This window comes from Dermacentor silvarum, chromosome 2 (assembly GCF_013339745.2).
Source record: "Dermacentor silvarum isolate Dsil-2018 chromosome 2, BIME_Dsil_1.4, whole genome shotgun sequence".
NCBI lineage: Eukaryota > Metazoa > Arthropoda > Arachnida > Ixodida > Ixodidae > Dermacentor > Dermacentor silvarum.
In genome coordinates, this window is record NC_051155.1 from 204,668,355 (window position 1) to 204,740,443 (window position 72,089).

General features: G+C 45.8%; 2 protein-coding genes and 1 pseudogene across 2 annotated transcripts; 1 reads left to right on the forward strand and 2 right to left on the reverse strand.

Moving 5' to 3' along the window:
• Positions 1 to 35,249: 35,249 nt before the first annotated feature.
• LOC119440671 (endothelin-converting enzyme 1) lies at positions 35,250 to 43,570 on the reverse strand. The gene is made up of 3 exons (XM_037705561.1): positions 43,295 to 43,570; positions 35,887 to 37,833; positions 35,250 to 35,258 (listed from the first exon to the last, which is right to left on the reverse strand). Exons 1-3 carry the CDS (start codon positions 43,568 to 43,570, stop codon positions 35,250 to 35,252), a joined length of 2,232 nt encoding a protein of 743 aa, XP_037561489.1.
• A 99-nt stretch (positions 43,571 to 43,669) lies between these two features.
• On the forward strand, positions 43,670 to 48,951 carry LOC119440672 (adenylate cyclase, terminal-differentiation specific-like). The gene is made up of 4 exons (XM_037705562.2): positions 43,670 to 43,736; positions 47,377 to 47,446; positions 47,478 to 48,137; positions 48,717 to 48,951. The coding sequence occupies exons 1-4, from the start codon at positions 43,670 to 43,672 to the stop codon at positions 48,949 to 48,951; spliced, it is 1,032 nt and encodes a 343-aa protein (XP_037561490.2).
• A 537-nt stretch (positions 48,952 to 49,488) lies between these two features.
• On the reverse strand, positions 49,489 to 49,695 carry LOC119443230 (U2 spliceosomal RNA; annotated as a pseudogene).
• Positions 49,696 to 72,089: the final 22,394 nt, after the last annotated feature.

Sequence of the window (72,089 nt, forward strand, 5' to 3'; positions counted from 1 at the left end):
TTGACTTTCGCGAGTTACCACGATAGCGACCACTAATAAATGATAATGACAGCAATGACACCAATGACAGTATATCCGAAAGTGATCAGTTTGTTTCTTCTATACGTTTCGCTATACTGTACCTCCCACAGGCCCACGTGGAACGGCACGTGGTGCACTGAATTGTGAACGCGCCTATCTCCAAGGTGCTTGATTGTTGACACTGTACAACCATTGTTATTATAGCGATCAGCATTTTTTAGCAACTTGACGCCCTTTCAGGGGACTATCGTACAGTGTCTCAACCGTTTTCGCACCAACTTGGGTCTCTGCGTACTCCATGGTCTGATAGCTAGATCATCGGGCTGCTGTCTTAAAATGTATAAACATATAGTACATGCCTGTCGCGTGTATAACATTTAGCAGCATTGAATATATAAAAATGTATACGAAAAGCAGGTCAAAAAACGAACCCGGGCAGGTATTAATCGCTAGAGAATCGCTGTTGCCGTCACTGGAATGTGTACTTCCCGTATAAGTATCGCCGACCACCACGTTCCAGTTCTTTTTACAGTGCTAACCAATTGTCCCCATGAACTAATCCTCGGAGTCGACTTTTTTACGGCGATTCAGCTTTGATCAACTGTTCTGCCTGTACCTTTACCTCGAATTTCCTCTATTCGCGCATATTCGTGCCGAACTGCCGAACAATTTTAGTACGACCTCCTTCGTCCGTCTGCCGCCGCGGATAATGATACACGCAATATGCATGTTTTCCCACCTGACCAACATTCTCACAACGCCACCTATACTGGCCCACTTTGACCCGTCCTCTCCTACAGACCAAACAGCTAGTCTTCCATGCTATACGCGCGTGCGTTACGTTGAAATAGGCGGACGCCATAATACATATGATTCCGGTGCAGTTGCATAAATTGGCTCACCATTTAAACAATAATAGCTATTCAAAATATATCCTTACGGTTTCTTTTTATTTCTATTACAAAATTCTATAAAAGTGTCTATACTTTCACATGGAACATGTTCATTCATTTACAACAGACGTTAAATTACGCTTTTAGCTATAATGAATTTCCAAAGTTAGCTTGAAACTCTCCTTCCTCCTAGTGTTCTTTTTATTTTTATTAAAATCTTGCCTATACAACGCATGCCTCCTACTTGCATCTTAAGTGTTCCAAAACTATTTAGTGTTGTAGTGGTAAAAGACTGTTTTCTCAATCTTCGATCAGCGAATCCGCCACACTCATTTTGCAAAAACTCGGAAGCCACACCATTTTCTTGCGAACTCAAATATTTTAGGGAAACAAGATCCACAGTTTTGTCACCACCGTGATCACGAGGGCCCCACCTATACCGCATGTATAAAAAAAGATGGTGTATATTAAAGAAAGCATGTATATTAAAGAAAGCGCTACGTACGCCTGAGGCACCTTATTGCGAAGAAAGTTCAAACAACATGCTCGCCACAAATCTCTTAGAACGTCTTCAGTCGCTCTCGGTGTCGTAAGTGTCTGTCTTTGCTGCTACCAATGAAATCCAATGATGCGGAGTGTCCTTTCTTTCTGCACTCTGTGCCATGTCGCATAGCTAGGAAGCATGAGGCAAAGGAGCTTTCCAGTTGCTCAACTTACGCCATCAAAAGAGTTCGTGTTCTTGTTGCATAAATGAAGCCACTGTTACTTATTTGCCTCTGGCTTCATTGTTGCCTTTGGTATGTTGTCTCTGCCGTGAAGAAGGTTTACGCTGAAGGTGTACAAAGTTCGCAGACGTATTTCGCCATGTGCTGCACAAATCTGCGACAGATCGGCCAGCTGACCAGCCTGTCTTCCGTGCTCCAAGGTCGGGATTCTTCCTTTTTCCTTCAGTGTCATCCAGTTCTGAGACAATTGGACGATTGGTGAAGCTGATCTCAGACGGCGAACATTATCTCGCACCACTGCTTGCTTCTTCCAATGATGTTGTAGGCTGCATCCCCGATGTTGAAAGAAGCCCTTCGAAAGAAAGATCTTTGTGCAAGCCTAGTGTGAGCGCTCATTTGGGCTCTGTGTGACTGCTGTCCTTAGTGCGACCACCGCCATTCAGACCCTCAAGAGCCATGGTCGCTTCTCGATCCATTGAGCAATTTGACCGTTGTCCAATTTTCATAAGTAACGTTATCGTACCTCCTGTCTCGGTTTATGGCATTGAGGCGTGCCCAGGAATACAAGGCGATGTGCCCTTTTACCGCGGCTGGCTCCTCTTGCTATTGTCTGCAGCTTTCTTGTGCCTACGAGCCATTCTAGAGAACGGTGCATTCTTCATAGAGCAGCTGGTCTTAAGCAGGGAAAGAACCAACTTATGTGTTTGAGCTTGAGAATCAAGCAGCACATAACTTTTGTGGCTCGTGGCTTAGCTGATGAAGAGAAGTTTTTTCAGGCAATGAAATTTAAATTTTCCCAACTTTTAGACACCGGCTATGGAGAAGATTGCGAAATTTGCCCCGTTATTTGTGATTTATGTGCCGTACTATAATGCCATTTTCGAAATGTCTATACCACCGGAAGTGTGAGTCCGAGCCTTGGTTCCTCGCCAACCTTGAAACGCGACGCACCGGTGGCGAGAATGAATCACCTCACTCCGTCCAGTGATGACTTGCGAGCCGTCTCAATTGTTCCGTGGCTAGAGCGACATACAGAATGCGAAGGCGGCGCCTACATTGGAGGATGAATTGCAAGAGAAAGAGGAATGAGCAAAAGAAGCAATGGGGATCAGCACCACTATAAAAACGGGGACCGAAAACCATGAACCGACAACAGATGTGCTGAGATGTGCTAGACACGGGTGCATGCTTTCAGTTTTTTGTCCCCACTGGTGCTCCTCGCAATGAATCACTACCATAATATCCTTTCTTTCTATCTTAAAAACAGATTTAGTGTGCTAAAGCAGTGAGAGGTGGCCATTCGTTCCACAGTTTCCCGAGCACCACAGGCAATATGCGGCTCTATCAAACGCTAATTAGCTTGAGCCGATGGAAGAGGGCAATAACAAAGAAGGTGGCTTCATGGTTCAGCCGTTGCGTGTTTCCGAGGAACGTTCGAGACAACTATACAGTTTGGTTACGCCAATGTGATGGAGTTCGTAAACAAGTCCAGTCACTCGTGTTAGTTATAGAGTTTGTGATCGTGTGCCTCGTGAGTGAGATCACTGTGTCATCAGCCCAGCAGAAGCACTGATCTTCCGCGTATTCGACCCACCGCGGCGACTCTGAAATACATCGCGAGTGATTTGGGAGCACTTATTTTGTCAAAGAGACGATCCTCGGCCAGCTGATGATATTTCAAGGGATCAGTGGTTAAAGAGTTCAAAAGCATCTGCTTCCGGGTGACCGAAGGTTCTCAGATGCGATGTTAAAGCTTTGTGTGAGAAACCTTCAGTATTGCTTTTGTTGGATCTAGTGTTGCCTCCACACGGTGCTTGTAGGTTCGCATTTAGGTGCGCTCGTATATTTCCGTAGGTTCATGTCTCTTCTACGCGGCGAGAGCTGAAAATTAAAGAAAATAACTCCTGTCGTTCCCTGAAAGTTTACCAGACCGTCGGATGCACCGCGAATTTTGAAGAACATTCAGACTCTGGCTGCGTAGAGAATGAACACTGCGTTGTCAAGTAATCTCTGCAGCATGGTGTTTACCTGCCTTTACCGCGACTAATATTCGATGCCGTGACTAAGCGACGGTGACGACTAACTGTGGTGAAAGGCAGGAGGCCCACAAGGCATGAACTTTAGGTAAACAGCTAAAAGTCTCTACATATTTCTGCAAGAATCAATATATTCAGTGCTGGTTTAGCACTGCACGCGCTAGTTCTTACAAGTCCGCTTTTCCGTACACCGTTGAGGCGCAAAATTAAAGCATGACAAACGAAGAAGATGCATACCGGCGGGTCCCCTATGATTATTTGCTGTGCTTGCCTGTTGTGTACAATTAAGTAAAAATATCGTAAATCGCTGGTCCACATCCGCACTTGGTCTACATATTCTGAGCGGTCCTGAGGTGATATTTCTTGCAGAGACAGCGCACAATGCCGTACCACAGTGCGTCCAATCCACCAACAAAAGGAATTGAATTGAATCGAATTCTAAGGTTTTACGTATTAAAACCACGATTTGATTATGAGGCACGCCGTAGTGGGGGACTCTAGGTTATTTTTGACCCCCAGAGGATCTTAAACCTGCCCCCAATGCACGGCACATGGGCGTTTTTGCATTTCGCCCCCCATCTAAATGTGGCCGCCGCGACCGGGTGCTTCGCAGCGCAACCATAGCCCCTATGCCACTGCGGCGGCTCAGCTACAAAGGTATAAAAAGTAAATCACAAGTCCAAACCCTGCCTCTGGGCTAACGTAATGCGATCTCTCGGTTTGGAACACCAGAGGCGGATGCCGACGTGGCTCTGCGGATTGGATTTGACTTTGATTAGAAACAGAACACCGCGCATAGCTCGTTGGGACCAGGCAGCGGTATATAGGCGTGCGCGATTGCAGCAGCTCAAAATAGCGCACGAAGTCTGCCCTACTGCTGCGAAATTCCCGGCGGCCACTAATGAAAGAGCATCTCGTGTTTCTCTGCGGGAATAGAGCAGCAAATAATCGCGAGATAATACAAGGCGCAAAAAAAAAAAAGAAAAACCACAAATACATAAAATGTCTGTTTAGTCCCAGGGACGAAATACACCATTTCACAATGAAATTCTTACGCAGACTTTGCGTTGGCAGAGATCACATGACTGAACAAAGTGAAGTGAAACCACCAGGCAGTTAAAGTGATTGCTATCATTGTTTTTCGCATGGCGCACGTATGCAGGGTAGGCAGCCTTGTGTTCGTGAGGGCAGTTTCCTTATTTTTTTTGTGCGTGTGTACCACAGCTACCGTGGCGCCTGCATATTTCCATGGCCTGAATATTTAGGTTAGCAGCACTAGATCCCACTCTCGACCTCCATCGCCTTGTGTCTTTAGCGTTGTATAGGTCATCGACACAAGCGTGTAAGCTGGCAGAACGAAAACGAATATAAAGAAAAGAGTACGTGGTTGTTGGGAGCTGCCGAATTATACTTATGTTTTAATTGAAAATTGTTATAATATAGATGTTACAAGCGGGACACTGCTTATGGCTGCACTGCTTCTTAGTATACTTTTTATTACTAAATTTTTATTTTTCATATTGTAAATCTAATGTATATAGCCAGAAGTATACTAAGTTTTAAATTGTACTAATTCTGAAATTTGGCGAAAAAAATATCGCCAGAGTTCTATGGGGAAGAATTGCTATCGGCTGTTTCTTTTCTGTTTCTTTCTTTCTTTTTTTTTGCTGCACCAACGTTTTTAAACTAAGGCTATATAAACAACGGTGGAGTTATTGGTACTATTCGAGTGTACAGGTTGGCAGCCTCTAGATAAGGAGTAGTTTACGCAGTCGTGTACGTAATTAAAGAAGTTCCGTTAAATAACTCTTGAAATATTGATCTTAGACGGTTATAATAAAAGATTAGTTTGGAGCCCGTGGTAGAAACTATCTAGATGAGGGAAGGAATTTAGAATAAACAAGCTCTGGTAAAAGCTACGCAAACTAATTTTTCTGGAGTTGTGCGAATATTCGAAACTTTAGAATTACGATTCGAGTAGTCTCATATTAGATTCGGTCTTCGAATAGAATAGTCACTAATCGTAAATGCGAATATTTTTCGAATACTTTTCGAATATTGCGGAACGTCAACTGCGTCCAAATAAACAAGTAAAAGTATAGTAAATTACCACCACGCCGGCATAGCTTTTATATAGAACATGAGAACTTTCCTAGTGGAGCCGGCTATATCACATAGCTAGCCATACTTGACAGGCTGTACAGCGATCATTCGCACTCTCTGAAGAACCTTGCGCATCCGAAGAATCTACTTGTTTTGCTTGTAATGCTTCATCTGAGCTTTTAGTTAACAACGCCTCATAACGTACTACATAATGATAGAAACTTGCTAACTTTAAGAATACTGGGATGTAAACATCATTTTATACTTATTCTGATACCGGCTGTTCATTATTCGAACATTATTCGATATTCGATTCGATTCAATTCGCTTATTGCACTATTCGATTCGTAGTCGATTCGGTCTCAAAAATCACTATTCGCACACCCCTAAAATTTTCACATCCGAAGGCTCCTGGAAAGCGAAACTGATGCGGAGAAAGAGCGGCTATGACGTCAATACCACCGCCACGTATTTCGTCACGCTGCCACCGTCACCACTCGCTCCTCATTGCTCCTTATCTGCAGGCTGCCCGTCCGGCCATTCACATGGTGACAATAATGGTATCGGAATTTATATTGCTCTAAAATAAAAAAAATCGTCCCGCTAAGAAAATGCCGCCTTTAGGCATTTACGTTTTTTGCGCGCATGTAAATTAGACATAAATGCAACCAAACGGGATCAATCCGTCATACTAGCCAGCGCTGACGATGTCAATACCTTCGCGTTCAGTAAAGTTTCAACTTCCGTGGATAGGTCCTTCTTCGTCTCTGTTTTAGTATTTGTAAGTTTCTGTTTCTACTCTTTGCTCGCTTCCTTGATGCGCTGCCTTTGCAGCCTTGGTTGTTTACATATTTTTCTGTCTTCATTGAGAGAGCATTCTGGCGACTACTTCTAAACACGAATAGGCGCTGACTTGTAACACTGAATGGAGCTCCCCAGTCACTTTCACACCATTCTTTTCGAGGACCGCGTGCCGGGAATGACACAGGTGACTGTAGCAATGATCTCCAGCGCTTCTAAAGATAATAAACCTAATAAAGGCCGGAGAAGCTCAGTTTTCAGTGGAAAGAAATAATTACAGCTGAAGAATTTCTTTGAGAGAGATAGCTCATGCAGAGAACCAAATAGACGAAAGGAGCTGTCAGTAAAGAAATAAACTAGACAGATTTGCTATTTTACCTTGTTTATCTAGCTTGAAAACTTAAACTCCAACTTTTATAGTTCGGTTTGTTTTCATCTCTAGCATTTTAGTCGTCCAGCAATGGCCGGGAGCATTTCTTCTTCTTAAAAAAAAAGAACACACAGGTCAAAATCAAATCACTGTTCCATAGTGATTTCTGTAACTAAACAGACGCTGCTCAGACATGGGTAGCCAATCAAGCTTGCGTTCATGTTTTTGCAGAGTTACTACATTGCCGTCGAGTGTCTGGATCTCAGAGGGCTACTTATGATCGTGGCCTTTTTATTTATGCGACATTCTGTAAGTCCGTGTTTAGAAACTTAACTCCTAGCTGGACGAATATATTACTGAATTACAAGCACACTGTGGTGAATAAGCAGTGGAAAAGACAAGCTATGAAGGCATGGTTGCAATCGGCCGGCTGTCGAAGGCCCGTAAAAGAATGCGATGTCAAACTTCAAGCTCTGGAAACTCTTACCGTTTCCCCTAAAAAAAGAAAAAAAAATTTAACCAAGGTTATATTTCCTGCAGTTGCAACCTTGATACCCTGTGGTGAAGGTCGAAGCCTAATTTGTTACGAACCAGACCGCGCATCTGGTATTTAACGTATGCACTGTACCTTCGCGAATAGCATCGGGAGCTGTAAGTGTAGACGGTGGGGACGGAACTGCCAGTCAGGCACCCGCTGGTTGCTGTTAACAGATCAGTTCCAACTGAACCAATTTCTTCTTCATCGTCTTCCCTTTTCTCGGGGCTTTCAATTCTGTTTGTGCCGTTTTACAATGCTGAGTAGCTGTCTAGAACTTCAATGCAAGCCGACTTCTGTTCCTTCATTTGATCATGGATACTTCGCTCTCCTTTCAGTATTACGAAATGTAAGCAGACGCAGCTGATTGCACGCAAATAATAAGATACCACACTGTTTTCTCATTTTATGACTTTTTTCTGCGGCAGGAGGGTTCTTTTTTTTATCGTGCAAATAACAAAAGTAAGAATGAAAGATAGATAGAACGCTGTCGCATTCATCGCTTATATTCCCTCTCACTGTCTATTTTAGCGCCTTTTCTTGCCCGAATTTCTTTTTTTTTATTTCCCCTCCTCTCTCTGAAGCAAAAATAAATCAGTAAAATGATGGTCCTCATTTTCCGTCTAGGAAGTAGCCAGGAACTTTTTGCCTTCAGTATATGTGAATCTGCATGGCTTGTTCTGAGAGGTAATGAGCTCACCGCTGTGTCTACATAACTCACTGCTTCGCAGCGTAGCCTTTCCGCAAGCATGTCATCATTAGGACATGTTCTTCATTCATGTTCACGAGTCTTGAGAAAGAGAAAGAGCAAAGGAAGAGAACAAAAGGACGAGTGTTTGAGAATGGGACGCAAGTATTCAGAAGGCCCGCGCTTACATTCTGTAGCCAAGCTTGCGTAGGAAGCAAATGAGGCTGTATACGCAGCTACGGCCATGCCCGGTTAAGTCCGTCCGGGTCTTCGAATAAGGATACTATCTTTAACCATACCATCCCCATTTTCTGTAGTCTAAATGCCACCGTTCTTAATTTGCGGCAGTTCTTTTTTAATATTTGAGCGATGCGACAGCAGAAAAAGTGCATAGGCTTTAGGAGTACATTACACTCCAATTAAGACAGCCATTTTCCGCACTGACTCGATTCTATTCTCAAACAACTCCTCTCATCAACATGACAGTGCAGCTCGACCAAATTAGATTCAGTGCCCGGACACTGCTGGCTTGAGGATAAATGCTCTGCTGATAATATGAGTAATACAATTTTGCACCAAGTGTTTGTAGATGTTGTAGTGTTTGTACTGTTTGTAGCAACAACAAGTAGTTGTTATAAGTGCAAATGTACCGCAAACACTAGACGAGTCTGTTGGACAATGGCGCTGTTTGAAAACCGCGGCTGTGAATATTGCCATCTTATGGGTTATTACTGCACAGCTAAACGGAAGATAGCTTTCTTTTTTCCGCGTTTATTGAAGGTTTATTAAGGCAAGTAATATTCTGACAATTTTCCTTATATCAGGAGCACAATTACTTATTGGGTAAATAGAACGAGCTTGTTCTCATGTGGTACCGTGGTGAAAGCACATGAAAGATCCCTAGGCGGTTCAGCTTTTCAACGCCTTTCGTTGTAGCGTATTCCTATCCAGCAGCCTTCGATATTTAGTCAAAGCTGCAACATATTTTCAATAAATAACTACTGAACGCAACGTGTGAGGCTGCGGACAATATAATCAAGGAGGTGCTAGAATTAAGCGGCGTGTAAATCAGCATAACACTTGTCATGAATTTCTCACGGTGCTTCGGCATGGTGTCAACAGGCGCCAGCACATCCACTTTACGCGATGATCAAGCTATACCGGGTGAGATTTGCTCTATGTGGTTGTCAACCGAAACAAAATAATGCCTAATGTGAAATGCGGCCGCGATCTCACATGCGCGCCACCGTGAAAGCGATCGGGAACCAGTGGTTGCAGAAGGGTTACCTGGGACGGACTGTGAGTAGAGCTGTCTTCCGGAACTCGTGGAACCTGTGGCGGGCTGGTGGTCGCCATTGACAGAGGTAGACTGGGCTCGGAAGAGCGTTCTTGCAGGGGGTTGAGCTCGGGAGCAAGGCCTAGCAACCGCCGACTGAAGCGATGCACAGGAGTTATTGGAGAGGGCTAGATGAACGGCTTCCGGAGGAGTCTGGATCATAAGGCGGGGTTGTGTACCCAGCACTTCCACCAGTGTCACGGGTCAACGCGAACAAGAGACCACACGTTGAACAAGACGGCGGAGCAGCTTCAGAATCACCAGCACAAAGACATCTTCTTCGTCTTCGAACACCCTGTCCTACTACTCAGAGTCAGTCAATGCATATACGTGTTTACAGTGTGGTGTGAAATGGACGCAGCTACAACGGTAATCGCCACCCAAGTACACTATATTATAAACACGTTCCACATAATTCCTTCCACGTGACACAGGTTTAGCTTCAATTCCCGGCCGCGTTGGCCGCATTCCGATGTGTGCGGAAGAAAACAAAGCTCGTCTACTCTGGTTTGGATACACGCTTTGAAAGAAACTCAGAAGGTACGGTATGATGGCCTTCCATATATGCCCCTGCTGATTTCAGACGTTTGACCTGGAAAAAAAATGCACTGACATTTATATGCTTATGCGTAACTTCGGTATAGTGAAAAAGAAACGTATTCTTTTGTTTGTGCAGGAAGGAATGTCCGCATGCATGTAAGCATTTATTTCTGCTGGCTTCAATGAGGCGTCCTAAGGCGCAAGCCTATAAATGTATGTGTTGACTGAGCCAACGCGCCAGTGCCTCCGCTATGTGCAGATGATCGCGTCAGTTTTTGTTCTTGGAACGCGTGCAACGCATTACGATACATATTGTCTGAATTTTCAACAAAGAGAACGCTTTTCTTACACGTTGGTAAAGCTGGAAACGAGTGTTTTACGTTAGGTTCAAAAGTGCAGCCAAGTTAAAAAAAACAAAAACAAAAAAAAAACATTCGCCTCAGTTAAACAAGGTGCATGAGAACTAAGAGGGAGATTGTGCAAAGATAATAAAATTTAGAGCACTGGCTACGTTTGAATACTACTTACTGGCCATATTTACCCCGGTGTTGTGAGACTCCTGCCCAGATTTCTTTATTCTGGTACCATATAACCACTCTGCTAATATTTTCTTTTAACCCTTCGGCACTAGCTTACGCGATGTCACACCCCTGTTATCACAAATGTGGAATGATAAGAAATGAACAATTAGGAGGAATAGTACCCTCCGAAAATACAGCTCCTAGCTCAATATTCGCAATTGACATGGCTGGTACCACTGTAAAGTTGCTTGCTTTGTTTTCACACACAAAAAAAAGAAAAATAATCATTTTGAAATCAAAGGATTGCTTGGGATGTTTATGCTTTCGGTTGTTGAGAAACATGGAGTCACATATTTACCTTTTAATATTTTCCAGTGTGAAAACTCTCCCTTTTCACGTCTTCTAGCGAGCGCTCACGTTCGTGCTTCCTTTCATCCCCCCCCCCTTTTTTTTGATAAATATTATTAACAGTCTGGACCAATAGCTGGAGTCCTGAATAAATTCTGTCTAAGAAAACCGCCTAAATTTAAATAAACCTTGTGTTGATATAAAAACTGTCTTTCTAAATGAATACTTTGATGGGAAAACGCACGAAAAACGCTTTAAAATAATTTAAAGATTGTGAAATGTGATGCTCCCCAGTAAATTTACGCTTCTTGAACATTACAATAGCACGATTAAGGCCATCGCCTCGAATTACACGTTTGTAGAACGTACACCTCCGGCTTTTGTAAGTATAATGGCGTATTTTCATATGACAATGGGCATGCGGCACACGAGCACACCCACGGACTTTGATTCGGCGCTGCGCCGAAAATTGTTCTTGTGGCATTTCAGCTTCCCGTTCAGCCGCACATTTGTACTTGATGCTGAAGTTCTAACTATACCCGAACAGTACACATTAATAGCAACGAACGCTTGTTCCTGATTTTCGCATCTGTTTTGTGTTTCTTATTTTCCGCCCAAACTGCTATGTTAGTCACGAAAAACTAGAAAAACCACAATCATTATATAGGTTTGCGATGACGAGCGCAGGCTGACGTGCTGAAGTTACTCTAACTCTAACGCGAACACCAACTTCAACGAGTGCCTGTTCGTGTTTGTGTCTGTTTTTTTCTTCTTTTTTTCTTTTAATTTGCGTGCAATCTGCCATATTAGCCTGCAGTCACGGAACAGCCAGCGACTATCTGCATGGTTACGCGACGGTAAATGCATGCGGACGCCCTAACGATGCCTGAAGTGTATACACGAATAGTAACGAGTTCTTTTTCGTGTTTGTCAGTCCGTCATGTGCTTTTACTCTTGCGCGCGATTTGCTGTGTTGCCCTGAAGACACGCAAAAAAACAGCGACTATTTTCATGGCTATGTGATGGCAAACTTACCCCTCTTTCTACGGGATCCTTATACCGGTCATACTCAGATTTCATAGCCTTTTTGCTTACGGTGAACTTTACCACTTGAAAGCTTTGCTCAATAAGAGACATTTTCCTCCACTGAGCTTGATAAAGCTGCCAAGCTTTAATGTCCGTAAGTAAGCGACACGCTATCGACACCAGAAAAGCGCTCTAGAGTTCTCAATCCTGAAATTGCCCGACTGCGCGAACCTTCGCCAGGAGTATTAGAAGGTATATGAAATTTCTTATATAGAACATTTTACTCGTGCTATGAAGTAGCATTAGCTACTTACTTTTTGTAGTTGCTTGTAAAAAAATCGGGGACCGATATTCAAAACGCTATTCATGCGTAAGTGTATTTGCCACTGGCTGCCGCCTTCGCTTATAATATGTCCAACATAAAGATTGGCTGAAAACTTCTCTTACTAACAATCCTAGCCTAACACGTTCTTGCGAATAATGGGCCCAGCTTTTTTTTACGAGCCTGTATACTTGTATTATGTACACATAGAGGCTGCCATCTCCCTTAGCTCTCTTCACCTAAGCTCATGATGTACACGAAGGACATTGGCTAACACACAAAAAATTGACTTTCTACTCTAAACGAGCTCCTCACTTACAAGCAAGAATTTTAGGTCTGCGCAGTTTGTTACCGCATATTAGTCAACGTGTGCATGCATATATAGTGAAAATAAAGCAACAACACATCATCGTACATAAGCCTCGGCATACTTAATAAGGCTAGCGGCGTATTAGCTCTCCGCGCACATTTCGCAAATTGCCGTGGTAATCGTCATTCACCCTCCCCAAACAAGTTTGTCCTCCTATGTTAAGACACCTCGTTAGGCGAGTCAGTCTAACGCCTTTTCCTTTTTGTATGTTCTCTTTCTCTTTGTAATCTGATCATTTCGCTTATGGTCTTTGGTATATTCGTGATGATTTGCATCACAACACTGGTTTGGGCACACGCAATATCACTGTTCCTTATTTTTTTTCGCCGCCATATATCTACACAGAGCCTTCGCTCCACTGTCTGCGAATAAAACTTCACAAGGCCTAGCAACCGCTTCTATCGCTCCGGTATATATATATATATATATATATATATATATATATATATATATAAAGAAGTCTCTGGAGGCAGCGGCAGCCCGGCATCATGGCCCATTATTCCGTGTGACCAGGGTGACACAGGACATTATCTTTCATCGTATTTTGTGTCTGCAGTTGCATAACGGACTGTAACCTTTGCCCTTTCTGTACGCTACAATGCTACGCATTAAATGGCTAGCAGATCGATACATAACTTTGACGCCTCATGCTAGCGTGCACAGAAGTTCAGCCAGACATTTACTAGCACGTATCGTTTCTATAATGCACCTGCGCACTCACACCATTTTTGTTTCATCCCGCAGTATCAATATATAAGCAAGGCCTCGCTTTCATGAAGAAAAATGGAGTTCATTAATTTCCATTTCTTAGCGTCTAACCTTTACGCGCCCATTTTCTGTCAGCCTTGTTCTACTTCCGGTAACCCTTATCGATCAGCAGAAATGTTCAGGAGAAAGCACAAGATCGAAACGGGTGGAAGAATTGCAGCATTAGTTTCTGGTGATTTCTTCTTACGAAGAAAATGATGGTGATAAACATGATGGCAGTCATACGTGCAAAAGACGTTGAAAACAGTGGATTCTAAAGCGGTTCTGCGTGTAGATGTAGAACGTACGTTCTGTATAGAGAATGACGGAAAAGCCGTTTGTTGTCATGATCAGAAAAAAAAAATAGAGAGAGAGAGAGAGTGAGCAGGCTTCTTGAGGGACGCCGGTATTGAATCATACCGACGTGCTGGCAAACTTCCGCCGCGGTGAGGAGCCGGAACCAAGAAAGAGTGCTAGAGGGTTCGGGAATCAAACAGGCGCTAAGCAGTTAGCGGAATTCCGGTCGTCGTCGCCGCAAGCACCACCGTTCCGTGGCCGCTACCACAGTCAAGTTGGCAGCGCCGGAGGGTATACTGCAAATCTAATTGCGACCACCATCATCACCACCGCAGTCGCCGTCACTACGACTGACGTCGCGCGAACATAGCTGGCAAGCGCCTTGGAGAGATCAATCATTTACCCCCGACCATCGAGCGAAAGGCAAGCATCAACAGCTTGCGCGCTCGATCACCCTACCATGAAACCTGTCGATAAATGGCAAAAGTAAAAAAAAAGACAATCTCTATTGCTGCTGCGCAGAGGAGAAGCAGAAAAAGGAAGTGGCTGTCGGAGAGAGAAATGAAAGAAGAGTAGCACGAAGCGAAGTAGGAAGTCAAGAAAAGAAGCAGAGACGGAAGCAGTGAAGAAGCAAACAAAGCGCGAAGTCTCTAAGGATTCCGCAAGTCGAACGAAAGGGTCGACTCAAAGACAACATTGACTGATCGATGATGGATATCGCTGGTGAGACACACCCTGTCGGCCCTCACGTAGGCGCCAGTCTGTGCCATATGCGGTATCATGAACTTGTCGTGGCTGGGGCATTTTCCACGTCATGGGCTTGGAAGAACGCACATAACGATGGTGCTCCAGCACCACGTGAAGAGGGACATTTTCTTTTCAAGCTGATCAGGAAAACGTCGGCGAACACTTAAACTTGCCGAGATAACTTCCGTCAAATGCTGCCTACACGTGAGGTCGGGAAGCCGCTATGTTTGACCTCGGCGGTGTTGTGGGAGACATAGATATTCGTGGTTTATAGTCGGAACCAACAGTATAAAGAGCACGGCGTCAGCAAAATGTTTACATTTTATCTAGCACCACCGTGCAAATCGCAATTATCTTAATGCATTACATTGGTCGAACATGCGCACGTAGGCTGCATACCATTTAATTTCAGCGTGCTTGCCTATATTGTGAAAACAAAAACTTGGTTAGCGGCATATGAGGTCTCCACACTTTTGGTAGCGACGCTAGTTTAGCTTGGCGCCTTTTTGCCGAGGAGCCACTGATATGGCAACGGTGGGGGATATGGCCATACGGGCGTCACATACTCGTAGCACATGAATTAAGAGAAAGCAAACGGGCAATAGCGCTACGCCGGTTGGAGGCCAATCTCTATGGTATTCAATGCCGCTGGGTATTCTCCCAGACTAGGTTACCAACAATGTCTGCGTGAATGCCCAAGAAGGTAGGCGGAGGAATAGCCGTCGACACAATCAATGGAGCAATGCACGTGTCATGGAAGATTCGTTAAGAGTGGGTTAGACTGCCACCGCAAACAAAGTTGTCCTTGCTGCCACTTTAATTTTCATTTCATTTTACTGCGAATATTGAAGTGTATGGTAAATTTAGCCATGACCTTTATTTTTTTACATAGTTATATTTCCCTGCACTTTGCCTGAGTTTCTATTCTGTTGGCTTCTAATAGTTGTCCATAAGTACCAACTCCTCGGTTATCCTTGTTTATCGCTCATGGATCATAATAGTGCGATAAAAATGACCGCGTAGAATTCACTTGGTGGAGTAAAGAGTCCAGCTGATAAAATATCTCCTCAAATTATGAACACTGCTCGTGCCCTGCTCACGGAGAAGTGCCATTAACCATGTGCGGGAAATGCTTACGAGTCCGCGCGTCGTATAGTGACATGTTGGAGGACTGCAATTGTCGACATTATCCTTCTGGTGAAACTCGGAGCCCCGACTCTTCTGAGCACTCATGGACAGGTTTCCCGAATGGAAGAAGCCAGATTATTCATACGTCTATAGTGAACTACAGGGTGGTAATTATTTAGTTTTATGGAATTTTTAGAAATCGCCTATGGCAGGTAGCAGAATTCTTATGATTGAGCTGGGTTATTCGATGAGGCGGACATTAGTAGCACGAGAAATTGAAACACATATTGAACTAATTAACAAAATTCACTAATTCGCTTCCTAATTACTTGACGACACATATTGCAACTTACGAATTGTAGCCAGTCAGCTTGTCAGGTGTGTCCACTAGGAATGAATTTACAGAATGACACCAGTTTGGAGTTATGCGCCATCAACTCGCCGTAAAAATGCACTGTTGTTCCACTAGCATTTTTACCAAGATGCTGTTTTATACATTGAAGCACAAAAATAACTGGAACGCCCATGCATTTCGTCCCACACTTTAGGAAATAATATCTCGAAACTGGTGTCACCGTGGAAATTCATTTCCAGTCCATGCGTCTTGCTAATTCGGCAATTCGTAAATTGAAATATGTGCCGTAAAGTAATTAACTAAGTTATTTAGTGAATGTTTGTTACTTGGTTGAATATGTGTTTCGATTTCTGGTGCTAAGAATGTGCGCCTCTTCGAATAACCAACTCAACGCAAAAAATTATGCTTCCTGCCACATGCGATTTTTAAAAATTCCGTAAAACTTAACAATGAATACCCTGTATAACCTGGAGTGACTCAAACAACACTGTTTTTTTCCAATATGCCGTAGTAGAGTTGTGTGGAGTTAGCTACGCGAGCACTTGTGTGAACGATAGCGAATTGAGAGCGTATGTGGCCGGCAGAGCCTCGCTCTGATATGCCAGCGTATTTCTTTTATCGCGAAGTTTTATGCACTCATTCAACTAGTCAACTGTTCGTCCCATTCAACCTTTTCACGCGAGTATTTCGTAAAATGCAAAAATAAATGAATATTCCTAGAATTTCTTTAAAAGAAGTAGCTAAGCCCAAGCTACTTCCAGGATTTCAATTAGAAGAGCTTGCACGAAAATTGATTGTTCTTTCCCAAAGGAATCAACTCAACGACGGTAAAAATGCTAAGTTATTCTGAGATTTCGCGTTTAGACTCAACCGAAGCAGTCCCACACTTAAGTGTGAAACTGTACTCTTGAAGAACTAACTTTATTCCACCTACAGGAAATAGCTCGAGTTGCTTTTTGTGAGCTTCGTCGATGTCGGCAAGGGAAAAACGCGTGGTGCTAGTTGAAAGTGTGAAGCTTGGTATACAGGGTGTTTCACAGAACACTTTCAGAAATTTTTAAAGGTTTCCTGTGGCAGTTAGCACAACTCTAGTTCATGAGCTGGCCTACTCGAAGAGGCTGACATTACTTGCTCAAAAATTGAATACATAGTCGACTAATTACCCAAAATTCACTAATTAAGTTTTGAACTAATTACCTTATGGACCATATTGCAAATTAGAAATTCTAGCGTTGGAGTTCGCAAGGCGGATCCACTTAGAACGAATTCTCAGGATGACACCAGTTTCGAGATATTAATTCCCGAACCTTGGGGAGAAATCCATTGGCGTTCCAGTAACTTTCGTGCTTCAATGCATAAAACGGCGTTTTCTTTAGAAAAAAGGCTGGCCGGTCTTTCTGAGGGAGTTAACAGACAGAGTACGTTTACTCTGTTCTTAGAGCGCAGCCCTTCGGCGGCCGTTCCTGCGGCGATGCGTCGGCGTCGTCCCTCGGTGTCCCTCGTAACCGAGCGAACGAGCACAGCGAAGGACGAAAGAACGAACGCGGAGCGCAGCGGGGGATGAAAGACGGCGATAGCGAAGAGAGCGCGAGGAGGAAAGCGGAGGAGGAGGGTGCAACAGAACCATTAGGTGGCAATCGGATGAGGAGGGTATGACGAAAGAGTGAGAAGAAAAGCGTAGTGGCCCGCAAGACGGGCTCTGCGGTGACGATGGCTGCGAAATGGCGCCAGATTAGCGCGCGCCGTCTGTCCGCCGACTGCATGAGCGGAGGTCTGTCTGCGGCGGCGGCTGTGAATCACGCCCACGCGTCACCCACGCGCTGCCTCTCGCGATCTCCCGATTATCAAGGCAGTCGCGCCACACTTTGCTCCGTTTGCAACGTGCCGCACGTGACAGATTTTCCGCGCCAGCCGATACATCGCGAAATGAAAGCAGGCATACAGCTGCGCTCAAATTTGGCATTAGGGAGTATCGTATTCGTCGGCGAATATTTTTGTCATGCAAAGGAAAAATACTCGATAGAGAACTTTACGGTGACTCTCTAAAACTGCGCTAAGTATGCGCCATAACGTACAACAAAATTTGCAAGCATTGCGTTTTTCTTGCTGTGTCGCGCGAACCTAGTGATGGAAATCACAAGGCGCTTGGCTTCTGTTGCCATGCCTGGGGCTCTGTACCGCGCAGTGCTTTTCTTGGGGCGTTTCATATTTTAAGCAACATTTGATTCGCCGCTCCATCTCCTTGCGACATCACTATCATAAAGTTTGTGTATACTTTGCTTAGTTATGCTCTCTAACTTTTTACGATACCTCTCGTTTTCACCACAAAAGAGAAGCAGCTGCTTACACATGAGGTGGAGAAACTGCGAGGACATAAACTCCACTGAATATACGGCGACTCTGCGCGGTAAAGTTCTGCACAGCTTTAATGCGCTCCTTTAGAGCTCCGGTCCATCATCAATCTTCTCTATCAGTTGGAAAAGATTAACGAAATCCGAGAGACTGTTCGCTCCTTTCACAGCATCGTAGAATGAACGCGGCCTATTGCTAAGAGCACAACCACGTCCATTCGCACATTTGATGCACGGTAAGCAACCGTTCGTTAGGAATCACATGCTGCTAAAATAATTAGAGAGAAATATCGTGCTGCTTTTATAAAGCCTAAACAGAAATATTTAGACGAATGTTTATTGGTGTACTTTTGAAATAAATTTCATGAAATGACGCAGTTTATTTTAAATGGGCACTAAAGCAAAACCATAAATCAACTTAGACTGATAAAATATTCTTCGAGAACTCTGCTGTCGGTAGTTACACTGCAAAAGGTCAATTATCAGAAGAGAAAATAAAGCTCAAAGTTAATTTTTTTTTAATTTTGCGCGGCAACCTCAACATCAGCACTTCAGTGTGACGTCACGAATTCTAAAGTAATTTTTCGTATTTGGGCCACGTTCGCTCAGTAAAAGATCGCGAAACTTGCCATACTAAGTCTTGGGCTCTTTTAGAAGCCAATGTGGTCAATCTTTAACGGTAATTAACTCAGACCTAGAAGGCGCAGTCAAAATTGATGACGTCACGGTGTGCTGGTGCGGGAACTTGTGAGGATGCGTGACTCTCGCGCGTCCCCTGATGTTGTTTTCCTCGCATGGCTCCCGTCTCATGTAATCCGGCTTCGCCGCGTGGCTTGATGGCGGTGAAAGTCGGTGTGGTTACGGCGTATTGCGAGAGATGGCGCGAGTGTTGTGCTGCTAACGCCACCTAACGGCGGGGTTACTTGGGCGCAAAAGGAAGAAGGCGCTTCCTCTTGGACGTAGGGTCGGTGAGCGATGCGGACGTTCCGTGCGTGCGCCGATCCACGCTTCGCGAGACCATCTCGCGAGGCTAGGAGCAGGACACCGGTACGGACGAACACGGATCGTTCGAACGCACCACCTGTTCGCGTGACCGTACACGTGAACGATTAGGCGTTGGTGTCTAGAATGCGGGCGAACATAATCACTCGCTATCCGGTCGCGGTGAGTCGGACTTCCTTGATTTGTCGCGCGCCCATGTGAATGTTCTATGCGCAGTAATTCGGCTAGCATGTATTAGTGTATGAAAGGTGCAATAAATGCCCTTTTGATTGTTTCCACTACTGTGTTGTCGTTCCTTTGTCCCAAGAGCACGTGTGAGACCCCACAAATTTCGAGGTGGTGTCGCCGCTCGCCTCTGTGTTTTTCGTTTCTTTCTGGCTTACCAAGCGGCTTTTTTCGGCAAGAGTGGTGTTTTCGGCATTGTGAAAGAGCAATCTACTCATACAGAATAAATCATTTTCCCTTTTGTGTCCCTTTAATGTTTTAATGCAAAAATAGAACATCATTTGATTTTCCCCACTTTATTGCGTGCACTTAAAATTATCGATGCTGCTGTTTTAAGTGCTTTTGTGGTTCTATTGCGTTGCTTGCAAAAGTCACGATGATGGTTTAAATAAGTCAGCCCATTTAGGCTCGCAGATAATACGCTTCCTGTACTACCAAATTTACAGCGCATAAATAAATCATTGCACTCTGGAGGTCTGGGCATACTTTAAAAAAAACTGAAGCCTATATAACGTATTTCTTATGTTCTAAACCATTTTTATTTCATAGCCTCAATAACACCGCATACTAAAAATTTAGTTCTAAATGACAATAAATATTGCCGTACATCAAGTTTCCCAAGTGAAATGTGCTTCGCGAAATTTATTATAAGAATTAAAAAAATGTCCGAAGCCGGAAAGATGAACTTCAGGGAAAACCGTTTATGGACCATGTCGGCTGAAAAGCCGTAAGTTGCGGCCCCCGCCGACACCATCGCCAGATATGCTCTAGCATTCTTAATACGAATCTCCACCGTTGGATAAACGGGTTCACGCCATGACGTGTGGCTTGTTGACGCACGAAGAGAGCACGGCGCTTTAACGCTGTGTAACTTTCAGACTTAACACTGTTCTCTGGTTCAATTTTGTATTCGAGACGACTGAGCGAATAACTTATGCGTACACCGGTCATTTGACAGTAATTACCGAGGGCCCATGACAAAATTGTGATTTCACTTCAGTAAAATTGGGGCCCTCCTGTGTTTTGAGAGTGAATTACTGTTAAGCAAGGCAAAAAAATGGTAACCAGACGTCAGCAACTGGTATCCCTTCCTTTTTATTTTGCTACTAACGCCTAAATGACCGTAGTGATGTCCTAAAGTTCTTTAAAGAATGACAGGTTTTGTTTACGAGAATCACCTTAAAACGGGCAGTACAAGGCAACAACTCAACGAAGTTACCTACCTGGAGTCTCTAGGATGAGATTAATGCATCCAATAGCCCACCCACATTTATAACGACATGTTCTCATTTTGTTTAAACTGGGCTTGCCGACAAAGTCGAAAGTATTCGTGGACATAAAAGTATGACGATTATCACAAATGGGGAATTTACCCCCATATGTCAAAATTGTAACATGAATGAATTGGCAACACAAGACCACATCCTTTGGGGATGTAGGGGTTTTCCTCCCCCAAATACGCTCTTGCCAGCCCCCTCCAAACTTACCTGGGGGGCCTTACTTAGGACTGCCGCAGATCTCGGGGAACAACTGAAGATCGTCACTTGGGCGAGGGAGTCGCCCCCAACAGGGGCCACCCTGAGACCCCACCATGATTTTCAATAAAGATGTTGTAACCACCATGGAATAAAATCATCTCACTGTCAATAAATACCGGGGAGATAGCATCAGTTTTGATCTTTTGACTTGTTACTATGTTAACGAGAGCCCACGTGACCCATACTTAATGTAACAGGCAAAACTAAAGTAAGCTATAAAGGTCCCTTTCTCAAATGATTTATCCGAAGGGATAAATCCGTCGTTCTTTTTTCAGCTCTGAGCAGCCTCTAAGCACTCAATATGATAACATGTATTTACATAAACCAGTGAACTCGCAATTATATTACAGTTTGCCTTACACTGCGAGTATGTTTACAACGCACAGTTGCATGTGCCACAAATGCAATAATCTTTTATACTGGCAATGCTGTTTGCCTTCACCGTTATCGGGTGGCACATATATAAAATTTAAGGTTTTTATCTGTGCGGAACGTTGGTATAGTCACGTGGTGAGGTGGGTGACAGCGTCACCCACACATGGGGTCAATATTATACCTCCTGTGTTTCCCGTTCCGATTTTTTTCTTTTAAAAGGAAATTGTTTAATACCCGCATTTAATGTATAACTCTCTTCCAAGCAGTCATCTAGATTACAATTTAGGAGCTTCAACTAGAAATAAAATTCTGACACTGAAAACGGCAGGAGGTCAAGATTCACCTATTTGTGGGATCTGTATATCATTATAAAATATATTATCGTTTCACGCAACTTCATCCCCATAGTCTAAAAAGAAGCACTACAAATAGTGAAACGAGTAAAAGACGGTTTGTAAATTTTCCATGATAAGCATCCCTGGGAAAGTTTACTTATTAAACTAGGCTGAACGCAAATTTATTCCGCGACAAAATTTGTAGGTGTGTACATCGAAACTACTTTCTTCTTCGCTGCCCGGACTGCCATTTGGCACAAAGAGTTAAATTGATGCGCTCGGGCTTGCTTCGTAAAGAAACTGCATAAGTGGCCTATGAATCCTATTGCGATGGGTAATGGTTCGTTGTCTCTAGGGCTGGTGAGTGCGTATATCGTGGTTCCTATGCGCTTTTTATTCAATCATATGGACACTCCACGCGGATTTCTGCCGTCGGCGTCGCCGTCGCCGTGAGGTTCCGTATAGAGTCCAACGGTGATGAAATCGTCGCCGTGTGCCGTACTACTGTATGTGCGAGGGAAAGTACGCGAAGGGACGCGCGCTTTCACGGGGAGCGAACGCACGGCGGAGAGCAAACGCGACTTCTTCCGTCGCGCGAAAGGCCGTGGGGGGACGGGAGGGAGGAGGGAGGGGAGGCGACGTTTAGCTGCGGCACCAAATGCGTATTTATATAAGAATGTTGCGAGGCGAGAAGGTAGTAAAGACTTCCGACACTGCTCGACGGGTGTCCCGTTCTGATCTCGTCGAAAACTTCCGAGCAGCCCCCAGAAGCTCCGGCAACAGTCACCAACGCCGCGTGCGTTCGGTGCGATCGCGCGCAAAACGCCGACGGCGTCTACTACAGTTCTGTGCGTTGCTGGTGCTGCTGCATGTCCAAGTTTATACAGCTGATAAAACTACTATCCTTACTCCGTATAGCTCTCTACTAATTGCTATCGCAATTGATGCTTCGCCTTTCGGGTGAAGCTGCGACATTTTTTTAAGAAGAGATTTCTTTGAAATTTCTTTCTCTTGTAGCGTTTGTCTCCTTTGTCCTTACTTTCCTGCTAAATGTACATTGTATTTCATTACTACCCGGATTGAATTATGGAGCAACAAAATGCGCCCGAAAGTATTTATATAAAGTTAACCACTGTTATTTTACAATAAAAATACGATTTGTTGGGCAAATAACGCTTGCCCCTTCATGTATTCAGCCTGATAAAACAGAATTGCACTGATTGCACACGCGATCAGAATACGTAATAAAGAAAAATGGAAGCTATACGAAATATAACGCTGATGTCACTGCGTAATGACGAATTTCTACGACAGGTCTTCGCTATCCTTATAGAAGGCACACATAGAATTGTTGTGGTGGTTGTCGAGCGAGAATCCGGAATAGAGCGTCTCTTAGCACATTGATTGTCACCAGGGAGTTCCTATGGGGACGATCTGCATTCGCACATTATCACTTTGCAAGAAATCGCTTGGGCCATAATCCATGCGCTGACGTTTTGGATGCATTAGGCGTCCGTTCCATGGCGGATTCTACGAAAGTTATTTTTCTAATGGTCACGGTCTAGAAAATGCTGCCTAGAAAATAATAAATAAGAGTCCGCACGTTTTCATCATGAATCACTGCTAAAATATTTCTTGGAGTTCCTAACGATAAGCTTGACTGCTAACGACCCTTTAGGAACCGCTTGCTTTCATGTAGATTCCCGAGTTTCAAAAGATTGCTGGAGTAGAGTAATCAACATTAGTTTGTGTGTGTGTGTGGGCTCTTGGGCTGCGCATGCTTGCCTGGTTTTCCTGGGAGACGAGGTTTTTCAATAAAGCACAGTTGTTATTCCAGTCGTTGTGTGTGCGACGTCTCTCCTCTGTCCTTCGTCGTTTGACTGGTTCAAATTGTCGAGAATAGAGTACAGGAGTTCGCAATAGGCTTTCTAGTTAATTGAAAGTAAAAAAAAAAGCGTAGCTTGCACTAGTGGCGCAAGGCTAAAGAAACAGTGGAGCTGATCGGCACCTAGCTGGTCCTGGTCTTATGGGTTCGGCTTTTCCGGAATTTATTGATAATTGATCGATTATCGATTAGCTGAGGCAAGGCGCAGCTGTGCGCAGTGGCGTCATCGCTAGGCGAGTTTTTTCGAACGCTACGCTAAGAAACGAAAAGCTTAAACAGCTGCGCTACTAAAATTTAGAATGACCATCAATGTTTCTAAAACTTCTTACCTAACGCTTCAACCCGGAGTAAACTCGGTCTCTCCGTACAAAGCAAAAAAAAAAAACATAATTACTGAACATTATCTCCTCAGCGCATATACGCGAAAATTATGCCACGCTATAGGACCAACTACACCGTTTTTACGGTGGCTGATTTGTACATGCTTCAGAAGGCTTATGGACGCCATCGAGGCCTGTGGTACGTGAATCGAGTTTCGTATAACGGTCGCAAAAACGTGAACGGCGCAAACATGGTGACATTACGGACCTTTACGGGAGCTAATGGCTTCGTCAGCAGAGAGTGCTACGAATGGCTGCTCAAAAAGCAACGCGTGGTGTGGTAGCCGAGTTGTGCGAACATGAATGTGCATGTGTGCGAGTGAGCGCTTTCCGAGATAATGGAATCTTTTGCAGCATTGCTGTAGACAAATTTGCTTGCGAGGAAAGTAAAAATACATGCAACGGCGCACTTTTTTATTAATAATTTTTAACGACGCGTTTAAATTTCCCGTGAACATATAGAGGAAGCGCTTTGTCAAGCGTTAAGTAGGGACACTGTGGAGCAGTGAAACAGTTACTCATTTTATTGCTCTTTCTTCTCAGGACACCACTCACAAGCCAAGGTATGGGTTGAGAGCTTCAAGAAACAAACGTTAATGGCAAGCATGACAGCCTGACGTGGGATACAGCACTAAATGCCTCCCATTGTGGGTTAAAATGAAATGGCGATCGAGACCTCATGAACTACGACATTCTAGACGCGATCACAGCTGCTGTGAAAAACAGCGATTACTGAGGCTGCTGCAAAATCTGCTGCGGACAAAAATTGAGATTATACGCAGCTGTATCCTCTCAAGAGCCGTAGCGTTGTAGCCGTCGTACAGGAGTAGGCTCCTCGCGTAATGGACGCGCTTTAGATTATATCACTTATTACCTGAGATCGAGTGCGTGTACAAAAACGTTCGTCCACTGCCTATTCCTGTTTTCGGCCATTGGAAAAGCAGTACTGCAATTTCCAAGCAATTTTTTATCGCTATTGAACTGGATAGCGTACTTGAGAGGCATCTGAGAGATCATATGCGTGGGATTTTTTAGGGGCGAAGCTCCTTAAGGCGGCACCCGTTCGTCCCTCGTCGTAGTAGTAGTGTGTAACCAGTCTGAGAAAAAAAATTCCGAAGTTGTGTCTGTAGCGCGGAATCGAACCAGGGACCCCTCGCTTCCGAGCGCGCGCCGTTAGCCCACTACGCCACGAAGCACACATAGACACAAGCACCACGATGGCAATAAATACCCAACATTAACGAAAGGCCGCGTTTCTAGCGCGTTTCTAACGCGTTTGTGCTAGCGCGTTACGGCCCGTGTAAGAAGCTGGTGTAAGACGCTGTGGCCTCTCCGCCTTACCTTCAACGCGTTTCGAACGCGCTGCCCAAGGCGGTGGCAAGTCAAGTTCAAGTCGAGGAGCGTTTATGAATACGGGGGATATACTCTCTCAGCAGTCATATGATGGCATCGGCAAACGCGGTGCACGTTCCGGCATGTGTAAATGGCTGCGTAAGACGCTGTGGCCGCTCCCCCTTACTAGAGAGTACTGCACGTCTCTAACGCGTTTGTGCTAGCGTCCCCTTAAGCGGGAGATCCGATGATTCCCTCCGGAGCTTCGCCCACTCATCATCATTCACCCCGTGGATATGCTGTGATTTTTTTTCCTTTTTAATTTTGTTTTATTTGTCTGAGCGTGTTTGCGATTGGAGATATCTCATTCTCATTACTACCTGAAGAGAGAGGGCAGTCGCGTCAGTCACTTTTAAAGCGAAGCTTTTTTAGCGAACCATCCATGACTTTCATGACCACGACTGCTCCGGTCTTGCCGAATTAGGCACGCGCCTCACCACGCGTAAGCGCGTGCGTGGTGAGGCACGTAGCACACTACGTGAACGGCGTGCCAGTTTCTATTAGGCCATGAATTCAATAATGAAACGGCAAAAAAAGTCAACATTAACTCCGTTTTTCGCGTGGTACTCCTGTCAGCGTATACATCTGTCCTCACCATTCTTCCCTTGACAACAATCACTTTTGTCCTCGTGGCATCACATGCGCCCACGTCTCATACTGCTGTTTACATCTCGGCTTAGACTGTGAATGGTGCAGTGCATAAACATAAACATTGGATCACTCTAAGGTTGTGACCGGTGCGGGGCATAAACATAACCATTGCATCAGACTGCACGTTGCATAGATGACAATAAGGACAGTTGGTCGCACCGCCTTTAGTTACCTAGCATTTAAGTAACCTCTTTACGGTTGCTTCGCTTCACACAGAGTCAGACATGTCTCTTCGATATGCATATTTCTTTTTTAATTACAGCGAGGGTAGCTTCAATTCATCTCTTGCTCAACCAAGATTTTGAATAGTTTGAATATATAATTTGAATATATTTATAGATTTTCAAATTTTGTCAATGGCTCCTACGTACCGCCAGGACTCATTTACAGATAGTGGGTCGAAACTAGTCCCTACCCCCGAGACGTCTAATCAAATTTTGTGACATAAGGCTCTTTCAATCTGGCGCCCTAATCTCCATGCGCATTTTCATCGACGCACTGATTCTGTCTGAAAATTTAATTGAGTCTAGAGCATCAATTACAGAACAAGTCAGGTCCTATACGCGGACTCTACTTCGACACGCCTTTACGTCGGCTATTCCTGAGCGGTAATCCTTTTGTGACATGCCCCGAAATGCTCGACTGCAATACTCTGAAAAAGAGAGTTCGTCTAAGCAAGATCTCGATGAAGAGGGAGTCAAGCGCGTCAAATTGGGTCCTCGGTGCTCATTATTCAGTGCGACATTGACAATGAATACGCTACGGTGCTGAATTTACCTGCCGGGATAGGCGAAGACTTCACTAGGAGGAATTCTGTGCTGTACAAACGGTTAGAGACATGGCGTGCCCTGATGAGGTCGTGTCGGCAGTGGCTGGTGTGGACTCAAATCAAATTTGCTGGCTAATTCACTGCCTTGTGAATTTGAAACGGCGCAAGTGGAAGTTGTGTGGAACGTCCATTCATTAGAACGGAATTTCAAGTAACAAGTAGGTACACTTTCACACAAAAAGGCAGTTTGTGATATTCTGTGACGTTTGCAGGTTGATAAAGCTTCTAAGGAAACTTCGTTAGCAATAAATATATGGTTGCAGATTTGGATACTTCACGCAGGTTTATCAGCGCTGTTGTCACTCGAAATTGAACATGAAATCTTGCCTCACTTGGAGGTACAGTCGGAAAAAGTCAAGCTTAAGATGCTTTCTTTTATATAATAGCTTCCTACTATATCAACAAACTTCTTGAATTGTCGTCAATGCCATCTTTTTCCGAAGAGCCTGTGAAATCCCTCCTTTTGCAATCATCACCCTCATTAACTCTACTTCGTACTGGATTATGTGCCGTATGTTTGCAACTTTACGCGGAAGTTCCAAGAGGAGGCTGGGGCTGGTCAGCTTGTGACTTAGAGATCCTGTTTGGCGACAGCAATGCTATGAGTTCGACTGCCTTTCTTGAAGTGAAGCGGTTATTCCGAGTAAGAAGTGCAAGAAATCGAATCATAAACGCAGACGCGATAGCATGAGCGAGAGACGTCTAAGTGCAGTGTTAAACAATCAAGTATATATGCCAACGTCATTGACTGCAATGTTCTTGTTGCTGCTGTGGTTGGTCATTGTTGTTGTCGTCGTCGTCGACAAAATATCGCTCGTACTCATGAGGGGCATTGCGTTGTTCGCAGAATGGGTCTCCGCTCTGCTTATCTTCTTTCACTTTTTCCACGCTGGCTTTCATACCCCTGCATGAAGTGGCAAACTAGACGGTATTTCCCGTCAACGTTTCAAGACATACTTCTAAGAACGTTGATTCCCCGTATCCTGAATACTGTGTAAAAGGGGATACTGGCAATTCATCGGTCCAAAAACGAAAACAATAAATTAAAAAAACGTAAACAAAGCTCACAAGCAACGACATGACCCGTTTAAAATGAAAACAGAAAACATCCAAAAGTACAAAAAAATATCCGCAGTTTTACCGACGTGATGTACTGGCAACAAAATTCATATTTCTATGACAAAGAAACCTTGTCTAAACAAGACGTCTCTCTCATGAAAAAAGTCGTAGTTTCGCCAGAAAGGTCAAGCATCGATTGCGATAGCAAATTAGTGGACAGCTACATGAAGTAAGGTTAGTAGTTCTATCAGCCGTATAAACTTGTCAACATAGGCACACTAACTAAATCAACAAGCATGGTGTTACGCGTGCTCAAGCAAACATGAACGCATCTCACTCGATGACTGCGAAAACTCGCTGTCAAAACGCTGAAGACAGTCAGCGCGGAAGCAGCAGCGAGCGCATCAATGCGATCTTAGCCGCGAAAACACAGGGAGGGCGGACTCTGCCCCCGCCGCAGATGGTTTTCAAAATAAAGCCACGCCCGCAGTAAAGCGCCGCCCCTCACCTCTCTACCCTCCTTCCGGAGCGTTGCGTGTGTCTGGAAGATAGCGCGCTTCCTTCGCACTTTCCGCCCTTGCGTGCGCGAGCCGTGATTGCCGGCTCACCGTCGCATGATTTCACTTGAACATACAGCACACGGTGCTCAGCGACGATCTTATCGCCCTTGGACTTTATACGCAACCTCACGGTGACGACGGCGACGACGGTGATGTCGACGGTGACGGCTGAAATGCGCCTTGAGTCTCCATATTATTGCTATCGCAATAAAAGTGTATCAAGGCTGCTGTTGCTACGACAAGTTTTACGTTTTTGTGACAACAGGACGTCACGGTGCAATTGAGTTTACTACCTTTGCAAGAATACCTGTTGTCACTACAACCAGAAAACATCTTTCGTGGCGATCGGAAGCTCTGTCGTCACGAGAGAAATTGTAGCGATGTCATAAGTGCAGCAAACAAACGAAAAACAAAACCTCGCAAAATGTCACTGCACTCGAAATTGCGAGTAACCTGTGCGTGTGAGAGCTTGCGAGGGTGAAAGGCAGGGCGGAAGCGCGCTTCATCCGTCGCGCGCGAGGCACGAAAGGGAGGGGGGGGGGGGGGGGGGCGTTCTACTCCGGCGGCGGCTGCTCACGGGCGCCGTATTTTGAAAGTGATCTGCCATGTGGAAGAAGTGCGCCCGCGTGGGCCTCGTTTTCACAGCGATCTGCGGTGTGTACAAAGTGCAGCTAGTGCCGGTAGCTCCCTATGCACTGTGCTTTCGACGTTCAGTTCGCGCTGAAGCGAAATACGGCATGAAGGTAAATTCTCTTGCTGTTGCTGCCGCGCCTCCTCACTCCAGCGTTTTGACAGCGAGCTTCCGCGGTCATCGAGCAAGATGTGTTCATGTTTATCGGCGCACACGTTACACCATGCTTGTTAATTTAGTTAGTAAGCCAATGTTTACAAGTTTATACGGCCGATAAAACTACTATCCTCAGATCGTATTGTTGTCTACTAATTTGCTATCGCAATCAATGCCTCGCCTTTCGAGTGAAACTGCGACATATTTAAGTGCGAAGCACATTGGGTGCCTGCGCTGTCGGCGGCATCCATCACGTGTGATCCGTCGTGATCACGCTCACACACATATGCTCAAAACATGGTCCAAACAAGTGCACAATGGATCAAAACTGTTTCAAAATAAACTGACTTGGTTCAGAATAATTTAAAAGAGAGGCATAATCAAGCATTAGTCGCATTAATTAGAAACTCGCTAATATCTGATTCCTGAACGCCAGACTGGTACCAGCGCAGCGCAAGAGAGGGCGCCACCACCCCACAAGTGCACGATTGCTCCTCCCTCCAGCGCTACTCCTGCACCGCGCATCATAACTTCGCACTTCCCCAGGCTACACGTTAGTAGAGCCAGGGGCCGGAAACTTCCTATACCTCCCATGGGAAGCTCGGTCCCAGGCCGATACTAAAGCCCCTATATATAAAAATTAGCGCCATCCACTTCTCTCCTCCTCCGTTCCACTATCGCGCTCGGCGCGACCAGCGCGATCGAGGCGCGATATCGACAGTGGCGCCGCCTGCGTCGGGCCTTCCGTGGCAGACGACAGCTAACGCGCTACCAGAGGAAATCCGAGGAAAACTTCGATCGCGCCCTGCGGAGAAGTTTTTGAGGCGCGATTTTGCTTCGTCAGTCAGTAACTGGTCTTAATAATGCCGTTTTGGAAGTAGGAACGCGACGATGCGAGACGGCGCAAATATCAAGTGTGCAGCAAGCGTTTGCGCACGCCGGATGGTAAACAAAAAAAGCCTTTTGCCCTCGCCTTGTCGGTTGCGGCAACTTAAGGCGCAGCAGCATGCCATCACAACGAAGTTCTTGTCCCTAACACGTTTGATCCGTTTGTGCGTACAGCACTTTCGTCGCACAGGCCCGAGAATGGCAGTCGGAGCGCGCTGGAAAGAAAAAAAATATACAAAAGCGCTAACGCGTGCTTCCACGTGACACGGATTGGCCAACGGGGGAGCGGAGGAGGCTGGGGCGACAGGAGGCGGCAAGGAGGAAACGCCGGGGTGAGCGCGGTGGCGGCAAGATCTAAGAATAGCGCTACTTTTTATATATAGGGTTTTAGCCGATACGCGGCGGAAGCGCAGCTTCCACCACTGGCGGCTGCCGGATATCCTACTGGAAATAATTCACAAACAAAACAATGCCTCCATGACGTCACTGATGATGTCAGAAGGTAGAGGGAAAGGGCGCGCAGCCGGGTCGAGGAGGAATACCGCTGAAGCCCTCCTTTCCCACTTCGCATGCAGGTGGACTGTGTTCGTGATCTCTCGCAGGTCCGCTGGCCATGCGGCGACATTGGCCAAATCGCGGAGCAGAACCCGCTGAAGTGTGTCGTGTATTAGGAAGCGCTTTCTTCCTACCAGGTTTACCTTGCAAGCTGCTATTCATTTTCCAAACCACTGCGGCATTGCTCGTACACACCAGTGCCAAGCAATTATAATGAAGAATATTTATATAGCGAACCATTGTTAATTACCAATATTCGTGGTTAATATATTACATTTCGTCATTTCTTGAAAGTAGTCGCTTTGAAAGTCCTAACTTGCGGTTACGTTTAGGGCTACACTTCAACTAGTCCACAGATATAGTAGGGGGTAGCATAAAGAAAATAACTTCCTGGCACCCTCAATCGTTAATTTTGTTGGTGTGTTTTGAAGTGGATCAACGAAATCTAGTCGATTTCTCGGCCAGCCAAAACTCAACACAAGTAAAAGTTGAACGCTTTTGTTTTTATTCACACATTCAGTACTGGAAAAGACGGACCTCCACGCAGTGCGAAAGTGACAATCTACAGAAGCAATTTTCATTCACAACAGAAATTTGTACATAATGAGTGAAAATAGATTCCAGAAAATCCAAACCAATGCGAAAATTATTAACCACCACGGCTGCGTCTTTCTTTTTTTTTTGACCTTGGCTGTGCATGTCGACAAAGAGAGAACAAAATGTATAGCCCAAAAACACGCACTCTAGCCCTTCATTACAAGTATTTCACCGGCAACAGATGGGCTGCCGTCATGACGAATGAGTCGAGCTACACTGCTCTTATGTCAGTCCACTCAGGCTTGCACAGAACTGGTTTACTCATGCAAAATGAATACATGCTCGGAAAATAGAGTGAAATACTTGTGCTTACCCGTGGTCATTAGGAAACCTGAAAAACTTCGCAGAACTGGAATTCCCGGTGCTCGAATACCACAGAGCCGCGCAACACATGTGATGCCCCGATTTAGCCATCTTCGTCTAATGCTTCGTCGACCTGGCTTCCTGCGTCTTCCGTTCGTTTCACGCCTGATCAAGATTCTCTGTCTTATCTTTCCTATCTTCAAACTTGGGACGACAACCGAAGCAGTACGACCAAGCGCGATCTGACTTGTGATATCGCTGAGCGAGTGGCAAGGGTGAGCGGAGGCAAGCTCGACGGACGCACGATGGCGACCACTTCCCGCGCTTCTCTCGATTGAAAATTCACAAAAAGAGAAATAAGAAAAATAACTTAGGACGTCCGGCAACTGCTAGGAGCGCGCATGTTCCTTGAAACCGTAACTAGCTTTACTGGATGTGAAATACACAAGCGCAGGATTTGAGCATAACTGGAGCTACATTATTCGCTTGACTTAAGCAGGATTTGAGCTGGATTGGAACTGCATTTGAGCTACATCCCGCAACTGCACGCTGTTGCCGCAAATTGTCCGACCGCAGCCGAAGCCAACGGTTGTGCGCTGCAACCGTTTCGTGCGAGTTTCACGCAACGTGCCGTTTAGCTTCTTTCTCGTCCGTCTGCGGAGGACTTGGACCCTAATTTTTTAATGCACATGTCACACTGTCACATTCATGCGGCTGTAGTTGATTCAGGTCGAACGTTATACATATGGCACGGTGCTACACGTCACTTTCAAGCACGCTTCACTTCGAGCATGGTACCCACGAACATGTCGCGTGTTTCCGTAACGGTCAAAAAGTTCGGTGCAAGTCGTAATAACGTAACATAAGAAGCAGAACGCAAGAGAGCCAATGAAGAGGTTCTAAGATAGGAGTTGGACGCAGGTACACATTTGGGATATCTTCATCGCCTTCTCCAAAGGGACAGGTTACTCACTGCAGTCATATCGATCCCCGCTTAGTAACAACGCCGGATACAGCTGTTCCAAGTTCCGGAATATTGTAATATATGGACGCTGCCTCATGATGCAAGCCCTTCAGCCTTACAGCAGAATATTTTAGGGATGGTCACAATAAATCCAGAAGGTAGCTCAGATGAAATGGCTTCCTAGAAACCGGGATAGTGATTATGTCATTCATGAGGTTTTGACGATGGTAGCCTTTGGACATAATTCCAAGGGGCAGTAGTGGCAACTGCAACGTGCATGTCTCCAATTCGAAATCTTTCGTGGGCATGAATAATGTAACGTGCCTCTTTGTTCATTTGTCTGTGGCTCAACCTTGACTAGAAAAGGACTCAGGGTTAAGCCGTCAAGCTTTAGGAATTTTCAGAAGTTACTTACTACATGCCTTTATATCGTAACCCAAGCACAGTGCAATAGACACAGGCCACATAGGAAGTCACACACGGTGCTTTCCATCTTGTCCCCTTCTTTGGGCTGTGCTAGTGTTACGATGAATTACCAACACACCGTGTCATCCCTTATAGATAACTAGGTATAGCGATGACGGTATTCTGTCTCACTGATTAGCCCGCTACGGTCTTAGGTCTACAGTTATTTTAAGAATTTGTCGTTCTAATAATTGACCGACTGGGCTACAGCTGGGGAACGCATTCGCAAGGTCATGTTGGAATACAACCAAAATACAGAGTGTTCTTATTCGTATTCTCTACGGCTATATTGGATGATATGTACGGGTAAAACATTTTGCGACACTGACTTGAAATTATTGTTTGGAAATGGACAAATGGACGTATGCTGTCTTGGCTACGTGCTCCCTTGCATGCGCCCGGCGGTAGTCTTATCGTGTACTCTTTTACACCGAGCTAAGCTTTTGGGCGATTCCGGCCGCGGCGGCCGCATTTCGATGGAGGCGAAGTGCAAAAACGCCCGTGTGCTTGCGTTGTAGTGCACGTTAAAGAACCCCAGGTGGTCAAAATTAATCCGGAGCCCTCCACTACGGCGTGCCTCATAATCAGAACTGGTTTTGGCACGTAAAACCCCAGAAAGAAGAAGAAAAGAAGAACTTTTTGGGTATGCATCTTTTTTTAATGATAGAATATATATTGAAAGCGCTGCACTGCCCACACACCACTGATATTCAGAAATATTCATTTAATCACAATATATAATCTCTAATTTTATAAGTTAGCTCTTAGGTTTGAACAATACCTTAATTGTGCCGAGGCATCACTTTTTTCTTGCTGAACTAAAGTGCAAGATATATGTACGTCCGTCACGAAAACCTAGTATGGGTAAGACCATATGCCAGAACAAAAATTGGGGAACAGATTCCCTTCGGTACACACTTCCTAAACTACTAAACTGTCTATGCGAAAATGAAATCACCATGAACACTGTTAACCGAAGAATATTACGTGCAATGTTTTGTGAAGTGGAAGCGTGCATTTTTAATAAACATGCATAAAATTAAATTTACTTTCTTCGAAGTACATACAATAAGACAAACGTACCTTTTCCTTTCTTGTTCATTTGAATATAGGTTAATAAGAACTTGGTGTATGCAACCATGTTTGTTTTACAAAAGATGAAAATTTGCTGTGTATAACACATTAATACACTGTTCCGCTATATATTTTCAAAATAAATTATGCATTCACCGTTCTTGATGCTTGCGTTGTTACAGAGGGCTCGGATGCCCTTCAAGTGAAGTAAACATTCGCTTTCCTTAGCGCAATAATTCATTGATTATACGCAACTCAGAAAGCTGCCGCGTTCATAGGGATCTTACCAGTCTTTCCAGTATAAGGCCCATCTCTTGCAACCAGGCCTGAGCCCTCAGCCTAAACGGTACTCACTGTCCTTCTATTTCACTTGCTATTTCAATATATTTGCAGCATTTTTATGTGCCCGAGAGTAATAATAAACGCAGTTATTGCTTCAATTATTTATTGGTGTTCAAAATTCACACAGACAGTGAACCGAACGTAAATTACCCTGCTATGAGAAAGTAAACGTAAAAGAAATGTTATCGATCTTTCTTAAGGTAATACGGTATAGTTACGTCAAGTTGTATGGGGCTAAAGCCAGTCCAGGCTACCATCAGCCGAACACTCTTTCTTTCTGGGGTTATATGTGCCAAAACCAGTTCCGATTATGAGGCATGCCGTAGTGGAGGGCTCCGGGTTAATTTTGGCGACCTGGAGTTCTTTAACGCGCACTACAATGCAAGCACACGGGCGTTTTTGCATTTCGCTTGAGCCAAATAACACATCCAATTAATCCATCGAAAACCTGTTTCACCGTTTAATTCCGTGGCATAGTTATGCAACACTAATAACTGTTCTCATTAGAAGAAGACAATAATAGAGTGAAAGAATGCAGACATTGAGGAAAGAAGCACAACCATAATGTGGGAAACATGGCTGAACTGCATCCGTAAACCTTGGCATTTAGGCTGAAGTGACAGTAGAACACATCGCATTCAATTTCAAGGAACAGCATTGAAGGTGGTACGAAGAATGTACCCCCTACTAACTTCCCTCGTCCACAAAATTACACAGTTTACTGTTCTATAGTGTCCCCCAATTTCTTTTATTAGGAATAATTGACAGGCTTTTGGGTTAGAGTTACGCGCACTGAAAAATCGGAAAAATGACACATAACAGCGCACTTGTACAAGAGAATATTCGTTACATGATCGGATCACACTGCAGAGAAAAACTTAGTACAGCGTGTAGGGCTACTAAGTGCTTCCACCAGCGAGTCGTACCATGACACATGACGTTTTGATGGGTAAGCACCGCGCTAGTTTACGAGTAGATAACTGTGTAACAATTTGCACAGAATATATTCTGCACAGAATGCGCCTCACATTTATTGTATAGCAAACAGTTGAATTAGGCACTACAGTACAAAAAAGTGGTTGCTAATCTGCGTTCGCAAATCATTCTCCATGGTCATAAAAACAACTCCAACATGAATCATTTCTCTCCCGCGAGGCTTAGTCGCGTCGTGACACCGAGTAACTGTCACGTAATTTTTTTACAATCAATAATAACTGAAAACAAAACTAAACGTGCCGTAAATCCGGTTCGGAGAAATAAAAGGCACGCAGATCTTGTTGTTGTCATGATGGCCAGGCGGCAACTGTCATTCAAAGACTGTGCACTTTTTTTCGGGACTCATTCTCGATTTCTTAGGACAGTTAAAAACTTCGGCAAAAGGTGGAAAGTTCCTGACAACTGCGTTACAGTCTGGCATTACCGATACAAGGGCTTCAGACTTTCTGCAAGTCACGTAACAAAGGGTCATGAAGAAGACCTTTTCTTCCGGAAGGTCCTCACGAATGGCGACGGGCTGGCTGTCGTTGGCGAGGGCGTCCAGAAGTGCTGAGTACGCAATCTCGAGAGCGGGAATTTGCGGAAACACGCTCTTCGATTTCAAACACGTGTCTCTCTCAAGGAAAGCTTTTCTTGCAGAGTTGCTGAGAAATGACTCGGTGATTTCGCCTTCCGAATTCCACTTCTGGCCGTACTTTCCGAAGGAGTTCACAATTTCCGAAGCCATCAAGTGCCCGAGGCCTCCGTAGAACATACCTTCCGTTCCGTCCTTGTAGTACAGCGGTCCGGACAGGCCGCCGAAGGCAACCCTTACACCGTTGGTAAATGGATCGTAACTGGCATAGGGCGGAAAGAAACTTACTCTACCGTAAGCCTTGTCTCGATAACCCGTGAATCCCCTGGCTTCGTGTATGCTTCTCGTAGCGTTGGCCCAGAACCCTCCGAAGGTCGGCTCATGAGCAGTGAAGTTTTTGTAGATCTGTTCTAGCTGATCATTGTTTAGATAGTCACTTGGTGGCCACAATCTTAGAACCAGCGAGTTTAGCTTTCTCACAATCATCTTTTTACTATATTCGTCCAGCCAGTGAGACGCTACTATCTTGGCCACTGCTGTTTCGATCAACTTGTTGAATCTGGCGTCAACCAGGTTCTTTTCCTCGTCGGAGAATCGTGACACATACGCTAATGATGACACCAGCTGCTTGTAAGAGATTTCTGTGCTCGAGGCACAGAATATAGGTCGAAAGAAGTGCGCCCTTTCAGGTAAAACAAAGCGAGGCAGGAACAGCCGCTGGTCCGCTTTTGGGCCATGGACCTGTACGAATAGCCAGGAGAAGAACCTCAACAACTTTAGATTGTCGTAAGCAGACAGAATGCTACCCACAGTTCTGAAGAAGGTTTCGTCACTGACTATGACTTCGTCATCAGCACTAAATGTCTGGCCACGACCAGTGTAGACGTTCACGGTCGTCAGCCATTGGTCAGATGAAATATTCCTCGTGTATTTGCTAATACTGCGGAAGCTTAACGACGCTGGCTCCTTCATTGGCGCGTTCATGGCTTTGTAAAGCTTTAGAAGCAGTTCAATTTCTGTTCGTGCAAGCTCGTGGACCTCGTCTTCGTTTGCCATCTCCACAGTGCCATTACGACCAAGAAACTTGTAGAAAGATTTCCAATAATCGTAGTAGGCTCCGCCTGTATGAGATTCACGGTGCTGCTGGAGATGAACAGGTAGCATGATTGCTGGTGTTAAAACGAGGCGCCTATCTTGAGAATGTCGCTTGTCCAAAACAGTCGCGCTGAACCAAGCAACGTCTTCAAAGTTGAAGGACAAGTTTATCAAAACAGCGAAGGCGTCGCTTGCTGGCGGGGGATCTTCCGGCCAAGCGAGTCCGATATCGTGCATAACGTCCATTAACTGGTCGACGCTTGTACCGTACACATCCTCATTAGCCATACAGGCGCTGTACATATTCAGCGGTTTCCTGCCAACAGGCAGTTTGAGGGCACCATCATGTAGCGTCCTGTTGAATTGCCTGAACCAAGCGTATATCACATCTTTCATAGCTGACTCGCCGAACTCGTAGTGCAGTGGCTGGGCTTTCCACGCGGAGCATACGTAGGCACGGAAGTCGTCACAAGGGTTGATGCTCCTGTTGAGGTGGAAGGTAAGGAGCGTCGCGTGGCTTACGCAGCCTGTAGTCCTGCAGATGGCTCGTGTTTTGTTAGTAGACCTGCCTGCTGGATACAGGAGCACAAGTAGCACCGAAAAGGCTGCCACCAATATCACAGCAATGGCGATGACCATGATTAGAAGCTTTCTGAAGGAGGCAATGTCGTCGACGGAGGGTAGTCTTGGTGACTTGTGTACCTGCGAATGAGTATAGAGCTCGTATGAAAATTTTTTCGCCTTATTTCAACTCTGCGTTTGAAGGTGATATTGTGAACGATGTACTTTTGTGTTCCTACCGCTCAAACTGAACTCCAAGCTGTTCTTTAGACGATAAGGTGTAATGTGAAGAACGATATTGTAGTAAGGGCGCTGCCATTGTTACAGCTCTCAATATGTTGTTCCACGGAAAGGTTCATCTGTAACGCTAGTATTTTCTTGTTGACTCAAGTAGACTGCATTAATTGAGAATAGCATGGCGTATGCGGTGGCAAAAGAGATTCTGGAGGCCGCTAGTACTAGTGTTCATCTCTGTCAAATATATATATATATATATATATATATATATATATATATATATATATACAGAGACAAGCAGGCAGAGAAAATTGTTTGCTTTGCTCTTTCTACTAGCAAGACATGTGATGATTCAATATTACGCTGCGGACAGAGACGTCAAGACGACCAGGGCTCTTTCATAGTAATTTGGAATTTTTGAAGGTGCACTAGACAGTATTACCTGTAGGCAGTTTTGTGTAGAAGTACACATTTTGACCTGCAGAAGCTGTAGTGATTGCAAACCTAATTTGAATGCACGCAAACCTTGCCAAACTATATGTTTTGAGACGAGGTTTGATGATGATGATGATGATGATGATGATGATGATGATGATGATGATGATGATGATGATGATATGTGTGTGTTTTTTTGTGGGACAAGGGCCAGATATGGCCAAAGAGCGCCACGACTGATAATGTTGTGGTAAGCGCTGATTGATTAGTTGCGATTGACCAGTAGCATGACTGTAAAGTGGCCTAAACTCAATCGCTGTCGTAGAAGCGGAAAACGAGGTTTATTGCAGTCGCCAAGCGGCATCCACAAACGCAGCGGTAGCAACGATAGCTCAGCTGGTTGGGCGAACTGGCCGCGAGACACGCGACGGCAGCGGCGCTTTCTAACGCGCCGTTCTTCGTCCTACAATCCCCCCCCCCCCCCCCCGGTTGAATTGGAGCCATCCTGGCTACCTACGGGGGCGACGATACAATGGGCTCAAAATAAAGCTGCTTCTTGTCTACGTGAACAATTTGACGTCCACGTCAACGGTGGTACGTCACTGGGGGTGGTCAGTAAATCGACGAAGTAGTCGATAGGACAGGTTTGGGCAATGACGCGATAAAGACAATCAAACTTCTCAAGAATTTTGGAAAAGAGCCCAGGACTGGAATGTGGGACACAAAGCAATACGAAGAATTCTGGCGGGAAGGTGGGAGCAGGTTGGTCGTTATCACGTCGAAGCTTTTGGCGGCAGTGTTCTGCGGTAGTGAGAGTTAGCGGGCGAGCTTCCGACATTTCTCGGCATGCTTAGTGGCCGTGGAAACCGGAGTACACTCTGAGGAATATGGAAGATATGGAAATATTGTGTCGATGGTAAAGGAAGGTTCACGGCCGTACAGAAAGAAAACCGAAGAGAATCCGGTTGTGGCATGTTTAGCGATGGTGTAGGCATATGTTGCAAATGTTAGCACAAGGTCCAATTTGGAATAATCCGAGTCTACATAACTGGACAGCATATTGCAGAGAGTTCGCTTAAACCGTTTCGTCACCACATTGGCCTAGGGGTGAAAGGCGTGTATTGTTTCATTGATGAAGGAGAGACTTCACTACTTCACAGAGAAACACGCGCCTTCTGTCACTGAAGAGTTCACGAGGTGCGCCATGGCGCAGAACATAGTGATGAAAAAAGAAGGAAGCGACGACGTGGCCGCTGGAAGGACAGCGGTTTCCGCATATCGCGTCAGGTGATCGACCGCGGCTATGACCCAATGGTTACCAGCAGCCATACATGAAATAGGGATATATAATCAATGCCGACGTGGTCAAAAAGACATCACTGTGCGTTTAAGTGGCTGCAACAGAGCGGCTCGATCAGTAGCCGGGTTTTGGACGTAATTGTACATGCCTCGCCAGTAATATCGGAGTCGAAAGCGCGTGTAGGTCTTAGACACGCCGCCATGGTCACACTGCGGATAAGCGAGAAATGAAGTACAGATACCGCTACGGAGTTGGTGAACGATCACTAGAAGCCACTAATTTCTGCGCTGTAGACTAGAAGCCACTGATTTCGGCGCTATAGAGAACTCAATCGCGAACTGTGAAATGTGGCGCTTGACAGCGGAGTGCACGGGACGCCGGTAGTTCTACGAGATTCTTTAGAACGTTCAGATGTATGGCCATGCATTGGTCGTTTTGTTGCTGTGAAGTCAAGTCGGAGATGTCCAAAGCGAACTCGTTTTCTTTTGTTTCTGGGGCGAAACACTGTCTATGTAGTAGGATCGGCGAATGTGATAAAGCGTTGCAATCAGAATGTTAGAGGCCGGAGTGGTACACAACCCTAATGTCGTATTCCTGTAGACGTAGAGCCCATCGCGCCAGGCGTACAGACGGCTCTTTGTGGGACGATAACCAGCAAAGCGCACCGTTGTCTGTCGTTGACGTTGTTTAGTTATGTAGCCTCGTCCCACTTGTTGTCTTTGCTCATCCTTTCATAGCAGGTAAGTCAGTTGTCCAAGTCATGGTATTTTATCTCTCCGAAAATGGCGGGGTCGCGCTAGCGCAATGCGCCCGATCAGGGCATGGAAGTCATCAAGGTTGTTGATCGTGGTGACAAGTCTTTCGCCATGACCTGGCGAAAGTCCTGCTGGATAGGCGTATTTGCCGCGAGATACGGGATGGTGACGACGCTTTCAGGCACGCCGGTTTTCTTCCTTACACATTAAATATCTCTCCGAACATAAGTGTATGGTAGCGCTAGCACCGATGCCTGGTGATTTTGTTGCCGTATAAGTCTGGACAGTGTCTATAACTCTTTTGATTTGATCTTCTAGGAAATTCAGCTGCATCAGATCGGTACCACTCGTTAGTTCGAATCGCCATAATGCCACTGCCGGCTTTCGAAGTACCCTTTTTTTTTACATATTACATGCAGTCATACTATGCTTCTACTTCACTGCACATTGCGTCTGTTGTACTGCCCCGAAGTTGTCAGTGCGACTATAAGCGTTAAAAAATGGTATATGCCTGTTTTCATGCTTTCCGGAAAAAAAATTTTAATCACTCGCGAAGTTAATATCTAGGGGAAGTGTGGTAAATGTTAGCCGCGATAGGAAGGGGAATTCCGCGGATTGTGTGTATACTTAGCAGTTAAATGAGAGGAGATAAACCATCGCTTTCGAACGGAATACAGGTGTTATATGTCCTGGATACAAATTTTCCCCGCTTCCTGGTAGGGTCAAAGATCGCAACGATTTCATATTTAGAGCAAATGTAGGTCATTCTATGGGTGACGTGTGCCGAAGGTTTCAAGTGTGAATTCATTACGTCCTTTGAAAATAAGGATCGCCAAGTTAGAAGAATGGGAGAATCAGGAAATCGCATATTACACTGAAAATTATGGATTTCGAAGCAAGCGCGGATTGATTCGGAATTAGGGATACCTATTAAAGTCTGGCATTCTATTTGCTTCCCACTGTGTGTCTCTAGATCACACATTTCTTTTTCTCGTTGTTGTTTTCAAAGCATGGAGCAAAATTCAAAAGCGTTATGACCGAGGCTTGTCGGTAAGATGTTACAGCAACAACGGCTCGAACGGCACAGGGATGGAAAGCAAGAAGACACGAGCATTTGCTACTGTTTTTCCAATGGAAGAGATGGAGAGAATACAATTAAAAGAGAGTGCAAGAACAAAAAAAATTATCCTGAACGTTTACCAATGAATAACAAACGATTCAGCAAACTCGACACGTGGTCAAGCAAACGATTTGCAGCACATGCTCGTGTTCAAAACGTCAGGAGCACAGTCCCATGATCTGCAGTTAACGCTAAAATGAGGATGAGTGGATGCACTGTATGAACGCTCGCGTTTCCTAAGGCATGGTTTAGTGCATCGGCCACTTTGCCACACACGTCTTGCATGCTGTCAAGAAGATTCGGTGTAGGCTTTTTTTGGATGACCTCGTTTAATTTTGTCCGGGACTCGATGAAACGTTGTCTGGAGGGGCGTAGTTTTTGGTCGGGAGCACACAAAAATCACCCGCCTAGGAAAGCCCACAGCTAAGTTAATTTTCGTTTTCTTCTTCTTCTTTCTGTGCTGTGCCCACAACTTAGCGGCATGTGTGGCTGATCCGAAGCGGACGCTTCCGGTTGCTTGGAGATATGAAAGAAAAGCTGGTGGCCTAGAAACAGAGGTCTGTCTAAGGCGATAGCGTTAAGAGCCCCATGTCGCAGAAAATCCCGCGTCGGCGTCGGTGTCGGCGGCAGTGTCGGTGTAAGCGGCGGTGTCCGTGGCGGGGAAAATCATCCCGAACCACCCCGACCACACAGGCCCTCCGCGTGGCGCAGCAGCGTTAATGTACAAAATTGAATTTCTAAAAGTAAAATCCGTCAGAAAAATCGTAAAGCGTTGGATTGTAATAATACCGTTGGATTGTAATTTGAATGTACGAGAAAAACATAATTCTGTTACGAGGAAACTCAAACACAAACCCCTTTTCCAGCATTTATACCATACCAACAGCGGCGCGCCCAGGTAGGTTATTTGCGTAAACACCATCCAGATGGCGCTCGCCTCCACTTCAGCGTAGAACGGTAGCGGTGCGCAGAGGCGAAGGTGGAGAAAAAAAACAGCTGCAGTTTCCGGGAAGCCTGACAAGCATTCAGGGATCTTGAATGCGATCGCGTTCAGCTCTTAAAGGCGAAGCTTAAGCATCCTCCAAATTTTTCTTTCTGCGTTTTTTGTATTCTTCTGCGGGCTGCTACTACAGATATGTTCCAACTGGCCCGGTTTGTCGTACTTCTACAATTTGCAGTACATGGCTCGAATTTTCCATTAAAGAGGCAAATACGAATGATTTCCGACAATGTGCCCGCAGGCCTGCACGCTGCAAGATTCGGGAGGTTCTACTTATTGTCACCATGCGCGTAATGAAATAGCACATCCGGCGCCTTACGTAAATTTTTGACAGTATCCTACGTTTAATATATGAACGCGTCCACCGATCAACTCGTGGCCAGCCTTCGTGTACACAAAACGCACGCAAGTCACTGCCGCTCAACAAAATATTCCCATGAATATGACTCTAATATGCCCTTTAAAATATGGAAGAAGAACACCATGAAAGGTAAGGTTAGAATTACTCAACGCAATTTATTTATGCCCGACAGTGCAATAACAGATATAAATAATGCTCGACAAGGAATGCAAGTCCCCTTCCGGCCCTAAGGGATTTATCTGCATCGAGTACTAATGCCACGATAAAATCTCAGTGACTCCGTTCGCTATGACTGGCGTTGAATATTGGCTCGAAATATACGCAGCCACTATATGTGCCGCTGTGTGTGCACCAGTGTCAGTGTCATGTTTCACTTCGAATCAAAGTGACTCACCAAATGCTCCAAGTCGCGCAGGTTAATGGCCTTGTAGAGGCGGCTTTTGCGCGACATCTTCATCTGTTTGGTCGGGACGTCCTCCGCGGTAACGCTCTTCCCCAAAGGACCCACTGGACGGGGTTCTCGACCAACGTGAGGCCGCTGCTCCTCACTCATTCCCATATCCTTGGCCATCCTCACAGAGGGCTTACGAGACAGCATCTTCATTGACGTCTGGGTAACGGGGGCTGCCGAAGTGTCGACACTATCCGCCTGAAGAAACGAGGCTGTCATTGCTGTGCCATGTTGAACCGAAGAAACAGTACTGGTGTCGGCTGTCGTCACAGACACAACGACGGGGATGGACTTGGACGTTCCAGGCAAGGACTCACCATGACTCGGAGGAAGCGGTTCCCCCACTATGGTGACCGGCGGCTGCGTATGCAAAGCGGCGAGCTGCGTTAGCATGATTGCCATGTGGACCATATGACACGTAATCGTCTTCGAAGTTTTTTTTTCTGTTGTTTTCTACCTCCTAATGTTCCGTGTGTTCTCTGTTGCTATGTAAGGCTTCTAATCGTCTAAGCACATCTGTATATGGCTCGCGTTTGTGGAGTTAGTGGGCCAGCACAGCAACTTTTCTGTGGCACATGCCATTCAAACATCTGATGTGCGAAGTTTCATTCTTGTTACGCTTGTTTTGCATATATGACTTCACTCGGGATAATCGTAACGTGGGAGTATGACTAGACGCACGAAAACATCCCGCACAAATACGTGCGAAAGCAAGTTGAATGTAATTCAATGTCTTCGATACTTATAGGGATTCCAGAGAAAAGGGCACCACGTATGGAGAAAATGGCATGATAGAAATGCTCACACGTTTAACAACAACAAAAATACTATGATTTTACTGACGTTCCGGCCGGTAGTCCGGCCTTCATCGGAGTGAGTGTTCAGTTCGATGAAGGCCGGACCATTGGCCAAAACGTCAGTAGTATTTTTGTTGTTAATCGTGTGAGGATTTCTTTCATGCTCGGCATGTCGGCATGTCGTACGGCGCGTGTCAGCATCGCCGGCCACCGCACTCCTGTCCTCTTCACCGTGCTTGCTCATTGCCCCCACGACCTAATTCTCGGACTCGATTTTCTTTCTGCACACTCTGCTCTTATTGACTACTGTGGCAGTACTTTTCGCCTTGAGTTGCCGATTCTCGCAGAACCTCCTGATGAACCCCGGTGCCGCTTACGCCCCAACGGCTTTATTCGCCTACCTGTTGTCTTCCCCACCTGTTCCTGATGGCGAGTACCTCGTCACTCCTCTGCCCGACATTCCACTACAGCATGACGTCACCGTGGCTCACAGTATACTTACTATTACTAATAAATGCACTCGCATGCCTATCTTTAACTTTGGATTGGCAAAACAAATTCTCCCGCAAGGTATTTGCCTTGCCAACGTTGATTGCCTCGGCGACCATCAAGTGGCAGCTTTATCAACCGATGGTTATTCTGAGCTTGGTGTGCCCCTCGCGCCAGCCTCGTGTGCCGATCCCAAAATAAAGAAAATGGTGTTGGCGGACCTGTCCTCTACACAGGCTGAAGACCTTTGCAAAGTGTTATCGGCCTACCAAGATATTTTTGACTTCGACAATCGCCCTTTAAGCCAGACGCTCGCGGTCAAGCATGGGATTCCTACTGGCGATGCCACGACTATTCAGCGACGACCATATCGCGCTTCTGCGTCTGAATGCCGAGTAATTCAAAATGAAGTGAGCGAAATGCTAGATAAATACATCATTGAGCCGTCTTCGAGTCCCTTGGCGTCAACTGTGGTGTTGGTTAAGAAGAAGGACGGCAGGTGGCGCTTCTGTGTAGACTACCGTCATTTGAACAAATACTAAGAAGGACGTCTACCCGCTCCCACGTATCGACGACGCCCTTGACTGCCTTCACGGTTCCAGCTATTTCTCTTCTATTGATCTTTTCTCTGGATACTGGCAGATTGCTGTTGACGATATGGACAGAGAAAAAACCGCATTCATAACACCTGATGGCATATACCAATTTAAAGTGATGCCGTGTGGAATATGCAATGCCCCTGCCACCTTTGAGCATATGATGGACTCCTTGCTCCAAGGTTTTAAATGGTCCACGTGTCTCTGTTACCTCGACGACGTCATCGTCTTTTCTCCAATGTTCGACTCTCACCTTGAGTGTCTAGCAGCTATACTTGGTGTATTTCGAAAGGCGAAGCTGCAACTCAACTCGTCCAAATGTCATTTTGGCCGCCGCCAAATTACTGTTCTGGGCCATCTCGTCGACGCTTCCGGAGTGCAGCCTGATCCTGACAAAACTCGTGCCGTCCGAGACTTTCCGGTTCCGAAGACAGCCGCAGACGTTTCGCAGTTTTGTTGGGCTATGCTCGTACTTTCGTCGTTTTGTTCAAGATTTCGCAGCAATTGCTAGACCCCTCACTAATCTTCCGAAGAAAGGCGTACAATTTTCGTGGGGTACTTCAGAAGCCACCGCCTTCTCTCCGTCGTCACTATTCTCATCTTCCCACCCATTCTCGTCCACTTCAACCCTGATGTCCCTACAGAATTGCGTACAGATGCCAGCGGTCATGGTGTAAGTACCGTCTTAGCCCAGCGTCAGCGTGGCCAGGATCGCGTTATTGCTTACGCAAGCCGCCTCGTATCACCATCGGAGCGCAACTATTCCATTACGGAAAGGGAATGCCTTGCTGTTGTCTGACATCAACGAAACATGTGCAAGAGACGAGCCGCCGCGAGAAAGACGCTGAGGTGTGTCTGTGCTCTTGGTGCGAGCGAGTGTGGGCTTGGCTGCCTGGCTTCAGTGTAAATAGCCTGTAAGTAGCCTGTTTCATCTGTGTCCTTCCACACGTGTATATATATATATATATATATATATATATATATATATATATATATCCCTTCTCTTGGCACCCATTCTGTAACTCTACTGCACGTATTATTTTCTGGACCACCATTGTAGCAAATTGTTTTATAAGGACCGAGGCCACTATCCAATCACAAACGGCTCCTATGAAATGTCAGGTCGCCGATTTCTGCGGCATGTTGCAGAAAATACAAGGCACTGCTTTCCCTCAAAGCGGTCGTCTGTGACGATGCATTTTACTCAGAAGTAAAATGAAATCTTTTGTGTGAGCAGAATATGCAATTTAGCCTAAGCTTAATGTTCGTGGTCTATTCATTGACACCGCTACACGGAAATGGCAAAGATAAGTCGCCTACACAAATATGTACGCGGTGCCTTTAGGTACAAAGCTCTGCAGAGAAAGCGTTAGGTCGGGGGATTTGACGTAAATACATGGGAACAGAGACATCGCTTTTTTCGGCAACCACTGCACTAAACTCTTGAATGAAAAATTACATTACAATTCCGTAAACTACACCAAGTAATACACCTCAGACGTACAAAATTGTTGCATTATACACCACTTTGAAACACACCAACAATATTTGGGGTTAAGAGCTTCCCCCCTACCCCCCCCCCCCCCCCCCGTTTTTTTTTCGTTACTTCCGTCGAGTGCCATGAAAAAGGAACGTGTTCCGTGGTGTAGTACAATATGCGAAATATTAGCGATACCTGTAACGATTGTTGACTGGTTTCACCAGCACACCCAGGAACTGACGTGGAAGGACCAGAGCTGGGCGGCTCCTTATCACCGCCTTGCGACGGGACATCTTGACGCGGAGTCGCATGCGGTGTGCTTATACCAGCGGGTGTTCCACGTGGTTCGGGTGGCGTGGCCGTGACTCGAACAACCAGTTCTCGGCTCTCGGCGGGGAGCAGCAAGCCTGTGGATGGCTGCACGTCCTCCGATGACATCGCACGGACATGATAGCACCTAACACAGAATACAGACAAATGGGACGCATTATTTATTTTAGATTTACTGTAAGGTAGTAGACAAGATTTCGACAGTCATTGGCCATATACTCGTATACCTCGATCGAAAATAAATATTTCACATATTGTTAACCTTTATCGAAATCCGGGGCCCATGAATGCGTTCCACATGCTACTACTAAACCGTTGACGTATACCCGCTAGAGCAGCAGCAGCAGCAGCAGCAGCAGCAGCAGCAGCAGCAGCAGCAGCAGCAGCAGCAGCAGCAGCAGCAGCAGCAGCAGCAGCAGCAGCAGCAGCAGCAGCAGCAGCAGCAGCAGCACAGCAGCAGCAGCAGCAGCAGCGCAGCAGCAGCAGCAGCAGCAGCAGCAGCAGCAGCAGCAGCAGCAGCAGCAGCAGCAGCAGCAGCAGCAGCAGCAGCAGCAGCAGCAGCAGCAGCAGCAGCAGCAGCAGCAGCAGCAGCAGCAGCAGCAGCAGCAGCAGCAGCAGCAGCAGCAGCAGCAGCAGCAGCAGCAGCAGCAGCAGCAGCAGCAGCAGCAGCAGCAGCAGCAGCAGCAGCAGCAGCAGCAGCAGCAGCAGCAGCAGCAGCAGCAGCAGCAGCAGCAGCAGCAGCAGCAGCAGCAGCAGCAGCAGCAGCAGCAGCAGCAGCAGCAGCAGCAGCAGCAGCAGCAGCAGCAGCAGCAGCAGCAGCAGCAGCAGCAGCAGCAGCAGCAGCAGCAGCAGCAGCAGCAGCAGCAGCAGCAGCAGCAGCAGCAGCAGCAGCAGCAGCAGCAGCAGCAGCAGCAGCAGCAGCAGCAGCAGCAGCAGCAGCAGCAGCAGCAGCAGCAGCAGCAGCAGCAGCAGCAGCAGCAGCAGCAGCAGCAGCAGCAGCAGCAGCAGCAGCAGCAGCAGCAGCCGCAGCAGCAGCAGCAGCAGCAGCAGCAGCAGCAGCAGCAGCAGCAGCAGCAGCAGCAGCAGCAGCAGCAGCAGCAAGCAGCAGCAGCACAGCAGCAGCAGCAGCAGCAGCAGCAGCAGCAGCAGCAGCAGCAGCAGCAGCAGCAGCAGCAGCAGCAGCAGCAGCAGCAGCCAGCAGCAGCAGCAGCAGCAGCGCAGCAGCAGCAGCAGCAGCAGCAGCAGCAGCAGCAGCAGCAGCAGCAGCAGCAGCAGCAGCGCAGCAGCAGCAGCAGCAGCAGCAGCAGCAGCAGCCAGCAGCAGCAGCAGCAGCAGCAGCAGCAGCAGCAGCAGCAGCAGCAGCAGCAGCAGCAGCAGCAGCAGCAGCAGCAGCAGCAAAGGTCATGGTGTCCATTTAAATTTTCACAGGGTGATTTCTATTCCACAGTTTATCGTTGTCGTGCATTTTTGTTGAGGAACTAACACTTGGAAATATGCGAACGGTTAACGCAACTTTCGTTTAATGTTTTCCGATTTACTTGGGCAACTAGAGCCAGTCTGTTACGTCAGCTTCTTTAAGCCTTTTAATAGCGGTAGACTTAACCAAGGTATCGCCTTATTTGAGAGGCAGTTTAGACAAAGCGCCGAGTGACTTACGGGCTCGTCTTGTCCAGTAAATTTGGTCTGTCTGCTTTGGTGACCACGTGGCTAGATTGCGCTGGCGTTGGCGGCTCTGAAGGCGTGGACGGCCCACCCGATTTCGACGAGGTCGAGGATGTCTGGGATCCCGCCTCGACTGATGCCTTAGATCCACGCTTGCGCCTACGGCTACTTTTCTTCTTTGGCTCAGACGTACCCTTGAGCTCCGTTCCATCTTCCATGTCTGACCTGCTCGATGGACCAATGTAGGCTAATGTTGAGTATCGAATTGATAACTAATGACACTGACTACAAAAATAAAGAAAACTATTCTTTTTTCGCCACTGTGATTGTCTGAATTGCGGTAGGTTACCAGGTTTCGCGACACATGACTACAATATTTTTAACTCATTTGGTGTAATATTACATGTATATTGAGGTGCGTTTGAGATTGCCATCATGCTATTTCTTGCTTTTCGTGTATTTGCCTGTGGTAATTCGTGCTTATGCCTGCTTTCTCCTTTATCTATTTAGAACAACTGTCTATAGTTATTTCCACCTTGATAAAGGTCCGTGATGGTAGGTCGGCGTAACTTCAAAAAATAATATGACCAAATATATAAAACATGCCAACTTTATTTTAAAGGCATTCTCAACAGGCCCCGTCGGCCAATTTGGTTATACCATGTAATTTGTAAACAATACTCAAGCGAGCGTTTCCTCAGAACAATGTGAACAACATTTCACTATGGTACCCGATATATAGGCAATGAAATAAATGAATGGCTCAAGCGACCTTCTTTAACTACCTTCTCCAAAATCAGAGCCAAGGACCCAACTCTGTTTTTGTCATGAGCCCCTGAAGCAGGCTTCAAGCACTCCGCCATATGGCAAAAATAAGTTTAATATCTTGGGTCCAAATACAACCCGTATCAGATGATACGAACTGATAACAGATACGCTGATAAGCTGATAAAAACAGATACTACACTTTGACCCGCGTCGGCCATGTATATGTTCGCACCATACACGTGTACGCCATCCCACGTATTCAAACGAGTGCCTACTAATCTGAGCATCTTCTGTCTCCTGACGTCATGCTCTACGTAGGCTCCTTTCCTCAATTCTCCTTTGATGGTAAAATGGGTAGGCCGTGTATTGTACGGTCTGAAGAAGAACAGCGTGCCTACCAAGAACGAGGGAGTGAACATAAAGTCCCAGTTTCGCCCGAAAGGCGAAGCATTCATGCAATAGCAAATTAGTAGAGAGCTATACGGAGTAAGGATAGTAGTTTTATCGACTGTATAAACTTGGGACACATTCGCTTACTAACTGAATTAGAGAGCATGGCGTCAGCGCGCACGAGCAAACATGAATAGATTACACCCTATGGCCGCACACAACCACTGTCAAAACGCTGGCGTGAGCAAGCACGCCAGCAGCAGCGAGGTCTATCGCTTCAACGGACTCTGAGCGGCGAATGCACAGCGCATACAAAGGTAGGAACCGTGTTGCAGATCGCTTTCAAGATACGGTGCGCGCGACCGCCCGCACCACGCAACGTACAGGTACGCAGTTGCTAGCAGAGCAGAAGCCGCACCCCTTCCTTCCCTCCCTCCCTCCCTCCCTCCCTCACTGCCTTCCCACTTTCCATTTTCGCGTGCAAGATTCCAGTTCCCCTTGCGCCCGGTCGCAAAATCCGCATTTGGTGCCGCAGCACAACGTCGCCCTCCCCCTCCCTCCCATCGTCGCATGGTCTTTCGCGCAACGGACGACGTCCCGTTTGCACGCCGCCGTGCGTTCAATCCCCGTGAAGGCGCGCGTCCCTTGCGTGCTTTCACGCGCACATACAGCATACAGCGCGCGGCGACAATATTATCGTCCTTGGACTTTATACGGAACCTCACGGTGACCACGCCGACGACGGTGACGCCGATGGCAGAAATTCGCTTGGAGAGTCCAAAAAATTGCCCTCGCAATAAAAGTGAATGGGCGCGGCGGCGCTGGAAGGAGACCACCGACGATGAGCGGGCCACGGACGTCACGCGTAAGCGTGCTGCCCGCCAGGACCGCGTGGCAGAAAGAAATGCGAACCGCCCATGTAGCCCCGATACCGCAAACTTCGAACGTTTCACCGGAGCAATGGTCAATCACCACATACACAGATTCGCTGGTCACCCAGCTTCACAGAGTGGCAATGCACTCATTTCTTAATCCTTGTTTTTGTTATTTTTTTGCTCACTAATGCATTCCCAAAGACGGCTCCGCGCGTTACGCGTTTCACAGCAATCGCCGCGCCACTGCTGCTGACCATTTATGTGCTGCCGGCGCAGCGCGTGTCACCTGGAGGCCCCATGCTTGTGACGCCACCTCGGAGCAGATGAGCCGAGGCGCGCGTTGAGGGAGACTATATTTGGCGGTAAAGATTTTGTGACAATTAAGGTGGTCAACATTTTGTGACAATCAAGGTGGTCAATATTTTGTGACAATCAAGGAAAACCTTGGGAGACGAAGTGCACGCGTGACGGCACTACTGAAACCGCTCCGACAGTTCGCGTTTGTTTAAGCTGGCGAGCACAACTTGTAGGCATAATTTTTCCTTGAGCACTTGATTTAATATCGGACATAAAATACACCACTCAGTGTTAAATCTGCATTTTAATATTCTTTTCTATCTATTCCGTGTTTTGGCAAGTACGAAGCCGTCACACGTAGCAAGCTACGCTGATTCAGCATCTGCTTCGACAAACTAAAAGTATACCGAAGCGGGACATAAAAACTATACCGAATCTCTGTGGGACCGCTTGGTGCAGTAAGGACTCCATTCAATGACGCAGAAAGTTGACCGCAAGTATAGCTTTGAATGCCGTACATCAATCATTATCTTACTATTATTATTATCATTATCATTATTATTATTATATTATTATTATTATTATTATTATTATTATTATTATTATTATTATTATTCCGCAGAGATCTCCTGATTTTACTATAACAACGTAACGATCCGACTTACGCCGCTACTATTCTGTGTATGCGCATTTTCATGGCGCTTGTCTACTATAAGTGCGTTAAATCATCTGTCGCCGAACTGTACCAGTTACTCAGTGTACCAGAGAGTGCGCTGATTTGTTACTGCCTACTTCTCTAGAGCCTAAGTGTTAATGTGGAAAGAGAAATTTGGCTCTGACAGGGCTATTTGGAACCATATTTGGGCTTACGTGAGTCCCCGTGCTTCCTAGTTACATGAGGGCTCGCTGCTCGAGGTCTAACTGACAAATGTCCACCACGTATGCTTGTTCCTTTAGGTAAAGCAAGCAGCGTGGCCGGTAGAAATTCAAGGCGTTGACCGATTGAAGAAACTATCGATGCGACTAGAAGATGGGAGATGGGCACAGCAAAGCTGATGTCATCCTTACTAAATAAGATGCGCGGGTTGCCTCAGACCAGCAGATAAATTTTAAGAACACGCCATTGTGTCAACACAGCAGCGGGTGTGAACACAGCGGCGATTTCTATAGTGTAGCCGCAAACAAAATGGTCGAGAGAAACGAGAGCGATGCGTATAGCGTTGGTGTTAGTGTTTAAGAAGGCATCTCTGCGTGGACGCTAGGTGTAACCACGTGGTGTAAAGACACGTGTGTGAGGGTTCGTGGCTAAAGTAACTGCTTACGCGCTCACGCACTGAGTTATACGTAACGCAGGTTTCAAAAGCAAGTAACTCATTATTTGCTTATTTCAAAAACATTTGACAGATAACGTTGAATAGAAAGTGAGCTGTCTCCACTAATATTAAACTAAATTTCCGGGTCAATAAGAAACAGGGGCGTCTTTATATGTATGGCTAAATAACCCCTTATTTAAAAGGCCACTCACAACGCTTGGCAATCGTGTCTGCAAAAATATTAAATTTGTCTACGCTGCGGAAACAGTTCAACTTCACACGAAAGTGCTGTCATGTTGCCGAGCCGGCCAGCGAGGTAGCCTAGTGGCCTGGAGTGCCCCACAGTTAGCCCACCGGCGCAGCACCAAAACAGGAGGAGACGTTGGGTTGGGCGAAACCGTTTCTGGATTATTGTCGTACTATATATAAGCGAATCACCACAGTGCAACGTTGGCACTCAATGTTGCTAGACTCTATTCTACTATAGAGTCAGATCTAACTTATTAGTTTTGGAACAAGTTGGGTTTTAGAAGAGCAAACGCCCTTGCTGGCTCAACACAACAGAAAGCGCGCGCACCCAATAAGGGTGCACACTGATCATCGAATAGAGTAGAGAGAGGGAAAGACGGAGTGATAAGATAGGTATACAGAAGTGACTTGACAGAATTCACCACTGATAAATTTGCAGCAGGGATCATAAAAAATCTTCCGCCTCCATTCTACCCTGTGAAAGTGTATGTACAGCGAAGCTGTTGCCGACGTTACACAAGCGCCACCACCACCAGGCATCGCACCGTCGAGATTTTTCGTAGCGTCCACTACCCCGTTCGCGCCTTTTCCGTTGGCACTTCGACGCCACGGTGCACGTTCGCGGCGTCCGTACGCATGCGCGTAACCCGCGTTCACGAAGTGAACGTCAGTGTAATTTTTTTACATTCTTGCCTTGATGTCGACTACGGTCGCAGCACACACTGCACGGCCGATGCAACGGGCACAGCACCCAAATATCGAGGAGAGAAACATCGTGTGCACACGTTCGTGCAGCATATATCCCCATTCTAGTTGACCCTCCGCCTACCGCAAGTGCGTTATTGAACTAATTGAATTTACCAAAGTGCGTCACAAAATTTGTAAAGTACGACTTACGCGCATCCTGCAGACATGATAGCATCGGATTGTAATTTGAACGTACGAGAAAACATTGTTCTGTTACGCAGAAACTCAAATTTACACTAGCTCTGGAAAGGAAAATTTTTTCCTTGTCGACCCGACGGTGTACACGCACGGACGTAGAAAATTTGCCGGGATAGCCATGTACAGCTTCGCTGTAGAAAAACATTCTTGCCTTACACGTTTCGATGTGCTTTTGTGAGATTAGGTGGGAAAACCAGCCCTGGTGGTATCCTTGTGCGCTTACGTACCTGGGATTCTGTCTCGAGTTGCAAGGTCGATGGGTCGAGCGGGAATGTTAAGCGTTGAGGTGAGCAGGGACAGTGTGGTTCTGCTTAGAATAAACCGTTAGAATAAACCGTTAGAATAAACCAAAAGCCCCAAGGGTTAGTTTCTGATGCGATGACGAGCTTACCTGGAAGGAAGGGTACGAGCGCTCCTCGAAAAAACAGCACCTCGCTCTAGATCGCTTCTTTTTTCTTCTTGCGCGTGCCTCGCGGCCACGCACTAGCGGCGATAAGGATGCCCAGAAAAGCACACGCGCGTGATTTGGAAATGCATGAGGCGATTCATGGCTGGGTAGCGCGCACTGCAAGTAGATCATGCACTATACTTATCCTAACCAATCTAGAGTAACCAACGAACGCTCCATCATTTAGGAAGCTCTTCCTGCGTATATCTAAACTAGAATCTATGCAATTGCGCTTTAAATGTGATGGCCTAGTTATCGGATGTCAGGGCGAACGCTTCAAACAACGTCACCAGCGGCCCGCTCCTTTCTTCTTTTTTTTTTTGTCATCCAATTCCCTCACTTTCTCACAGTTTCCTTCCTCAGAAGTTTGGAGGTATTACTTTAAACAACCCTCTAATTCCCCTTTATTCACATTGAATAGAACCATAATGCAGTTTCGTTCTCTTCGTCAAACATTTATCTTTCGCTCCCTTTACTCCCACTTCTCTTCCCCGATGCCGCTTAACCTCGATTCAGGGCGACCTCCGAGCTGTTTCATCAGAAATATTTCTCCTTTTGCCTTTCCCCCTTAAGCATGCTGGGTAGTTTATTCATAAAAGGAGGTTGCGAACAATGTTAAAACTCCACCACATCCTTGAGAAAAACCCCAAAAGTGCGAGAATCCCGGAACTAGCGCAGGTGTTATTCTCCAACGTGAGCTTTTTTATTATTATTATTATCATCATATTTTTTAGCACATGGGCAACACAGAGAGAGATAGATAGAAATTTAATGATGCGAAATGCAGAGGTTGGCCTGAGGTAAATTCCTCTAGCCAGCTACTCGGCGTTGGGGGAATGGGAAGAGGGAAAGAAAGAGGGAAGAAAGAGGGGCGTGATGGGTGACGATGACGAGAGAAGGAGGATGTAAAACATGTGGCAAGCAATTTGGCATGCTCAAAGCCTACAGTCCAGGCCCGTACTTTTGAAAAGGTTCAGTAACGCCTGGATGGCCTTAAAACTCGATTGAGCGTCTGGACAAGGGCCTAAAATAACGTCCTCCGACAAAGGTGGGCAGTCGAGACACGTAAGGTCATTGTTCAACTTTTGACGCTCTTCCACGTACTTATGGCAGTCACAAAGGGCAGCACATGACCTATAGTTTCCTTCACATTGCACAACTCACAGTCTGGAGACTCGGTGCATCGCATGAGGTGCACGTAACCGCACGTAAACGCTACCCCGAGGCTTAGTCTGTGCAGAATACTGGCACAGCTGCATTGAATTTTCGGTGGTAGCCTAAATTTCATGTTATAGGGTCCAATCTCTGCATTCCTCTGTGTCGATTATCAGGATTGCCCAAGTGCTTTTCTGTCAAATTTCGGATGACACTGGAGAGAAGTCAGTTGCGTTCACTCTTGAAAAAGGAATTGCAAGCAGCGACTCTGGTTCTTCGAGCGCTTTTTCGCTTCTGTATTGGCCAGTTCATTGCCGTGTATACCACAGTGACTGGGAAACCACCGAAATGTGATGTGGTGACCATTCTTTTGCGCTAAAGTGTATAGCTCGGCAGTTTTAAGAGCCAACACTCTGTAAGCTATTTCTTTCAACACCACTCTAAGTAGTTGCCGAGCCAATTTTGCGTCACTAAAGACTGTCCATACTTCAGGAGGCTGTCGCGAAATATATTGAACGGCCTCTCTGATTGCCACTAGTTCCGTAGATGTTATAGTCGTCTTGTTAACAGACGAAACCGTCGAATGACTTGATGCGCAGGCACGACGAAAGCCGCACCAAACGCATACGACGAGACCAATCCGTCTGTATACACTTTCACCGAGGAGCCATATTCTTTCGACATATATTCAAGTGTTAAATGTCCGAGGCCGACAGTAGGTATTCGCGATTTTTTAGAAATTCCGGGAATAGATGGACGTACCCGCATTTTGGACATTACTCATGGGGGCATACATGGAAGGTCAGCAGGGGCAAAGTATGATGGTAAGGCAGATGTTTGGCACTTAATGGCTCTTGAAAAAGTGGAGTCCGGCCGTATGTGGTGAAGGGTCGATAAGGGGTGGCATCCGTGACGGCACAGCAGTCGCAGGAATACTCGAATATATATATATATAGGTTCGCATCGTAGATAGACAGGTATAAAGGGGTGACGCGAGCTTCCTCAATTGTTCCGTAGGTTGATGTGCAATGTGGAACACCAAGACATGTTTTCAGCATCAGTGCCTGTGCAATTTCCAGCCTACGGAAACATGACCGGCTCATACTTGATAAAACTGGAAGGTTATACCGAATGTAGCCGACGTAGAGAGCCTGCATGGTACAGCCGGAGTAGCGAATGCTCAGATGGACCCCACTTCATACCGGCCAGAAAGCGAAAAACTTGAGCAAGCCCAGTTAATTTTTTATTTAACTTTGCCACAGGCTTCGACCATGAAACACCGCGGTCAATGACAACGCCGAGGTATCTGTGGTGGGTCACATATGGGATGGCATTGTCATTGATCGTAATTGGATACCAACACATAAGCTTCCGTGTGAACGCTATCGCAGCGCACTTATCTGGGGCAATTTGCAGTCCTTGGCACTGCAGGTACTGAGACGTTAAAGAAACAGCTGGCTGCAATCTTGCACGAATTTGTGGTCGCGAGACTGCGGACGCCATATGCTTATGTCGTCTGCGTAGGTACTGATGCGTGCTGTATCAGGATTTATTTCCGCAAGGCGAATAAGGGCAACATTGAAAAGAGTCGGGCTGAGCACTCCTTCTTGAGGCACTCCACGGACCACAACGTGTGTTCTCGTTTCGCCATCATTCGTGGACATGAAAACTGTGCGACCATTTAGGTAATTTTCAAACCACATGTAGAGACGGCCACCGATGCCCAATTTACTGAGGGCATCAAGAATGGCTTCGTGCAGTACATTGTCATAGGCTCCTTTTATGTCTAATAAAACGATGACGTTGCACTCCATAGGCGCCAGGTGGTGGCGTCAAAAAGTGAATCTTAAAAGTATAATGTTTTGGTTAGAAAAGCAATCATGTTGTTGATGTGGTTGTTGCTGTTTTTTCGTTGATGGTGATGATCCCTGACATGGGACATGATCGCAATGGTGAGTTTGCCAAGAAATGGGCGATAAATTTGTGACAATGGGAAAGTAGTACTAGTATAATAATAGCAAAAATGAAACCGTAAATACTTGAAAATGAATGAAAGGAATCTGAATTTTCATGGAAATTTTGCAGAAAAAAGTTGAATGTCATGGTATCGCAAGGATCTGTTGTTACTTGTAAATAAAACCGCACATTCCTTTCTTTTTTCTGCCCCTTTATTCAAGAGAAAGTGTAAAGTAAATTGATTTGGTTGACGTGGCAAAAGGAATGCAGTACCTCACAACGCCATGACACCCTTACAGCAGCATCAAGTACTGTGAATCCGATGTCAGCAAAAAAAAGAAAAAAAAAAAACAAGAACACCGACGGAGGGTGGGACCGGACAGAACTTAATCCCCCTTTCCCCGTCTCATCCCGCAGTACAACTGCCGGACCAGTTTTCATTAAAGTTTATTCTCTCTCTCTAGCTCTCCGAAATAAAAAAATGGCCGCAGATCCAACGAGCTGGAATCTATATACAGCGAAGCTTTGTGTACACGCATGCACGACTACACGCACGCAGGCAAAAACGCACACACACGCACTCAAACACACAAGCGCAGGCGCATAGAAGTAATGCTGAGCCTTTTCGTAAGCGGAGTGCTGACTGTTAGCGAGTATGACGGACGCCTTCAACGTATCATGGTGTCAGAGACAGCATGCGTATGTATACGTATACGTAGAGCGATTCGAATTCATTCTATCCAGAAGAAGCGCTTGCTTTCTCATTACTGTGCAGCCACGCATGCGCGAAGACGACCTTTCTGTTGTTTTTTTTTCTTCGCACGGCCGGTTGCGCCGCGGCCGCGGATGCGCGGAGGCGAGCGCCATCTGGTGTTGATGCAAGGAACCCAGCGGCGAGCGTGCTCCGCTGTAATTGGTTGGCCTATTCGGCAAGGGAACAGCCAGGCCGCAGCCACGGTCACGAAACCCGGTGAGGTTCGCAAAGAAAACTTTTAATAACAATTCTGGTGTATAAATACACACAAGGCAAGGGCATGGTATTTTTAGAGCAATCAAGCATTATAAAAATTTCAGACCCTAAAAAAATAAAAAAGACCCGTTCATTACTTAACAACCATAAACAATAAAGAGAAACTTAAAAACAATGTAACGAAAAAAGAAGCGACTTGATTAAAACGCTATGCGCATTACAATTCATTTGCAGCGCGCTCCGGCAAGATATTCTTTCATACATTCCTAATGTTAGCTTAAGGTAGTTCTCGATTTATTGTATCGAAAATATTGGGATACCCAAATATTCATATTGATGCCTGCGAAATAATGACCTGATCACCAGAATTTGCTCGCGAACGTGGTGTACAAATTAGGGTATGTCGTTGAAGCGGAACTTATTGTAAGTTGCATCTTATCTCACTTGTGCTGACAAAAAATTACCAGACCTAATATATCCTACATAGTCCTTATTATTCACAATACAATGTTATAAAGTATTGTTAGGTGCTCTCTGAGTATTGTAAGTTAACTGTGGTGTGAATTATCTGTTTTTGGAGAAGAAGAAAATGATTTCAATTTGTTTCTGTTGCTTGAGCCCAAACTAGCACGCAGTAAACAATGCAGAAATGTATCAGCCCAAATTACAATTATGACTTTACTGTAGTTTGCGCAATAATATCTGAGTTGATATTATTCCTGCAGCACTATAAAGATCACTTTGTAACTTATTTGTGGAGTCTGAAGACTTTCATGAAAGAAGCACCAAGAAATTTATTAATGACTGTTGTAAAAGCAGTCCCAAAAAAAACAGAAGGCACAACATATGTAAACAAAATAAATATATTTTCTTATTTCTAACGTCTGCAATAAAACGTAACAAATATTTTATTTTATTTGTGTTCGTTTGTAAGCCCATAGGTGAAAGCCTGAAGCCTAAACTCTCGAGTCAATGGTTTGTCTGTGCCAGAAAGCGCGCGAATATCGGCTTCTGGATTTGCGTCGTTGGCACACAGGGTGTTTCACTTAACTTCGGCCAAACTTTAAAATATGCAACTGGTACATATATAGCTGGACAGAACCAAGGTAATGTTGCTTGCCATTGCTTGGAGAGACTTTGATTATTTTTCCATTCCGCCTAATTACATCAGTAGTCTTAATAATTCAACTTCTCAATTACTATATTTAAATGAAAAGTGTCAAGAAAAATAGTAAAGCGACATGAGAAACTCCCGACACAACTTTCTGTTGCGCGATACGTGTTGCATAATATTTTTTTCTGAGCGTCAAGCAGCCCGCGAATACTCGCAAATTGCCGTGCGACTGGCCGCTCAAGGCACTTTGGGCTTTGGGTGTATTCGCGGTCTTCATTCACGCTCCGAAAAACACTTTATGTAGCAATACTAAGCCATGCTTGTGAGCCAGTACAAGCGAAGTTGTATTGGCTCACAAGTTTTCGGTGGCCTTGTCGTTGTCACGCAAAAAACCCCGGCTTGCTAATGGAGGCAAAACTTCATTTTTCGTCGATGTAGAGTTATTGAATTACTGGGTTCCTTCTTCTGCTTGGTGGCGTGAGGTGGCCGTAAGTCCTTGACTTTTGGCGACCTCCAAAGCCCAGTTGATGGTCCGCAGCTGGACTGCGGGATTCGAGCTGGACACCGCTCGCGCTTTCACCATCTTGCTTGCCTGCCAACAACTAGGCCGCATGCGATTTTAGCCGTCTCCTGACTATACACGGAGCATCGCCACCATCGAATTACGTACCTGCAGCATGTCCTTCGTTGCCACTGTGGTCTCTGCATTCACCTCGAATATGCCTCACCATTCCAGGCGTAAAGAAGAAGGCACAAATGCCGTCAGCAGCATTGAAGCAGGCAGCATTATTGCTACTACATGAGGTCCACAGTGACCACTTACATGTTTACACAGATGGTCGGTCATGCACTCCAGTTCAGCATCTGCAGTATTTGGCACAAGCAAAATCTACAGTAATAAAATTCCGGACATCGCACTTGACATCGACGACGGCTGTCGAACTTACAGCTCTGTGTACAGCAATGAAATTTATTGACCAGGAACCGCCCCATAAATGGTCTATCTTCTGCGATTCCCAAGGCCGCCCTCCAGAGTTTGCTCTGCGCACTACGCCGTGGACCCCACGAACGACTTGTCGCGGACACACGCGAAATTTACCATCAGACAGTTGTCAAAGGACATCACTTGTCTTTCAATGGCTGCCAAGTCACTGTGGTACATTTGGAAACGAGCAAGCGGACGCAGCCGCTCGATCTTCACATACCAGTACCGATTGCGTCGCTATCCCTATGTCCCAGAACAGACGCAGCACGAAAGCTCCGTGCGCTTGCTCGCGAGCTTACGTTAGCCCACTGGAATTCAACGGACTTAAAACCAGCGCCTCTGTTCCTGGATCCTAATCTGAAAGCTCCGCCTTCCACATGGCTTACCACGAAGGGAGGTAACTCTCATTTGTCGCCTAAGACTTGGAGTAGCTTTCACCAACGCGTACTCCTACCTTATCGGAAGAGCCACAGTCCAGATTGTGAAACTTGCGGGTGCAAAGAGACGATAGCACATCTTCTGTGTGATTGTCGTCGTTTTAGTGCACAAAGGGAAGTCCTCAGAATCACGCTCGACAAGATAGACAGCCGTCACCTTACGGAAGCCAGAATTCTTGGTCCCTGGTCCCACGCGACGTCGGAACGAACTGCTTTAAAAGCGCTAGTACGCTTTTTAAAAGAAACAGGACTTAATGAAAAACTATAGAATTGTGCGGACTGAGTGTTTTTTTTTTTTCCGTTTTCTTTTTTGTTTTTTCTTCTTTTAATCTCTCTTGTTTTCTAATCTTTTCTGCCCTTACCCCATCCCCCCGTGCAGCGTAGCCAACCGGACACTTAACCTGGTTAACCTCTCTGCCTTTGGCCTCTTCTTGTCCTTCCTTCCTTCCATTCCGAAGTGTTATTAAGTTGGAGTTCCGCCCTAGGTTTGAGCCCGGGGCAGTCACTCAATACATGTGTCAGGTCCGCTTTATAGGCATCGCAGTTTTGGCATTTAGGTGAGAAGCAACCCAGACATTTAGCGAATACTTGTAGGGTTGACGAATGAGCCAGTGTGCAACTGTCTCCAGGTCACTTGTTGCAGTTTATCCAATGGTTTAAGTGTAGTTTTGTCTACCTTCGCGGTAGTGCATAGTATCTTGTGGAGCGTCACCATGCAATGCCTCGCTGAACCCAGGTCGAGCTCCCATCGCCCGCTGATCAACCTCGGGCATAATTGTGGGCAGCCTCATCTCCTGGGTGCGAGTAATGTGCCGGGATCCAGATGATTTGAATCTGGCGAGGAGATTGGTGGATATTTGTTAGAATTTGCATGGGCCGGTTTGTAAATTTGGCCACTGGCAAAGTTTCTAACTGCAGTTTTGGAATAGCCAAAAATTATTTCCGTGTGATGTGCCATTTATAGCCACAGCTATAGCTGCCTCTTCTGCTTCCTCTGCATGCATGCAACTAATTGTTGCTGCGGAGTGGGCCTGACCTTGATTGTTGACTATGCCTGTAGAGAAGGCATCTGGACTTGGGTATCCCGCAACGTCGACGTGGACTATATCCTGCAGGCCCGAGTAGTGTTTATGTAGAGCTTTATCTCTTGCTCTCCGTCTGACCTTGTGATGTTCAGGATGCATGTTTTTTGGTATTGGGTTTATCCTTATATCTCTGTGGTATATTATGGGTGCGCATATTGAGGTGCGTGTGGATCCATATCGGATCCCAAGATCCTCCAGTATGTGTCTTCCTATTTCAGTTTTGGACTAACCATATGGACTAACCGAGCGCCTGAACAGAACTATGGCCGATATGATCTCGATACGTTGACATAGAGCACAAGTCCTGAGACCAAATTCTACCATACGTGACATTCGCATAAGATACGGCTGTGCAGGAAACTACCCGATTCACACCATTTGAACTGGTTTATGGGCGCTGCGTCACAACGCCTTTAGACGCCATGCTCCCGGTAGACAACGGAACAAGAAGCCACAATGCTGACGACATCGTCCAGAAAGCTGAAGAAGCTCGACAGCTTGCTCGCAACCGCATCCGCAACCAGCAGAGTGCTGACTCCCGCCGTTACAACAGTGGCCGAAGGAACATTCAGTACAAACCCGGTGACTACCTTTGGATGTGGAAACTGGTCCGTCATCAGAGGCTGTCAGAAAACTTACTGCGCAGATACTTTGGCCCGTACAAGTCATCAGGCGAATCAGCGACGTCAAGTACTAGGTCGACCCTCAGAGTACTAATATGAGCTCGAGCCCACGGCGGGCACGAGCCGAGATTGTCTACGTAGTACGGATGAAGCCGTTGTATGCGCCCTCGAAGAAGTGCCCCTCTTATCAACTCTCTCCCACGCCCACTGTCCCCTTTTACCCTCTCCGACCGGCGACCGCGACAGTCGCTTTTCACGTGGGGAGTAATGACGCGAAGTAAGCTGCCCACTACAGGCACAAGATCGCCAGAGAGAAGACGACGAAGGGCGCAGGTGGGCGCGCGTTCTCTTGAGTGTCGGCCATCATTAAAAAAAAGGCTGTTCTCTTTCTGCGAGCTCGAGTTAATTATCTTCGTGAAATTTTCAAAGCGAAATTGTTTGGAGAGAGATTAGAAGGGCTTTGCACAGAAGAAAACATGAATGTCGAATAACATATAAGAAAAATGTCACAGTTTCGCCCTAAGGGCGAAGCAATGAATGCGATAGCAACACAGCAATGTCATACGAAGTAAGGTGAGCGGCTTTGGTAGCAATATGAATTGTAGTAAACATGAGCTGATTAAGTAAGCAGGTGTGCTGCGGCGTAAGTAGACCGACATGAAGAGAGACTCGATGACCACGAGAAGGCGCATGTGAAACGGTGGTGTTGATGAGAAGCGCTTCCCGTGGGCAGCGCGTGCGAAGGGACACACCTGTAGCGCTGCACTGCCGATCCGGGCAGCATTGCGTGTGTAGCGTGCGTTGGAAAATGTGGCCCGACTATTACGAACTGAATGAACAAGCGTGGTGTGAGCGCGCACAAACACGAAGAGATCACACTGAATGACAGCAGACAACGACTGTCAAAACGCTGGCAGCAAGCATACGCCGCAACGGGCGAAGGTACGTGCGGTCTATCGCTTCAACGGAAACTGAGCGGCGAATGCACTTAAAGGTCAGAGCCGTGTGGAGATAAGAGACGGTGCGAGCGAGCGACGAGCGCGGTTGTTGGCAGAGAAGTGCGCCCCCCCCCCCCCTTGCTCCCTCCGGCGCTGGCTTCCTGCTTCCTTGCTTGCGCGTGGGAGATTGAGTGCGTTCGCTCTCCGTGATAGCGCGCGTCTCCGCACGCTTCCTCTCGGGCATACGGCGCGCGGCGAAGATTTTATCTATAGGGAACGTCACGGCGACGGCGACGACGACGACGACGCCGACGGCAGAAATCCGGTTCAAGTGTCCATATAATTGCTATCGCAATAAAAATAAATTTTAAACTGATAAGACACTCCTTTCAGTGGCGTTAATAATCAATGCACGAAGCAAGTCCATTTCTTCTTTTCTTGAATTGATTAATCGAACGCAATGAGCACAGGTGCGTCATTTTCTGTTTTCATTTAACAATATGAATTTACTTCTTCATAATCCTAAATGCGCCTTTTTTCTCTGACTCAGAAAAAGGAAACGAGACACAGTTTTGACCTGACAAGCGTGTTTGACTCAAAGAAAGCCGTTAATCAACAAAATGTACCTATAAAACAGAAGTTGTGCATGTATTAAAGCTATGGAACAAAACTGCGTGCTGACTTGGCAAATGTTACCAGGAAGCCTCACAGACGGGTCAAAAATTGTGTAACGATATAGTCAAAGCGAGTGTTATAAAAATGACAGTTCAGGAACAGTCGAGGAATCATTCAGGTTATACCAGTTTTACTATATCGAAATCAGCTCTATTGCCATTTAATGGATACCAGTTGGGTGCCAGCCATAGTGCAATTACAGCAGCTCTGCATAATTTATTCATGTGTCCGAAAGGTTACGATGGTAAAATTGCCAATTGTAATGCAGCGTTTCTCCGTGTGCTATAAATAAAATTATTTTCTCGTTGTATGATCCAATGATTCATTTCGTTTTTTTTTCTTGCTTGCGTGGGCATTCTCTCATATTATGCGACCAAACCCTTTTTTTTTGTTTATGAGCCATATCTTGAGGCCAAACCGCAAGAAATAGAAACAGTGAGAATGATCGTGAAACAAGATTCAATGGACGTTGTGTCGAGTTTCAACTGATGGCCTTCTGTAAATTCTGAGGACGAATAGCGTCACCCCATGCAAACCTATGTGAGTCTTTTCAAGCGTCATTCCCCCCCCCCCCCCCCCCCCCCCGTTGCCGTCTCCCCCTCTCTCCCAATCTGCAGTTCTAATGTGCCAGAGGCACTTGAAGTCACGAAAATGAGCCGACAGACCTTTCCTATATCACTTCGTACAATTGTTATTCCATGAGCGCCATCTGGCGATTCATGCAGCAGTGGAGCAGGGATCACCTGATCTTATTATTTTGGCAGCAGTTCGAAGGATGCTTGCAGTGTTGCAGTAGAGAGGCTATACTTTTTCTTCGTCATGCGGTACCTCAAAGGACACGCCTCAAAGCATGCCGACGCATCACCGTTTCCAGGGAAGGACGACTTTCATCGAGTGGCAATCGAGGAATGGCTAATCTGATTGTGACTTTTCCGTACTTCTAGTGTTCTTGAGGGAGCTGAAGTCCTCAGGTGAACTTAGCTCTTATTACAGAGGTTTTAGCGCATTACCTTTTGCGGCAGCGAAAGAAAAAAAAAGTGCGAATAAAATGTTTCCACAACTATGTCAAAGTGTCGCTTTTAGCGGTATTTGCTCCTCTTGCTTCATCTTTCGCGACAAGTACGGGCCACTAATAAAATTTCCTTGGGTTAGGGATAACGTCTAGAAAAAGCGGAGCGGCTTCAATGCAGCCCTTCTTTCGAGCAGTGAATTCTGCGGCGGTTCGACTTTCTTAAGACACCTTTCTGGAATGTTTTGTGACGATGGTGAAACTGAGAAGTGCAGTTGTCGGGTAACACGAACGCTAGGCTTTACGGCATTTTGAGAAACCGTGAACCGTGAACAACATTTTATTGAGGTATGATTTTGCGATCACCGGGTGTTTCCGAAATACGACTTGAGGCCGTATATTACATGGTCGCAATGCATGCTTTGAGTGTGCTCATTGTACCTGTGTATGAATGCACGCAGTGCGCGCATGTTTTATGACTCGATGTTCACGTTCGTAGAAGTAGTCCTCATTGTGTTCCTTTCTGGTTCTAGAAGTCTAAGACTCTTCTCTAATATATATATATATATATATTATATATAAATATGTTTCCTACCCTCCCTATGCGTTTAGGACATACATTTACAGCTTGCATTATGGAAGCGGGAGTGCAAAGCTTTTTGCACAATGTCAACAATGAGGCTTCTTCTGGACTACACTCGGGATGCTTGCAAAGACAAAGGACCAATACCTTTTTCTTCAGAAGAATGACTGCCAGATTGGCTAGATTAAAAAGAAAATAACGCCCGATTGCTGCTTCAGAAGAATGCTTTCCACATACAAAAAAAAAACTTCGCGCTTATATTGACAGAAACGTGATTAGCTTTGGCCAGGCTTTGACAGTCAGGGGTTGCAACGGTTAAGACAAGTGAACACCTGGAATTGGCACTAAGTGGAACCACGGCGCTTGGATCGCATGGTCTGGCGTGTTTCGGCAGGTTGGCCCAGTTTGACGTCTCCTCTGTGCTTATTCCAATTCTGGCCCGTTCAGTCATTTCATAGAGATTTGTGTGCGCGAGGTGATTTTGCTATTTTTGTGTAGCCGTAGCAAGGAATGGACCACAAACATTAAACTTTGTGTAAACTAAATATTCTACTTGCCTAGGGCACCACCATTTTACTTCTGAGTGAAATGCATGAGTACAGACGACCGCTTTGATGATGGCATTACCGTGTTTGACAGGACATTTGACATCGGGCGTTTCGGTAGCAATTGCGGATTTTTTTCTCTCTAGTAGTGCTTGCAGCCAATGTTTACCTTGTACGTGTAATTTGAGAGGGTGATTCAACTCTTTTTATGAAGAAACGTAGCATCACTGATTGTTTACTATATATGCATTAATTTCTCTGTAATTAGGATGACTCACGACAAAATTGACGAGATTCTACGACCACCTTAACTTGTTTTCAATGCAGTCTTCAGTATCTTGGCATAAAATTATGTAAATTTGACACTTGTGGTGGTGGTGGTGGTGAATTGTAGCAACAGGCGGGTTTAGCCTGGCGATCAAGGCCGGTAATTGCTCCGCGCGAGCGTCTCTTACAATATTGCTGCAGGGTTTCACCATATGTCCATCAAACCAGTCTCTCTTACGAATTCGATGTGGACACGTGAAGTTACGTTGCGGGCAATCACTGATCCCTTGGGAAATACAAGGTGTTGCATGCGCGCATGCGGGAGGTCCTTTTTTTTGCAGATTCTCCAGGAGAGCGTCCCTTTCAACTTAGAATTTTGGGTACGACCACAGAAAGTGTTCAATTTCTCCTTTCTCGTCGCATGCCTTACAGTTCGGAGAATTGATTCGCCCCGTCTTGAATAACCAGCCCGGTGTACTAGCAGATCATGCGCTTGCATACGCAGCGCTCTATCATCCTCCCGAAGTCAAAGGTCCAAAGAGTAATCAAGTTAAAAATTTGACATTCGTAATCCCTGTGGGTGGCTTTGGGTTCCACTACATATGCACTGCGTAACCAAGAGATTTCACCGAGAGGAAGCCTCACTTCTATTTCGAAATTTCCCACATTTATCGACAGTCGATCATAATTCGCGACTCAAGGTGCTAGGTGAATATGGGTCTCCAGCCGATAGATTTGTGCAAGGGCTAATTGCGCTCATGAAAAAGAGTGATTGAGTCTATACGTACAGTGAAGCTTCCAATGGTCACTTTTCACTCGTCAGGCAAACATCGCCCATCAGAGTGCAAAGCGCCGGGGCGGCTCTGACGTTGCCTTGTGCCCACTTCACACTGTTTTTACTGATAGCCGTTCCCGCAAATCCAGTGCATGCTTTCGTTTGCGCCGTTCAGGCGTTCATTAATCCCTGCCCTTCGAGACGTGCGTGCACGAACTCGCGCTATCATCTTCCCGTTTCTCCCCACGGCTAACTCGCCGCTATAGACAGCGTTCGGCAACCTGTAATGACTTTTGTATAGTTGTTCTAAAGCTGCCGAGTGTCGGCTTAATGTACCGAGAAGATAATATAATGGCTTGATAGAAAAATGGAGTCTGTCGACTTGCAATATAAGGCGACGTAATGAAACCGGACCAAGCCGAAAACACCCACCACCTTCGTAACCCTTGCTGTCATAAATAACACCAGCACATCGCTCATAATTGTGTCATTCTCAGTCGTCACGAGTGCAGAAAATGAGAAAGGGAGTTTTTGATCAGCATTTCTGAAGAGACGCGCCTCTAAACGAGCATAGAACCTGCGAAAGGTGGTGTAGGAAATCAAGCTTGTGGAAGCAAATTCACGAAGTTATAATCGCCTTAGTGTCCCTTTGAGGCACAAGAGGGATTGCTTTCCAAAGCTCGAATAACCTGTCCAGCTCTACTTTTTTTCGTACTATTGCCCTCAACTAGAATGACATCTGGCGTCTCACACTAACTGCACGGTTATATCTCTCTTTTGATATTAATTTTTTTTCACAGCGCAGGTCACGCTCTCCTCAGTTTCCTTTGAGCATTTTAGCTGAGCCTTCACATTCTAACTTGAAGGGTACCTTCCTCTAGAATATGCAAGAACAGCCAATTTCATTAGGTAACTGCACGCGTTTCTAGGAATATCTAGTAACAAAGACGAAATCAATGTTTCTCACGTAAAAACCCATGTTTAAAGTTTTTGTTAAGGCTCACTATTTACAGCACGTTACGACTGGTGCCGCTTTTATTCTCACCGTGCACTGCGTAGAATTGTCCGCATATTATGTTATGTGTTATGTTATCTGTTATATGTTACGTTATGTGTTAGGTTATGCGTAATGTTGTGTATTGTGTGAACGAGTATGGCATGCGGCGGTGTAGTCTTCAAACATAGCCGTGACCTTGTAGCGCTTTGACGGCCTTCTTAGCGGATTCCGCTCATAATGTTTTTTCCCATGCCGTCCCCTGGTTCAGTTTTCACCAGCGTCCCTCGAGTGATTTCAATGTGACAAGCCCGCTTTTCGTCGTTAAAAGACAGCGAACGTAAGTGACTAGTTCTAATTTCCTCGTTTCTATTTCAGTGCGTTTACTTGATTACATTTTTGTTTACGATATATTAGAGCATCTTTTTCACCTTATAGCTTTAACCGCGAGGTATTAGATACAAGTCGTCTTAGTTTTATTGCCTTATAGCTTTGCAGAGATCAAATCTTAAATGGCAATATTATTCGTCTAGGAAAGAAGACCTGCGATCAGGCACTTGCAAACTGCGAAGTCCCGAACGTCTAAAACGAAGCTGCCAAATGTTAAGCATGATGGTACGAAACAATCATTAAAATAAGATACAGGCGGCAAACAAGAAATGACGGTCCTCCACATTTTTGACTCGCGCTGGCTTGAAACGCAGCGAAGCATTCACATTCGCACATTTAATGATGCATAAGGAGAAGGCGTGACTGTTTTTCGCGGTTGCAGTTCTTGCTTTCCGCAATGCGCTTAGATAAAAACGCATGCTGCGGCCAAACTGGTTATTTACTACAAACGCTTTAGGAGCACTTTCCCCTTTCTTTTTCATTCTCTTGTTTTCGTCACGATGCAGCAGAAAACATAAATTGTATACATAAATTTTATTTCTTGCACACTCTCCGTATTCCCTCTTCTTCGTTTTCTCACGTGCGTAAAATTCACGCGCACGCAAGCTATGACTTTCTTTTCCGCGGGACTGCGTCTGGCAGATTCCTGTTTCGTTTACGAGCTGTGTCTTAGGTGGTTTTCGGTAATCCCCTTCTAGAGAATTGTTCAGGAAAGAAGACCTTTCCTGAAACGTCGCTTAATTTCATTTCGTCCTATTTTCAGAAAAGCGACTAACGGCTAGCCTCAATAGCTTTTTTGCAGGTCTTTCACGTTTGTATATCACAGTTAATGCCTTGGTGACATGTAACCTACATTTTTCGCAAATTTATTCCGGCTTTTCAGTGTGTGCGTGCGCGGCGAATGCAGGACTGACAAGTCTACGCAAAGTAAAACTAAAAAAGACAGCAGACTATACCGAACTTAAAAAAAAGAAAGTATACATTGCTGAAGTCATTCAAAATGTAATTAAGAAATATAAAACAGTTGATGGCAGCACGAAAATGGCGGAAGGAGACTTGTGCGATGTCACCCTTGGGGCCTGTTTCTTGAGGCCTTCGTCTCCCGCTCTGTAAAGCACCGCGGACGCATTTGACTTTTCTATCCTTTCGGTGCTGGTGACGCATTGGCATATAAAGTAGGCGAGAGACGCCTTCAGACTACCTTCACCGTTGCGTTCGGTCATTCTTTAGTCACTTTGGAATGTTTCGCATACTTTGCATTTTTGCCATTTTTATTCTCTGCTTTCTATTTCCTCTTTCGAACACATTTTTCTAACAGGATGCACCACACCGTTGGGAAGCGAGCGAGAGGGCTAAGGGTCACGGGTGTTTCTATGTTTTCTATCTAGGAGAAATGGCAAAAAGGAACCACCTGCAATATTGCTCCTCCGTGAGGCTTGTTAACGTCTGCGATAAGGATAACAGCTTTTTCAGTAGAAAATCTACGCGTCTATGAGTTACGCACCCCGCGTGAAACTGTGCAGTAAAAATATATTCTGATTATGAGTAGAGAACGCAGCTCTGACGTGATTGATAGAGTGGGATAATTCTTACAGAGTGGAACTCAGTGCTAATAATGCGGCACACTAGACGTTGGTAACCTGCCCTAATTTATTCTGTTCTTTATGACTTACACTTTTTCCAAATGCATTCCATGTCAACGAAAGGAATTGGTACTTACAAGCTACAAGGGCAAATTGAAAGTACCGTGTGCAAAGGAATGACGATTTATGTCTAGTGAGTCAAGAACGCGACTTCTTTTGCGCTTTGCTCAGAATGCTAGAGGTTTACTTTCTACAATGTCCAGATGCCTTCAGTCGATTTATTAATCAAAAGCGCTCTCATATTTCTACGCAGCTAAGTTCGCAAACTGTAAACGAATGTAAGCAGCATTCCGAGAAAGTCACCGCTCTAAAGGCGGCGGAACATAGTGCAGCTTACTATATTCGATTTCAGCCAGCGATCACTTCCGAAGTTCTTTACTGGTGGCTCTGTTCAACCTCTCGCGTTTTATTACATTGCGTGAGAGCTTACTTCCTCGACTCGCCTGACGAAATGGCGCATTTCACGAAAGATTTCACAACGCGGTCCATAAATTATTCAGCTGCAAGATTCAAACTTTGTGCGTTGCGCGTAAGTTCACCCGACGCGTTTGAAAGTTTAATGTCAATCCTTTCGTGTGCATTTTGCTGAGATGCACGTTGAATTCGTTCCTCCCGATTCCCAGGGAACGCTTTCCAGTGACACGAAAACATTCCACGGGTGATATAGGGCAGCTCAAAACTTGCAAGCCTCATACCCGTGCAAACAAACGCTTTATCGGTCGTATGCGCGACACTTTAATGCCAGCACTGCGCAATTTCTCTGGGACAAAACGGGGCACTAACGCCCTGAGGCAAGACACGTTACCAATAGTTTTGTACATGCTGGCTACAAGTGTCTTCACTTTTTGCGTCAACCGGATTTGCAGCGGCAGTTTTGAAGAAAGTACTCGTAAGTTCTATGGCGTGCCAAAGCCGCCGAAAGCGCATACTAATCAGAGCTTCGGTTTATTGTACGTAGAAAGACGAGAACGCTTACAAGATTTCACGGGCAAGTAACATATTAAATGCTGCCGCTTACTTTCACTGACGCCAGCGTGTTCGTTTGCATAAATTCCATCAGCTGTGTCTCGTAAAAAGTGCGGAAAGTCCAAGAAGAATCAGCTGATAACATGCGGGGAAGCGCCGGCATTCACCTCTTTCATCGGAAGCCAACTCTCATGTATACAACACACTTTCGAATGAAACTTGGTGTCTATTGCCAACCATCTTTAACTATTATTAGTAAGAAGCCTAGAGACTTACCTCTGCACGTATCGAGTTCCCCCACCATGGTCTACCTGATGATGGAAAGTAGGCCGATTTTCGCCGGCCCGGAACGCTCCTTGCTCGAAGGAGCACTGAAATTCTTCGGAGCAACCCACTGATTGCAAAGCCATGTTGTCGTTCCAACTACAAGTGCGAAAGTAAATAAATAAAACAAAGTCAGATGAGCAAGGAAATGACGTCAATTTTTTAGAGTCCTCAGCTCTGTCGCTCCCAAAACTGACGGTTCAACCGACTTTACGCCATCACAACACCTCTAATGTGCTGGAGCCGGGAGTTTAAATGTTTATTAATGCAAAAGCTATTGTCTCATCGTTCAGTCGACCTTCAAAGTCCTTCAGCAAAAACGCGGTGACGACACGAGAGACACAAAAACTATCATCATCAATGATAACCAACCCCGGTAAGCAAGCAAGGTGGATCATAAAGTGAATTACTAGACGATAAAACGAATTGACATGGATAATAAAGAGAATTAAGTGGATGACTAAGCGAAATATGAGGGATGACTCAGGCGAGTTGAAGGCAATAGTATAAGGATTGATGCCTAAGCGATTTAAAAGGATGCCTAAGCGAATTAGACTAATCGAATTGAGAAAATGAGTAAGCGAATTAAGAGTGTGTATAAGCGAATCAAGAGGTGAGTTAGCGAATTAGGAGGATTACTCAGCTAATTAAGAGGATGACTCAGC

Bases quoted from the DNA above. Each gene is read 5' to 3' on its own strand.
- LOC119440671 (XM_037705561.1), bottom strand. From the start codon at position 43,570: ATGACAGCCTCGTTTCTTCAGGCGGATAGTGTCGACACTTCGGCAGCC. The intron at 37,834-43,294 runs GTGAGTCACTTT...ACTCATTCGCAG, and splicing joins TGCGCGACTTGGAGCATTTG to GTACACAAGTCACCAAGACT.
- LOC119440672 (XM_037705562.2), top strand. From the start codon at position 43,670: ATGACTCGGAGGAAGCGGTTCCCCCACTATGGTGACCGGCGGCTGCGT. The intron at 47,447-47,477 runs GCAGCAGCAGCA...CAGCAGCAGCAG, and splicing joins CAGCAGCAGCAGCAGCAGCA to CAGCAGCAGCAGCAGCACAG. The intron at 48,138-48,716 runs GCAGCAAGCAGC...CGTCTTGTCCAG, and splicing joins CAGCAGCAGCAGCAGCAGCA to TAAATTTGGTCTGTCTGCTT.